At 35.9% G+C, this 72,089-nt stretch overlaps 1 long non-coding RNA gene and 1 pseudogene across 1 annotated transcript; one reads left to right on the forward strand and one right to left on the reverse strand.

The window, feature by feature from the left end:
• The first annotated feature begins 1,116 nt into the window (after positions 1 to 1,116).
• On the forward strand, positions 1,117 to 1,564 carry LOC141516204 (AP-1 complex subunit sigma-1A pseudogene; annotated as a pseudogene).
• Positions 1,565 to 22,627: 21,063 nt separating this feature from the next.
• Positions 22,628 to 51,472, reverse strand: LOC141516205 (uncharacterized). Its single transcript, XR_012476628.1, has 3 exons — positions 51,305 to 51,472; positions 26,779 to 26,914; positions 22,628 to 22,702 (listed from the first exon to the last, which is right to left on the reverse strand). It is a non-coding gene; the product is annotated as an uncharacterized LOC141516205 (long non-coding RNA).
• Between the last annotated feature and the right edge of the window lie 20,617 nt (positions 51,473 to 72,089).

A 72,089-nucleotide genomic window follows, 5' to 3' on the forward strand; every position in this document is an offset into this window, starting at 1 on the left:
TTCTTGCTTGTATCAGCAATGCACAGTACTCTGGGGATTATAGGACCTTGATCAGTCTTTTGTAGGTGATTGTGAGTCGTTTCTCATTTTCTTTTACAAGTTTTGTTAATGTTCTGTTTTCAATGTTTCTAACTTTTCCAGATTACCTTTACTCCATGAAAATTCATTCAATTTTAATTAAACAAAGCAATTAAGTAAAATTAGTAATATGAAGATCTCATATGAAAATGCACAAAACATTAAATAATGTGTAGTACTTCCTTCACTACCCTTTCTATTTTTTAATGAAAAGAAATCTATTTTCTCCCCATTCTACCCCTCATCCCATTTTTAAGAAAAGAGAAAATTTGGGGGCAGCTAGGTGGCATAGTGGATAAAGCACCGGCCTTGGAGTCAGGAGTACCTGGTTTCAAATCTGGTCTCAGATACTTAATAATTACCTAGCTGCGTGGCCTTGGGCAAGCCACTTAACCACGTTTGCCTTGCAAAAACCTAAAAAAAAAAGAAAAGAAAAGAGAAAATGTATTATAACAAATATACTTCAACAAGCAAAACAAATTCTCTCATTGGCTGCACTGAGTCACTTCATGACCCCTTTTGGGGATTTTCTTAGCAGTGTCTGAGACTAGATTTGAGCTCATAAAGATGAGTCTTACTGATTCTAAACTATGTTCTATTCACCATACCAACTCACTGCCCAAAGTAAAATTATTTTAAAGTACTTTCATTGTTGAGTTGTTTTTAACTATTATTGATCCCATTTGGGGTTTTCTTGGCAAACTTACTGCAGTGGTTTGCCATTTCCTTCTTCAGTTCATTTTACATTTGAAGCAACTGAGACAAACAGGGTTAAGTGATTGACCCAATCACATGGCTTGTCATGTGAACTCAAGAAGATGAGTCCTCCTGCCTCCAGGTCAAGCATTTTATCCACTGCATTACTTAACTTTCCATCACTGGTTGCATGCAAAAATATAATATCGTGGGTGGGGCTGGGGTCCTGTGGCGGAGGAGTAGGGCGGGGAGGGGACGGTAGGGGGGTTAAGAAAAGGGAAAGAGAGAAAGCGGAGCCGGCCCAGTGTCCGAAGAGGGACACACCATGACAGAGGCTGCAGGATGATGCGGTTCATGCTGCTGTTCAGCCGGCAAGGGAAGCTTTGGCTACAGAAATGGTATTTGGCAAGGTCAGACAAGGAGAGGAAAAAGATGGTTCAAGAACTTATGCAGGTTGTCCTGGCCAGAAAGCTGAAGATGTGCAGCTTCCTGGAGTGGAGAGATCTCAAAGTAGTCTATAAAAGATATGCAAGTCTCTACTTCTGCTGTGCCACCCAATGAGCTTATCACACTGGAACTGATCCACCGCTATGTGGAACTCCTGGACAAATGTTTTGGCAGTGTATGTGAACTCGACAAGGCCTACTTCAGCTTGGATGAATTTCTGATGGGTGCTGATGTCCAGGATACCTCTAAGAAAAGTGTGCTAAAAGCCATAGAACAAGCAGATCTATTACAGGAGGAAGATGAGTCACCTCGAAGTGTCCTGAAGGAGATGGGTTTGGCATAGCTTCCCACCCCAATGGGAGATGCATTGCAGATTTGCCATGCCTTGGCAGGCATGGCTGGTTGCTTCAAAGTCCACACACGTTCAGATCCCTTTTCCCTGTGGAATACCCTTCCCCTGTTCTCTCACTTTTCTCTTTGACAGAACTATGGGCTGAAATCCTTCAAACATCCCTTCTTTCTCCAACTCCCATCACTTCCTAATCCTTCACTTTTTCTAGTTGATACTTGAAAAATTGGATGGGTAGAGAAAGACTATGACCAAGAAGAGAGATTTGATCATGTATGTATCTATCTCTCTCTCTGTCTCTCTGTTTCCCTCTCTTTCATCCTCCCCATCATGAGAACTGACTTCACCCAAACCTTTGTTCTCATATATACTGTAAATATATAAACATGTAAGGTTAAAGGGAAGTTGTTTTTAGCCCTCCACCTACCCAAAGAAAAAATAACATATCTCCATTTCCTCCCTTCCATTTATCTACTCCAATCAGCTGAGCCTTCATCCTTTTCTTGGGAAAAGAATATCTAGTATATTTAGGAGGACCCACTTTTTCCTTTTCTTGCTCTCTCATCCCTACCCCCCCTCCTAGATTGGGTTTGAGCTGTAGGGTAGAATGTAGATAATTTTTAAAATCTTATTACTCTGAGGAAAGGGAAATAGGAAGGCTTAGACCTGTTGGGAACTTAGTGGATCCCCAAATGCTCTTATTTAAGGGAGGGAGGGAAGAAGGGTGTTTATCTGTTTCTGTTTCCTTCTAAAATAAAAAGAATATTATTTCTGGAAAAAATATAAATATCATTCAATACCATAAATTCATCATTATTTTGTAAGAAGATAAATGGTATATTTCATCATCCATTCTCTAGAATCATTGATCATCACAGTGTTGATCATAGCTCTTAAAGTTTACAAAATTGTCAGCTTAGTGGTTATCAAATAAATAAATATTTGCATATAGTATTATAAAAATTGTTCTTCTAATCCTGCATATTGTTTCCTCATCAGTTTATAAAAGTTTTCAAAATTATGCATTTTTATCATATCAATATTTTAATTTAAATTGTTCTGGATCTGCACACCTCACTCTGCATTTCTCCACAGAAATCTTTCTATGACTTTTTGAAATCATTTATTTTTGCATTTCTTCTCATTCTCATCACATTCATATATCACAACTTATTCATATATTCTTTAATTGATGGGCACTCCTTTAGCTTCTAAAGGATTGTTTTTGAGGAGGAAGGAGAAGAGAGGAGATAATCACCAACAAAAAAATTGTTATTTTTTTATATATGGGACCTTTTCCTTTTCTGTAACTCCTTTTGGGTCCAGAGTGGTATTACTGATTCAAAGATCACATGCTATTTCTTGACTTTTGTAAATTCCAAATTGCTTTCCAGAGTAGTTGTATATATTCAGAGGTCCATCAATAATGTATTAATGAGTCTGTTTCCAACATTTATCACTTTCCTTTTTTCTCATCTTTGCTATTCTGATGGGTAGGATGCAGAATCCCAGAAGTATTTTTATTTATGCTTCTTCAATTATAAGTGATTTTGTAGCATTTTTCATATTGTTATACAGACTGGGTTTCTTCCGTTGTGAACTGCCTATTGTTTAGACCATTTATCAATTTGATTTTTCTCTACCTCCATCTCTGACTTTCCATTTATAAAACAAACAAACAAATACAACTCTCCATTTCTTCAAGACCAAATCAGAGGTCACTATTTCCAAGATGCCTTCCCTGGTCTCAGTCCTCCAGCTGGAAGAGATTTTTCTCCCCCTAAAGTTCTCCCAGCATTTCTGTGGAACCTATCTCACATTAGGCATTTTATAGTTCATTGAAAATATATCTTACCACTACTACCACTCCTATTAGAATTTAAGCTCCCTGGGAACAAGAACTGTTATTTCTCCTCTTTCTGAAATCTTATGCCTAACATTGCCTTTTCATAGTATATGTTCAATCAATGTTTGTTGACTCAAACTAAACAAATTATTCTGAAAAGCATACTCAAGATAGAATTAAACACAGTGCATTATCCTAAGTGATATGTAAGTTTGCACAAGTTTTCTCTGTGTTTTTGAAACCAATGATACTCTCTGGATAGATTAAAAACAATAATTTGCAATTATGGTGTGCTTCATCATGCAAATCCTATGAGGCAGTTAATGTAAACATTTTAACACTAAGCATCCAAAACTATAATTAGAAATTCTAGAGTCCATTAAATGGTAATAGGGGAATGAGGAAATTCTAAAGTATGTGTATTGAAGGCAGACTAGAGAAAGCCATTACAAAGTTTAGAATCTTAAGGAACTGTGGATCAAAACGGAAAATTGTCATGACATATGTAGGACTTTTGTCTTCATTTCTTTTCCTTTTTATGCATTGGAGGAAATAATCCCAAGTATTTGAAGCAGGTAAGGTTTAAAATGGAGAAGACTTGAGCCAGGTAAACTTACTGAGAAGAAAGGAAGTTCTCTGGAAATCTACAGATGAGAGCAACAAGGTTCTGGAAAGGACAGAGTGGATTTTAATCTTCCTCAGCTATCGTCTTCCCTCTGTTGTCCTCTAGTTCTCTTCCTCATTTCTATTCTCCTCACTCCAGCTTAATACTTCCCTTCTTTCCTCAGTTTCAAACTCCTCTTCTTTCCTTGGTCCTTCATTTATCTTCTTATCATCACCAACAGTGCTATACTTTGTTAAAACAGACATAGACTTATTCCCTTCCTTTCCATAACATCTTATCTTGAATGTTATCATGTGTAACCTTGAATTGTATTGGATTGTGAAGTAAGGAGAGTAAGTAACTAAGTAAGTAACTGTAGTCACATTTCTTTGAAATCTTTAAAGCTAAGAGGACATCTTTTTGAATGCAAGGTTAAAATGAGTCTAGAATTTTTCATTAAGTATTCATCTTCATCATATCCATCCTAAAACTATTTCTCATATGGTACGACCTGGAAGAGTGCATAGTATTCTAGCAAAGCCTTGGATTTCTGGCCAAGATGGTAGAGAGAAACTAGGCACTGCATTAAGGTCCCCTGGCATTTGCTCAGAACTAATATGAATAGAACCTCTTAATAGAACTCAAATCCACAAAATCCAGAAAAACCAAAGAAGAACATCTACCAACAAGGTCTGTCTCAGAGGAACAGGGGTGAGCCTGGGGCAGAGAGACAGCACAGAGGTGGCAGGGTGAGAGCTGGACCAACCCCAGAGCAGCTTCAGACGATTTGGCTTTGTGAGCAGGTGGAAGAGCAGCACAGTGGGTGGGAGAGCTCCAGCATGACAGCTAGACATCAATCTGGTCAGCTTTGTTGGCCTGGCAGACCAGGGCCACATACCCCATATATTCAGCAGAGTCCCCATATTTCCAGATGAGACCCCCCTTCCCCATGAGAGAGAGGGACTCTTTTGAGAACAAACAAACTTCCCCAGCCCCTACCCCAGATTCAGGTGTAGGCAGCAGATCTCTCTTGGAACTGAGTGAATAATATTAACTAAATAGCCGAAGAGCCCAGCTCACATTATCCAAGGAAAATTCAGAGCCTGCTGCTTCACCCAAACCCCCAGGCCTAGGGAGGTGGGCTGCAAATCAAGGTCACAGACATTCCAGATAAATCCCCTAGCACCCTCTAATGGCCATCCCAGTTGGAATTGCTAAACCCAGTGAGTAAATCTTCAAGAGTTTTCAAAACCAAGGGTCTATGAACAGCCCATCCCCAAACACAAGATGCTAGGAAAATGAAGAAAGGCCAGCAGAAACAGGGGTCCAATTGAAAGCTACCTTGAAGACAAAGACCCTAACTCAGAGAGAGCTAGAAATTCTGAGGAGAATATGAAATGGTCTCTAGCCCAGAAAGACTTCTCAGAAGAGATCAGGAAGGAGTTTAAAAATCAACTGGAAAAATTGGAAAAAGAAACTCAAAAGAAAATTAACACCTAGCAACAAGAAAAAAAATCCTTAGAAAATACATTTGGACAAATGCAAAAAGAAAATATTTCTCTCAAAACCTCAAATGGGTAAATGGAATAATCTTTCAAAAATAGAATTGACCGGGGTGGCTAGGTGGCATAGTGGATAAAGCACCAGTCTTGGAGTCAGGAGTACCTGGGTTCAAATCCAGTCTCAGACACTTAATAATTACCTAGCTGTGTGGCCTTGGGCAAGCCACTTAACCCCATTTGCCTTGCAAAAACCTAAAAAAAAAAAGCAAAAATAGAATTGACCGACTGGAAAGGAACTTGCCAAAGGTAAATAAGAAAATTCTTCTCTAAAAAAAATGGAATCTGTGGAAACTAATGACTTCCTGAGACAACAACAATCTCTTAAACAAAACCAAAAAATTGGAAAAGTAGAAGAAAATGTAAAATACCTCATCAGCAAAACCACTGACCTTGAGAATAGATCCAGAAGAGACAATTTAAGAATAATTGGGCTTCTTGAAAACATTGAAGAAAAAAAGCCTGGACTCAATATTACAGGATTTAGTGATGGAAAATTGCCCTGATATCATGGAACCAGAGGGAAAAATAGTTATTGAAAGACTGCATCGATCCCCTCCTGAGAGGGATCCCAAAATGAAAACATCAAGGAATATTGTGACAAAATTCCAGAGCTATAAGATTAAAGAGAAAATCCTATAAGCAATTTAGATACCAGGGAGCCACAGTAAAGATTACACAGGCCCTGGATGCATCAACATGAAGGGATCAAAGGGCCTGGAATGTGATAATCTGAAGAACAAGAGATCTTGGAATGCAGCCAAGAATTCACTATCCAGCAAAACTGAGCCTTCTCTTCCAGAGGAAAAGATGGACATTTAACAAAATAGGGACTTCCAACTTTTCCTGATGAAAAGACCATAGCTAAATAGAAAATTTGGACTTCAAACAGGAGACTCGAGAGGCATATGAAAAGGGAAAAAAGGAAAAAGACAAAAAAAACTACTATCCAATAAGATGAAAGTGACTATATCAACATCTGGGAGAAAGATTCTCATACCTCTTGAGAATTGTAACACTATTAGAGAGAAGATACTTAGCCAGAAGTCATGGACACTTGTGACTTATTTGTGACTCTGACAGAATGATTTAAAAACAATATCTCCTTAAAAGGAGGGGCAGTAAAGAGACAGGAGGATGGAGGTGATTGAATAGGCTAAATCCTGTTACATAAAGAGGTACAAAGGACCTATTGCAATAGAGGGGAAGAAGGGAGGAGGTCATAACTACCTAAATTTCATGCTCATCAGATTTGGCTTAAAGTTAACATACACATACTCAGTTAAGAAACTTATCTTACCTTCCAAGTATTAAAAGGTGGAAATGGGGGGGGAGGAAAAGAGGAAATAACAGAAGGAAGGGAAAGAAGAGGAGTAAAGGGAAAGGGGAAAGAAAGGGTAGGGGTTGGATATAAGGGGCAAATACACTGAAGGTGGTGGTATTCAAAAACAAAATACAGGGGAATATAGGTAAAGTGAAAAAGGGGAAAACATAAATAGAGGGAAGATAGCATGGAGAGCAATAAAGAGTTAATAATTACAACTTTGAATGTGAATGGGAAGAACTCTCCCTTAAAACATAAGCAAATAGCAGACTGGATTAAAAACCAGAATCCTACAATATGCTGCTTACAAGAAACTCATTTGAAGCACAGAGATTCATCCAGAGTAAAGGTAAAAGATTGGAGCAAAATATATTTTGCTTCAGCTGAAATTAAACAATCAAGGGTAGCAATCCTTATATCAGAAAAAGCAGCTGCAAAAATTGATCTCATTAAAAGAGATAAGGAGGAAACTATATCCTCCTAAAAGGTACCATAGACAATGAAGCAATTTCAATATTAAACATGTATGCACCAAGTGGTATAGCATCTAAATTCTTAGAAGAGAAGTTGAATGAGTTACATTAAGACATAGATAGTAAAAATCTAATGGTGGGAGACCTCAACCTCCCACCCTCATATTAGATAAATCTAACCATAAAACAAACAAGAAGGAAATTAAGGAGGTAAATAGAATGTTAGAAAACCTAGACATGTTAGACCTTTGGAGGATATTGAATGGGAATAAAAAGGCATATTCTTTTTTCTGCAGAGCATGTCACTTATATAAAAATTGGCCAAGTACTAGGGGCATAAAAACTTTATAACCAAATGCAGAAAGGCAGAAGTAATGAATACATCCTTCTTAGATCATAATGTAATAAAAATCACATGCAATAATGGGCCATGGAGAGAAAGACCTAAAACTAATTGGAAACTAAAAACCTCATTTTAAAGAATGAGTGGATCAAACAACAAATTATAGAAAGAATTAATTATTTCATTCTAGAGAAGGACAATAATGAAACAACATACCAAAACTTATGGGATACAGCCAAGGCAGTTGTCAGGGAATATATTAAAACTTTAAATGTTTACATGGATAAATTAGAGAAAGAGGAAATCAATGAACTAAGCATTCAAATAAAAATTACAGAAAGAACAAATTAAAAACCCCCAATTAAGTACCAAATTAGAAATTCTAATAATCAAAGGAGAAATTAATAAAAATCAAAAGTAAGAAAACCATTGAACTAATAAATTAAACCAAGAGTTGGTTAAAATTGATAAACCTCTGGTTAATTTGATTTTTAAAAAAAGAAAGAAGAAAACCAAATTGCTAGTATCATAAATGAAAAAGGTGAGCTCACCAGCAATGAGGAGGAAATTAAAGTAATAATTTGGAATTATTTTGCCCAACTCTATGCCAATAAATTTGATAATCTAAGTAAAATGGATGAATATCTACAAAAATATAAATTTACCAGGTTAAATGAAAAGGAAATTAAATACCTAAATAATCCTATCTCAGAAAAAGAAAGTCAACAAGCCATTATTGAACTCCCTAAGGAAAAAATCTCCAGGGCCTGATGAGTTCACAAGTGAATTTTATAAAACATTTAAGGAACAATTGGTTCAAATTCTATATAAACTCTTTGGAAAAATAGGTGAAGATGCAACTCTGCCTAACTCTTTCTACGACAGCAATAGGGTACAGATACCTAACCAAGGAAGAGTCAAAACAGAGAACGAAAATTATAGACCTATCTCCCTAATGTAGATGCAAAAAACTTAGATAAAATCTTAGCAAAGCGATTACAGCAAGTTATCACTAGGATAATACACCATGACCAAGCAGGATTAATCCCAGGGATACAGGAATGGTTCAATATTAGGAAAACTATTAGTATAATTAACTATATCAATAATAAACCTATCAGAAATCATATGATTATATCAACAGATGCTGAAAAAAAAGTCTTTGATAAAATACAGTGCCCATTCCTACTAAAAAAAAAAACTAGTGAAAGTAGGAATAAATGAATTGTTCCTTAGAATTATTAGCAGTATCTATCTGAAATCATCAACAAGCATTGTATGCAATGAGGATAAGCTAGAGGCATTCTCAAGAAAATTGGGGTGAAACAAGGATGACCTTTATCACCACCACTATTCAATATTGTATTTAAAATATTAGCTTCAGCAATAAGAGAGGAAAATTAAATTCAAGGAATTAGATATGGAAAGGAAGTAACAAAACCCTTAAGAAATCAAATCAGCATAATAATAATAATAAGATATCAGAATAGCACTTTACTATAGAGCTCTGTGATTTATTATATATTTGTTGTCCAGAACCAGGAAATTTTGAAGAGATTCATCATGCAAGGGGAACTGTCAAAGAAGCTATCAAAGATCATCTTATAAGTCATGGGATTATGGTTTTCTAACTGGAAAAGACCGTAGAGGTCAATGATGAAACCAAAACTCCTCTTTATTACATATGAGGAAAATAAAGTTCAGAAATATTGTAACTTGCCCAAGGTCACATGCATAGAAAGAGTCAGGCTTTTCACTCAGTTGGTGTTTGAGATGGAGCTCAAACCTGGATCTTCCTGATCCCAAGACCACAACTCTATTTACCACAATACACTGCTTCTGAAAGTTACTAGAGAGGGTTAAATTTCACAGATGAAATCACAAATTCTTAAAATAATGAATAAATCTTCTAAATAAAACTATAATAATTCCTTTTATTTATTTGCATAGACGTAATTTCCTGTTCCCATGTCTCAATGCCTTAGTGATGAACACAATATTAAGCACATTGAAATAACAACAAAAAAGGAGACAGATCAAAAGAGTTCTGATCAGACCTAAAACTAAAATGGAAAGCGTCTCCCTTTTTTAATGAATGCTTTCTAATGATTTGAATAAGAAGTGCAGTCAAGAGTCACCAGCTTCATTCTGTATCCTATCACAATTAGCTCATCATTTCTCTGTCAACTTTAGTTTTTTTCTAGTAAAGTAGGAGGAGAGCCTCATCATTCATTCATTTTTATTCATCAAACAAATATTTATTGAGCATTTACTATATTTGAGGCTATATTCCCTCCCAATCTGTGGGAGAAATATCATATATCCAAGGAAATAAAGGTCATGGAATCTTATGATAGGGACCTCACATTGTGAGTATTAAGAGGCATATCAGACAGCCTTCAATATCCTAACTAGCTCTGTTATATCTTAAGTCAAATGGCCATCCTTGGCCTCAGTTTGCTTATCTCTTCAAATAGATAGGTTGGACTAGAAGACCATTGAGCTTCACCTATAAACTACAGGAACATTTATGGTGACTTATGAAACTGAGTAAGTCTCCAAGTAGATGAAGAATGCCTACCGCCTGGACTATAATTTTGTTTATTCATTCAAGTCTCAATTCCCTACTTTGTGTCAGGCTATACAGGAAACTAAGGATACAGAGACAAAAACAAATAGTTATTTCCCTCAAGGAGCTTACACCCTAATTGAGGAAAACAATATGAATACAAGTAAATACAAATGTAATTAATTACTAAGTGACATGCTAGCAACTAAGGGGGCGGGGTTGGGGGAATCAACAGGCGCTAGTAGAAGTTGAGACTTGAAATGAGCCTTGATAGAAGAATTTTTAGAAGCAAAAGTGAGAAAAGAAGTAACTCACAGGGTGGGGGGGAGGAAGAACTGGTCAAATACTTGGAGGAAGGAAATACTGTTTAGTATGGGAATACTAAGAAGGCTAGTGGGGATGGAATGTGAAGGAGAGACTTGTAGTATAAACTTGACATGGCTGAAAAAGTTGTGGTATATGCTTGCGATGGAATACTAGTGTTTTCTAAGAAATGAAGAGCTCAACAATCTTAGGAAAAACATGTTTAGACATGCTGAAAATAATAAAGAGTGAAACGAGAAGAACCAAGGGAACATTGTATATAGTAAAAGCATTATTGTTTTAAGGACAACTTTGAGTGATTAAGTCATTTTGATTATTATGAAAACCCAAAGGACATATGAAGGAAGATACTATATGAATCCAGAGAAAAAAACTGATAAATAGAAGTACGTATAGGATGACTTTATGTGTCTGTGTGTGTGCGTGTGTGTGTGTGTGTGTGTGTGTGTGTGTGTGTGTACTCACATGGACAAACAAATTTATATCTAATGGTACTCATATCTGGGACAGGGGGAATAAGAAAGTTAAAGGAATAGCAAGTTGTTCATAATAGATTTGCAGTTTCATTTACAATCATCCTTTTTCCTTTTCTACTATGACAAAAATGCTTGTTTTATTTCTTAAGTTCAAAATAAATTTTTTTAAAAACTAAAGATGGGGCGACTAGGTGGTGCAGTGGATAAAGCACCAGCCCTGTGTGGCCTTGGGCAAGCCACTTAACCTCATTTGCCTTGCAAAATCCTAAAAACAAAAATTAAAGATAGGCTGGAGAAAGACTACACAGAGATTTAAAGGCTGAACAAAGGTATTTGCATTTTATTCAAGTCAATAGGGAGCCAATCTGGCTCCTTTGGCAGGGAAGCAACAGCAACTATACTTTAACAATATTACACTGTATAGAATCAAGAAGACCTGAGTTCAAATTCTGCCTCAGATACTTACTAGCTGTGTGACCCTTGGCAAATCAATTTTTGCCCATTTACCTCATTTTCCTCTTCTGGAAAATGATCTGGAGAAGAAAATGGCAAAACACTCCTGTATCTTTGACAAGAAAATTCCAAATGGGGTCATGAGGAGGAGAATGATTGAAACATCTAAACATCACTTTGACAACTGTGTGCAAGATGCATCGGAGAAGGGAGAGGATGGAAGCAAGAATAGGAATTTGGAAATAATAACACAGGTGAGAGGTTATAAACATCTCAGTGAATGGTCAAGGTAGCATTAAAGAAGGGGAAAATGAGGTGGCTTGTCTTTAGAAACTGAAAAGTTTTTTTAATTAATTTTTATTAAAGATATTATTTGAGTTTTACAATTCCCCCCCATCTTGCTTCCCTCCCCCCACCCCACCCCCATGGAAAGCACTCTGTCAGTCTTTACTTTGTTTCTATGTTGTACCTTGATCCAAATTGGGTGTGAAGAGAGAGAAATCATATCCTTAAAGAAGAGAAGTCTAAGAGGTAACAAGATGAGACAATAAGATATCTGGTTTTTTTTCTAAATTAAAGGGAATAGTCCTTGAACTTTGTTCAAACTCCACAGCTCCTTATCTGGATACAGATGGCACTCTCCTTTGCAGACAGCCCAAAAGTGTTCCTGATTGTTGCACTGATGGAATGAGTGAGTCCTTCAAGGTTGAACATCACTCCCATGTTGCTATTAGGGTGTACTGTGTTTTTCTGGTTCTTCTCATCTCACTCAGCATCAGTTCATGCAAATCCCTCCAGGCTACCCTGAAATCCCATCCCTCCTGGTTTCTAATAGAACAATAGTGTTCCATGACATACATATACCACAGTTTGCTAAGCCATTCCCCAATTGAAGGACATTTATTTGATTTCCAATTCTTTGCCAACACAAACAGGGCTGCTATAAATATTTTTGTACAAGTAATGTTTTTACCCTTTTTCATCATCTCTTCAGGGTATTTTTGTTGCCCTTTGAGCATAGTTCCAAATAGCTCTCCAGAAAGGTTGGATGAGTTCACAGCTCTACCAACAGTGCAATAGTGTCCCAGATTTCCCACAACCCTTCCAACAATTATCATCATCCTTCCTGGTCATGTTGGCCAATCTGAGAGGTGTCAGATGGTACCTCAGAGAAGCTTTAATTTGCATTTCTCTAATAATTAATGATTTAGAGCGTTTTTTCATATGGCTATGGATTGCTTTGATCTCCTCATCTGTAAATTGCCTTTGCATATCCTTTGACCATTTGTCAATTGGGGAATGGCTTTTTGTTTTAAAAATATGACTCAGTTCTCTGTATATTTTAGAAATTAGTGCTTTGTCAGAATCATTAGTTGTAAAGATTGTTTCCCAATTTACTACGTTTCTTTTGATCTTGGTTACATTGGTTTTTATCTGTGCAAAAGCTTTTTAATTTAATGTAATTGAAATCATCTAATTGGTTTTTGGTGATGTTCTCCAACTCTTCCTTAGTCATAAACTGCTCCCCTTTCTATAGATCTGACAGGTAAACTAGTCCTCGATCTTCTAATTTGCTTATAGTATTGTTTTTTATGTCTAAGTCCTGTAACCATTTGGACCTTATCTTGGTAAAGGGTGTGAGGTGTTGGTCTAATCTAAGTTTCTTCTATACTAACTTCCAATTTTCCCAGCAATTTTTATCAAAGAGGGAGTTTTTATCCCAATGGCCAGACTCTTTGGGTTTATCAAATAGCAGATTACTATAATCATCTCCTGCTTTTACACCTAGTCTATTCCACTGGTCCACCACTCTATTTCTTAGCCAATACCAAACAGTTTTGATGACTGATGCTTTATAATATGATTTTAGATCAGTTAGGGCTAAGCCACCTTGTACTTTTTTTCATTAAGCTCCTGGCAATTCTTGACTTTTTATTTCTCCATATGAATTTACTTGCAAGTTTTTCTAACTCATTAAAGTAATTTTTTGGAATTTTGATTGGTAGGGCACTAAATAGATAGTTTAGTTTTGGTAGAATTGTCATTTTTATTATATTAGCTCTACCTATCCATTAGCAGTTGATATTTGCCCAGTTATTTAAATTTGATTTAATTTGTGTGAGAAGTGTTTTATAATTGTTTTCAAAAAGATTCTGAGTCTGTCTTGGCAAATAGTATTTTATATTCTCTGAGGTTACTTTGAATGGGATTTCTCTTTCTACCTCTTCCTGCTGTATCTTGCTAGACATATATAGAAAAGTTGAGGATTTATGAGGATTTATTTTATAACCTGCAACTTTGCTAAAATTGCTAATTGTTTCCAGTGGTTTTTTGGATGATTTCTTGGGATTCTCTAGGTAGACCATTATGTCATCTGCAAAGAGTGAGAGTTTTGTCTCTTCCTTCCCAATTCTAATTCCTTCAATTTCTTTTTCTTCTCTAATTGCTGATGCTAACATCTCTAATACAATATTGAATAGTAGTGAAGATAATGGGCACCCTTGTTTCACCCCTGATCTTATTGGGAATGCCTCTAGCCTCTCCCCATTGAATATAATGCTTGTTGATCATTTCAGATAGATACTGCTAATTATTTTAAGGAACAGTCCATTTATTCCTACACTCTCTAGTGTTTTTAATAGGAATGGATGCTGTATTTTGTCAAAAGCTTTTTCAGCATCTATTGATATGATCATATGATTTCTGATAGGTTTGTTGTTGATATAATTGAGTATACTAACAATTTTCCTAATATTGAACCAACCCTGCATTCCTGGAATAAATCCTACTTGATCATAATGTATTATCCTAGTGATAACTTGTTGTAATAGTTTTGCTAAGATTTTATTTAGGATTTTTGCATCTATATTCATCAGGGAAATAGGTCTATAATTTTCTTTCTCTCTTTTAACTCTTCCTGGTTTAGGTAACAGCACCATATTGCTTTCATACAAAGAGTTAGGCAGAGTTCCATCTTTCCCTATTTTTCAAAAGAGTTTATATAGAATTGGAACCAATTGTTCCTTAAATGTTTGGTAGAATTTACTTGTGAATCCATCAAGCCCTGGAGATTTTTTTTAGGGAGTTCTATAATGGCTTGTTGAATTTCTTTTTCTGAGATAGGGTTGTTTATAGGTATTTAATCTCTTCTTCATTTAACCGAGGCAACTTAGATTTTGGTAAATATTCATCCATTTCACTTAGATTATCAAATTTATTGGCATCGAGTTGGGCAAAATAATTTCGAATTTTTACTTTAATTTTCTCCTCATTGGTGGTGAGTTCACATATTTTCATTTATGATACTAGCAATTTTGTTTTCTTCTTTTTTTAATCAAATTGACCAGAGGTTTATCAACTTCATTGGTTTTTTCATAATACCAACTTTTGGTTTTATTTATTTAATTCAATAGATTTTTTTTGCTTTCGATTATATTAATTTCTCCTTTAATTTTTAGAATTTCTAATTTGTATTTAATTGGGGATTTTTGATTTGTTCTTTCTCTAATTTTTTAGTTGCATGTTTAGTTCATTGATTTCTTCTTTCTCCAATTTATTCATGTAAGCATTTAGAGCTATAATATATCCCCTGAGAGTCACTTTGGATGAATCCCATAGGTTTGAGTACGTTGTTTCATTATCATTATCTAGGATAAAATGGTTAATTCTTTCTATAATTTGTTTTTTGGTACACTCATTTTTTAAAATGAGGTTATTCAGTTTTCAATTGGTTCTGGGTCTATATCTCCTTGGCCCAGTATTGCATATGACTTTTATTGCATTGTGAGCTGAGAAAGATGTATTCACTATTTCTGCCTTTCTGCAGTTGATCATTAAGTTTTTATGTCCTAGTACATGGTCAATTTTTGTATAAGTTCCATGTACTGCAGAGAAAAATGTATATTCCTTTCTATCCCCATTCAATTTCCTCCATAAGTCTAGCATATCTAATTTTTCTAACAATCTATTTACCTCCTTAACCTATTTCTTGTTTATTTTATGATTCGATTTATCTAGATCTGATAGCGGGAGGTTGAGGTCTCCCACTAGTAGAGTTTTGCTATGTCTTCCTGTAGTTCTTTCAGCTTCTCCTCTAAGAATTTGGGTGCTGTTCCACTGGGTGCATATATATTCAGTATTGAAATGTCTTTACTATCTATGGTACCTTTTAGGAGGATAAGGTTTCCTTCCTTATCTCTTTTAACACTATCTATTTTTGCTGCTGCTTTGTCTGAGATAAACATTGCTAACCCTGCTTTTTTTTACTTCAGCTGAAGCAAAATATATTTTGCTCCAACCTTTTACCTTTACTCTATATGTATCTCTCTGCTTCAGATGAGTTTCTTATAAGCAGCATATTGTAGGATTTTGGTTTTTAATCCACTCTGCTATTTGCTTATGTTTTAAGGGAGAGTTCATCCCATTCACATTCAAGGTTATGATTACTAATTCTTTATTGCCCTCCATGCTATCTTTCCTCCATTTGTATTTTTCCCCTTTTCTCCCCCCTTATCCATATTCCCCAGTATTTTGTTTTTGAATACCACCCCCTTCAGTGTGTTTGCCTTCCTATATCACACCCTCCCCTTTCTTTCCCCTTTCCCTTTTTCCCTTTTCCCTTCCCTTCCTTTTGTTATTTCCCCTTTTTTCCCCCACTCCCCTTCCCTTTCTCCATTCCTCCCCTCTCCTTTTCCCCTTTTAATACTTGAAAGGTTAGATGTTTTATAAGTTAACTGAGTATGTGTAGGTTGACTTTAAGCCAAGTCTGATGAGAAGGAGATTCAAGTGTTTCTCATCTGCTCCTTTCTTCCCCTATATTACCATAGGTTTTTTTGTAGCTCTTAGTGTAATGAGATTTACCCCATTCAGTCCCCTCCCTGATCCAGTCTCTTTCCTGTCCCCCTTTTTAAGGAGGTAGTGCTTTTTAGATCATTCTATCTAAGTCATAGAAAATTCTGAGTGTCTGTCCCTTCTAGTTCAGTATATTCTATTGAATAGAGTCAAAATTCCTGAGAGTTATTAGAGTCTTTCTCCCAAGTGGGGTTAAAGCCAGTTACATCTCTTTAGATAGCAGTCTCATAGATAGGTCATGAATGTCCATCATTTCTGGCTAGGTATATTCTCTCTGTTAGAGTTACAATTCTCAAGATTTATGAGAATCTTTTTCCCCCCATGCTGGGATATAGCCAGTTTTAACTTACTGGATTGCATTTTTTTTCCTTTTACCACCACCCCCTTTTTTTTATTCATGTGTCTCTTGAACATCCTGTTTGATGTCCAAATTTTCTGTTTAGCTCTGGTCTTTTCATAAGAAATTTTTGGAATTCTTCCATTTCTTTTAAATGTCCATCTTTTCCCTGGAAGAGAAGGCTCAGCTTTGCGGGAAAGTAGATTCTTGGCTGCATTCCAAGCTCCCTTGCTCTTCAAAATGTCTCATTCCAGGCCCTTCTATCCCTTAATGTTGATGCAGCCAGGTCCTGCATGATCCTTACTGTGGCTCCTTGATATTTAAATTGTTTCTTTCTGGCTGCTTGCAGGATTTTCTCCTTTATCTGATAGTTCTGGAGTTTGGCCACAACTTGGTGTTTTCATTTTAGGATCTTTTTCTGGTGGGGATCAATGTATTCTTTCAATAACTACTTTGCCCTCCGATTCCATGATATCAGGGCAGTTTTCCATCACTAGATACTGTAATATTAAGTCCAGGCTTTTTTTCTCTTCAATGTTTTCAGGAAGTCCTATAATTTTCAGGTTGCCCCTCCTCAATCTATTCTTGAGGTCAGTGGTTTTGTTGATGAGGTATTTTACATTTGCTTCTATTTTTTCTATTTTTTGATTTTGTTTAACTGACTCTTGCTGTCTCGTGGAGTCATTAGTTTCTGTAGACTCCATTCTTCTTTGGGGGGAGGAGTTTTCTTCATTAAGCTTTTGCAGCTCCTTTTCCAATTGGTCAATTCTACTTTTGAAAGAGCTTTCCATTTGACCCATTGAGGTTTTGAGAGAATTAATTTATTTTTTGCATTTGCCCATTTGAAGATCTGAGAGAATTATTCTAATTTTGTATTTGTCCAATTGTACTTTCTAAGATTTTGTTTTCTTGTTGCAAGGTATTAATTGTCTCTCCCAGATTTTTAAGCTCCTTCCTTATTTCTTCAAGGAAGTCTTTCTGTGCTGAAGACCAGATTGTTTTCTCCTCAGAGGTTCCAGGTCTCTCTGAGTTAGGGTCTTTCCCTTCCAAGAATTTTTTCTATGGATCCACCTTTCCACTGGCCCTTCTTCATTTTGCTAAGACCTGAGTTGGGGATGGGCTGGTTCACAGGGTCTTGGGATTGCTAAAGGCTTTACTCACTGAGTGCCATTTCTCTGGCTGGCCAGTAGGAGGTGTTGGTTGCTTTCTCTGGAGTGTCTGTGACCTTGCTTGAGGCCTTCTCCCTTTGCTTGAAGAGAGGAGGTGGAGCTATTGAATTCTTTTACCTGCAATCAATGGTGGGCTTTACCCTGGCCTGAGGTTATTCCTCAGATGGGCTGGTTCTTCTGCTCATACACCTGGGCCTGAGGCAGAAGTAGTTTGCATTTGTTTGCTAAGGAAGAAGTCTGAGTTGTAATGGGGCCAGAGGAGCCCAGGATGGTGTCCAAAGCCTTCCTGCTCCAGAACTCTCCCCCCAGCCCCTTCTGCAATCTCCCAGGGGATAGCACCAAAACCAGCACCTCTGCTCCCCAGCCAACTCAAGCCCCTGCTGTATAGCCCCACCACCGATCCACCAGGCCAGGCTCTTGGGCCCTCAGACTTCCTGGCTCCAATTCAGCTGTTAATCTGGTTGATCAGGGGCTGATCCTCCCTCTGAGCCCAGACTCACCTGCCCGAATTCCACCAAAGCTGCTGCCAGAGACAGATCCTGAGGTAGATGTTCTTTCTCCTGGCTTTTCTTCCTGGGTTTTGTGGGTTGGATTTCTTTTAAGAGGTTTGTTTCATGTGATAGATGGGGAAGAGATCAGGAGACTTTAGAACTGTGCCTGTCTTCTCTACGCCATCTTGGCCGGAAGTCTGGACAAATTTATTCTGAAAAGTTCTTTTAATGGTCCAAAAATTACCCTAGAAAACAAAGGTGCATCTTTTTATTATGACTATTCTGCTGGTGTTGTAGTGTGGCTCAAAGTCAGGGAACATTGATTTCAAAAGATTGAAGCAGGATGTTACCAAAATGTGGATGGTTGGAATAAGCAGTCTGAGACATCCAACAAATAAGAGATTTAAACCCAACTCTTAGAGGACTCCAAGTTCAGAGCTGTTTTCACACAATAGAGTGCCACACAGCACATGGAGGCTGTGAGGTCATTTACCCACATGACAAATTTCACTGGATTTTTTTGTACAAGGACAACATTGCACTTGGACTGATATATTTGAAATTAGTCTTTTGACTGCTACTTTGTTTTAAAAGCCCTAGGAAAATGGGATCTGTGTGCCCTTTTAAGATTGCTGGAGACTTTCTAGACATAAACAGGCTTTCATTATTCTTCAGTTTCTCAACCAAAACTCTGATGACACTGGAGGTAGACATGGGAAGGAATGATTTGAGTAAGTCATGTGACTTCAGTAAGGGCTAGAAGATTGGGGGACTGGGTGTAAGCCTTAGAATGCATTGAGCATCATTAAGAAGTCACTGAAAAAATGTGGTTCTCCAAATAAGAAAACTTAGGAAAGGAATGGTAAAACCATAGACCCAAAAATGTGTGCCAAGACTATCATATGCTAGTAGAATATCTAGGGACAAATCCTAGAATCATTTCTTCATCTTCGCTATGCAGTAACTAGCAAAATCTCTTTCAGTACAAGAACCTGGCAAAATCCAAGCTACTCTGATTTAGGAGAGGGAAAAGAGTTTAAGAAAGTTCATCAGTTTATCTTCTGTTGGAAAATATTTGCCCAAAGCACCAGGCACTCCTCAACATGAAAATCAAGAATACTTTTGAGTTTGAAAAGCTATGCTACTTTGAAAGCCTCAAGTAGCTTAAGCAAAGGGGTCAAACAGGTTGCCATAGATACTGCCAAGGTATGTAATAAAGTCTCCTTTTTAAGATTCAGAAAATGATAGCTCAATGCACACTTCCTGGTATTGGAGATAACATAAGATCACAGATTTAGAACTGAGGCCATGTAGTTCAACCTTCTTATTTGTCTGTTGAGGAAACTGAGGTTGAAAAAGCTTAAGTGACTTCTTAAAGGTCATATAGTAGCAGAATTGGGATCATAATTTACCTTTCTTGACTCCAGATACACCATTCATTTGACTGACCATTCCACAAGGGAAAGTCTTCACATACTTGGAGTAGACATTTCTAATGCACTGACTGGATTGAGGCCTGACAGTTAACCTCAACCTTGTTTAGCTCATCTGCTGAGATGGTTTCACTTGGATAGTGCATACTGCACATGCTATAGATTCTTAGAGCCACAGGTGAGAGATAGGTGAAGGTAGACACCAAAGATCAGCCCTGAAAAAGGCTGGCAAACCTTCACACCAAAGTTGCTAGTTCTCCAGAGAGAACTTGGGGAAACTGGGCCACTAAGGCACTGTTGGTGGAGTTGTGAGCTGATCCAAACACTGTGTAGAGTAATTTGGAACTAAGTTCAAAGGCAATAAAATTGTGCATACCCTTTGATATAGCAATACCACTATTATGACCCAAAGAGATCATTACAAAGGGGAAAAGACCCACATATATAATAATATTTATAGCAGTTCTTTTTATAGTGGTAAAAAGTGGAAATGGAGGGGTTTACCATCAATTGGGGAATGGTTGAATGAGTTATAGCATATGAATGTTATATTAGAAAAATTTGGAAAGACTTGCATGGACTGATGCTGAGTGAAGTGAGCAAAACAAAGAGAACATTGTACACATTAACAGCAACATTGTGAGATGATCAACTATGATAGACATAGCTCTTTTCAGCAGTTCAATGACCAAGGACAATTCTGTTATGGAAAATGCCATTCATATACAGAGGAAAAAACTAAGGAGTTTGAATACAGAACAAAGCATACTATCATCACTTTTTAAAACATCTTTATATTTTTTCTTTTTTATTCATGGTATTTTTTCTCTTAGCTCTAATCCTTCTTTTTGTAATATGACTAGTATGGAAATTAAATACAATTGTATGTGTACAACCTCTTTCTGATTGTTCACTGCCATGGGGAGAGGGGAGGGAAGAGACACTGGTAGAAAAATGTGAAACTCAAAAGCTTGCAAAAGAATGAATGTTGAAAACTACCTTCACTTGTAACTGGAAAATAAATATAATAAAATAAATTGAAAACAAATTCTTCACAATGGGTACCAAATATGAGTTTAGTTTACAAAATCCAAGTTGGACACATTAACCCCATCAATAGTTCTCACTCTTTTTCTAAAGCTTTCATGGTTTCTTTGCTGACTTTCTATCCTTCATTCTCACTCAATTTTTACCTAAGCTTTTATTCATCCCAAGCCTTTCCCTTCTGCTTTAAAACCACTGTCACACACACACACACACACACACACACACACACACACACACACACACACATACACACATACTCTCAGAGAAATGAAGACAAGGAATGACTCAAACCCATCCTTGTCTTACCTATTTTCAGGTCAGTTAAATGAGGAGTCTGCTTCTATGACAAAAGCAAGAATTAACCAAGCTAGAAGGACCTCTAGTCCAAAAAATTAGGGGTCAGTACAATGTCAGTTGTGTTTTGCCAATAGAAACATTAGACAATATGAATTTCATTTGGACCTTTCTTCATATCTCAGGTTCTTTGAAGCCCTAGCTTCCTTTAACGTTCAACTCAAATAGCCAAATAATCTATTGCAAAAGTATACAAAATTCATGCAGACTTTTAATCATGACTAACCTGAATTTTTGAGATCCAAAAACCAGTTGTCTAATTGTCATATTAAAAGGACTGTTAAATTATAAAGTAAAATGGGGAAACATGTGTGATTATTCAATTATATTGTCTAAAAATTCATAAAGTTTCTACCTACTCTCACAGAAATTTCTTCACTCAGAGTTCCCAACACCTTTTGTACTTTGGCCAAAACCAATTAAACTCATGTCACACCAGGCTGTACAGGTGGGAAATATTAGGCTGTCAGTTGCCCAAGGGAAAGGACACCATGACCCTCTTCTTTTCCTCTTCATTGATATTCCAACTCTTCAAAGTGAAGGATTTACAGCATCTGTGAGATTAAGCACAACAATCATTAAGTTTTGCCAAATCTCTGAAAGCAACCCTGGCTGGGCAACTGAGAATTATTTTCAGCAGCAGCTGCCTTGTACTCAAAAAAGCAGCTCTTGACAATAGCAATTGCAGAAAACAAAACCAAGGAACAAAAAAACAGGAAAAAAATACCTTAGACTAAGTAATCTATAAGCATAACACACAAATCATGGTTAGAACAATGAAAATTAACTCCACCAGATGGCTGCCAGCATGAAGGAATTGACTTAAATTGGTTCTAAACACAAATCAGACCTACATATAATTTGTTTTCTTGAGATAAAATCCCTTATCCCATTCTGGGACTTGACCCCACAAAAGGAGAGACACACTGATAACAAAAAATGTATTTCTGCATTCCACAAACTCCTTCCCTCTCATGGCAGGTAAGTCTGAGACAGGGTGAGAAGGGAGAAATTGGGAGAAGTCCATGTCTTTGTGTGGACTGTCCCTGCTCACAAATAGCACAAGTTCCCCCATTTAACAATGGGGGAGGTAGAGTGAAGAAAATCCCATTTGAATATTCAGTATATTACAAGCATTAATTATTTATTATGTATCCCAGGTCCTATGCTAGGTAAGTGCTGGGGGATACAAAGAAATAAACTGGAGTCACAGTCCAATGTAAGAGGCATCATGCAAGATATAGAAAATATAAATGGGGAGGCAACCTCAAAGGGCAGGCACTGACCTCACACTCTTCTTTCACTTTGTGATCCAGCCAAACTAGCTTCTCTTTTGTTCACATGCAACAATCCACCTTCTGTCCCTAAGTCTTTGGCTTGTCATTCTTTCGTAGAATGCACTCCGTCCTCAACTTTCCAGTTCAGTGGGACTATCACCAGTCTTCTTGACTTTTGTCTTGCCATTGGACTTCAATGACTCTGGAAGAGTGAATGAGGTTGATGATTTTGAACAACTCTGCCTTACTTAAATCCAAGTCACTCAAAAGTCAAGACATCACCCTTGTGTTGTCATTGGTTCCCTTTGAGAAGGAAGGACAAACATCAACAACAAAAACAACTATCCAGTAAAACAGGCACTGTACTAACAGCTGAGGGTACAATTAATAAAAAAGACATACCCCACCACCACCACCACCACCCCCCGTGAGCTTACAATCTAAAGAAGGAAACCACACACAAAGTCAGGTATGGTGGGAAGGTTGTAGGAGTCATGGTTGGTGGGGCACCAGGGGGTAAACTGTGAGGAGGATTCTTGTTCTGTGGAACTTAAAGCAGGAATGGCAGTAGATGCAAAGTGGACCCTCCCTTTCTTCAAGACACAGTCTAATCACCATCTTCTGTATGAAGCCTTTCCTGATGCCCTATACTCTTGGTGCCCTCCTTCCAAGCTATTGTGTACTTTATCACTTTGTATTTATTCTTATACTGTATATACACTCTTCTTGTTTCCTGATTAGAATGCAAATTCCTGAGAGCAAAGATTGTTTCATTATCTGTATACCAGTGTCTGGTATGGTGGTGTCTGTCACATAGTAGGTTTAATAAATGCATGGTGATTCATTATTATCATCATTACTCATATTTTATAGTGTTTTAAGATTTACAAGACCTTGTTCTTACAATAAAAAGGAAAGGTGAGTAATGCAAATATTACTAACCCCCCCTTTTTACAATTAAAGAATTAAACTGTAGTTAATAAATGCTGTTGGAAATAAATCTAAGGAGATATGAAAATGAGCAGGAGGAATTGATTAGTAAACTATATAAACATGAGTGCAGCATATATATATGTATATACACATAGATATATGTCTATGTATATATATACACATATGTATGTATGTATGTATATAATATATAAAATTAAATTAATACAGACAGTAATTTTTTCAAATAACCTGAATGGGCTAATAGAGTCAAATAGATAGATGAAATGAAATTGATGCTAACTACAAACTTTCTGTAATTATTTTCTTAATTCTAGAGTCAATAAACATTCATCAAATGTTCACTTAATGGTGATGACTGCACTGACCATTCTATGAAATCTTTCCATGAAACACAGTATTCTTCCTCCTTTTTCCACATAAAATAATGTGATCATAACAGAATAAAATGAGGAGCTTAACTGGTCACAGTTCGAAAAGAGTTACAGAAAACATCTCCCCACAAAAAAAATAAAAATAAATAAATAAAATCACTTCTCATCTTTTCAAAAGGTTTACTGGTCCTAGATATGAACATGTCTCTGAAAATTGTACCCTCTACATCATCAGGCTCCCCTTTTATCTCAGGAATAGGAAAAGTTCTGGTCATGAAATAGAGAAGAAAGGGAAAACACTCTTAAAAGAACAAGAAGATGACACATATCTTAATAATGAGTATGCAAAGGGATGTGTGCATCTTCAAATATGACTTGGGTGTGAAATTCTTCTAGTTCTATAGTATGGGTTATAGATAATGCACACCAGTAGTTCTTTCTGTTGAGAAGTTGAATTTGAAGGATGTGTTTGAAAATACTACTTTTGAAATGCTTTATTTTGTATATTTCCACTGTTTAAAATTTATTTCCATATAAATGGAAGCATCAGCAGGATGCTCTTTCCTTCTTTTGTTTCCATGGAAATAAGTGTTAATTAGGGAGGAAAGGAGCTAAGGTCAAAGATTAAGAGCAAGCCCTGTGTAAATAGAGGTATCTTTTAAACCACCCATCTATTTTTATCCTAAATCCAAACTTACCATGCTATAAAACTATTCAAAGTTACTATATGTCAAAAATATACATATCCTTCTTGGTCCTTGACATCACAAGTTTTCTTGACTTGGAAGTCTCATAAGCTCACAAGATAGGAAAGCATTTTTAGAATCTCTTAGATCAGGGGTGGCTAGGTGGTGCAGTGGATAAAGCACCGGAGTCAGGAGTACCTGGGTTCAAATCCGTTCTCAGACACTTAATAATTACCTAGCTGTGTGGCCTTGGGCAGGCCACTTAACCCCATTCACCTTGTAAAAACCTAAAAAAAAAGGATCTCTTAGATCATTCATGTTATTTTACAGATGAAGGAACTAAGGACGAGAGACATTAAGTGACTTGCCCAAAATCACACAGATAGTAAAGAAAGGAAATTTTCTTCATTTTTACTGGGGGAAGAAGGATGAAAGGGGAAAGAGAACCTAAATTTATAGTTACTCCACTCTGATTGCCTCATCGACCATAGTCTTAAAAATTTTTTCTCTTATATATTCCTTTTACAGTAATATATCCCCTTCTTGAGGCGTATTTTTCAATCACTTCAAACATCTAAAGAAAACTTGGCAGCATTTATTGGGAATTCAATATAAATAGAAATGTAAACAGGAGAAACAATGAACCTAAAAATGACCAAATTCTGTTTTATAACTCTCAAGATTATGTACATAACACAGTTTTGAAATAATGGGTCCTCAGATTAATATGGCACTTTTTCATTTTCATGTGTGTCACTTATTACTAAAAATTTCTAAAAAACACCAGGGATATCAGTCAAAAACTGATTCCCTATGCTCTTGACTTTGCCAAGGCTAGGACTACTGCCATCAATGTTCATGTATTTTGCCTCATAATAGGAGTTCTCATGCAAATTAGAGTACTGTTATTTGCTTGTTACCTTTTCAATCCTGGTAAAAAGCTCCCAGTTTCTATTGACAAAGTCAATCTAGGAAAAAAAATCATAGCTCCTCTTGATGCTCAAGCATTTATATAAAGTAATGAATGAAAATTAAGTCATAAATACTGCATCAAATATGTGAGCAGCAGTGTTTATTGTTGTTAGACACAGAAAAATAATTTTTCCCATTGACTTTTCTTTAAAGATAAATTGATTTTTCCCCTAGATGAAAAAATTAAAGGGAAAGAGAATTGGATATAGAGTCCAGTTCTATCATTTACAAGTTGTATGACTTTCTTTAGATCATTCTCCCCTCTGGATCTCCACTGTAAAATGGTGGAAAGGCAAAAGACTGGTCTCTAAGTACTCTTCTAACTTGTATGAACTGAAGCAGAGGAAAGTAAGCAGAGCTAGGAGAACAATGTACAAGAGAACAACCACATGAATGAAAAGAACACTAAAAGAAATCCAAATTCCAAGTAGTTGTATGACCAACTATGGTCCCAGGAACATAAAATAAAATATACCTCCTTCCTCTTGGCAGGGTATGAAGGAATATAAAAACAGTGTTGCATGTAATACTAGACTTGGTGGTCTAGATGGTCCCTTTTTGTCAACCATAGATGGCAAAGTGGATAGACCACTAGTACTGGAATCAGAAATTCAAATCCAGTCTTATTTATTAGCTGTGTGATCCTGGATGCATCAGTTAACCCTGTTTGTCTTAATTTCCTCATCTGCAGAATGAGCTGGAAAAGGAAATGGTAAGACACTCTGCTATGAAAACCCCAAATGGGGTCATAAAAAGTTGGACACAAACAAGAAAAAAACCAACATTTTTCTTTATTACAATGGAAGTTTTAATGTTGGATATTTAATAATATTAATAATAAATATTTCATTATTTCTGGAAATGGTTAATGATGTTAAAAATAAAAAGGCATAAATAAAACTTATAAAATACTTCCTTTCCATCTCTAAACTATGATCTTCCATTTGATAACATTTAACATTTTATGGTTCACTTCAAGTATGAACTTGGATCTTTCTAATTGCAGGTGTTTCCTGCAATCAGTCTGAATCAGTTCTTGAGTCTATGATTAAACTTCCAATGTGAGCATTACACCTCAGAAATTTTGTAAATACTAAAAAAAGGCTTGATTTATACTTTTTGTTCATTGTCTAGCCTTAAGCAAATATTAATAATTCAGATTAAACTTAAAAAGTTATATATTTTAGTTGAGAGACATCCATTAAACATTTACTAGAACACACCTTGAGTTTCCCAAATCCAACCATCCTGGAATAAATCAATAATAAAGCAATTGCTAAGGCATCAAGCCATACCTTCTCCATATCATCTTTTCAAAGGTAGCAAAATATGGGTGTTGGACACCGAACATGATGTCAGACTTTGAACTGTTTATTGGGTTTTTGTCTTTTCTCGGCTTCTTTTAAATTCTTTGTTAGATGAGTTGGAATTCTGGGAAGATAGAAGGGAAGGATATATTGAGAAATGTAGATGATATAAAAAGATAACAATAAATTTTTATTTTAAAAATATTGTATGCATGCCTGGAAAGAAAAAGTATTTCAAGGTTAGTGAATTATATTAGCAAAACTAATTAGTCAATAATATAAGGCACTTGGTTTGGAGTTTTGTGTGTGTGTGTGTGTGTGTGTGTGTGTGTGTTAAGCCTTTTTATAATGTAATAGAAATATATGGCAGGAAAGGTCAGAAAAGAAGAGAAAGGAAAGAAATAACAATAAAACAATTCACAAACCTCCATTAGGTCAAAAATGAAAAACTGACCTTCTACATAAGGGCTAGAAGATACATGATATATAAAGAGAGAAAATGGGAAGAGAGTGAGAGACAAAGCTTTGTTCTCATTCATTGGTTCTCCAACAAGAACTGGTTATATATTGCTTCTACTTAGAAACAAGGCTAATAAAGGAAGGAAATACATACCAAATTAAGCTCTTCTTTGGGGATTAATCATATAAAAAGTAATTGTCATGAAATGACATGAAAAGTAAGCATGAGCTCATGAGGATGATGATTTTCTGCCACAAAAAAAGCATCAGCACATCCAATGTTATGATCTTTGGGGAATTTCAGCTCCAATAAAAATATTAAAAAATTCATTTTTATGGTCAGTCAATAATGGTCATTATATACTATGCTAAAAGATCTAGATGCCAGTATTTACTTTGGAGAATATTTCTAAAGTTCATAATATACATCATCATAAAACACATCAAATATCACATTTAATATTGGAAAATACTTCACCCATATCTCATTTGATCCTCACATCAATTCTGTGAGAGAGTTGCTATTAATATTCACATTTTATAGCAAAGGAAACTGAGGCCCAGAGAGGTCAAGTAATTAGCTCATTATCACAAAACTAGTATTAGAGGATAGATTCAAACCCAACATTACTGTGAACCAGAACTATCTGATATACAATGCTACTTCTCATTTTGTTCCTTCTTGCCTTACAAAGAGACACCATCACTTAAGTTTTATTATTCTCCTACTTCAAGTTCTCCATTGGAAAACCACTTACTTAGTACCTTAAACTGCTAGCAGGATTTGCTTTGTTAATAAGTGATAGATCACCAAAGGAAGTCCCCAACATTTAAGATCAATACAGAAAGGTAAGGAGAATAAATATTTATCTGCCTGGAGAAAAGTTAGATGACATCACCTTCTCAAAGTAGGACTCCCAATTTTTTTTGCCCCCACTGAAGGAATAGTGATATCCTCTTTTGTTGCATTTATATAATCTTTTTCATTCCTTCCCCAAGTCACACTGACTCTTCAACTCCTCATGTGAACACAGATTTAATGGTCAAACAGACTTTAGAAACCATTGACTTTCTTGCTGAAAATGAAATATTCCCAATTTGAAATAATTTAGAAATATTTTAAGTGGTCCAACAGAGAGAAGCATCAAAATAAGTGACTTGCTCACCAATCCAGAATCTCTAAAATTTATAAAATATATAATGTTCAAACAAGGGAACAAAGAAATGGCTAATAGGTTAATACATAAAAAGTTTTCAAAATAAGACACACAGAGCAATTAAAGCTCACAGAGATTAAAATGTTTTCTCAGAAAACTAGAAATTTACTAGCACTTCCAAACTTCCAAAACTTATCCTGAAGTTTTCTGGGAATAATATGACCCAGGGACCTAAGATAAGCATTGAACTAGTCTGGTATCTAAGCAACACATGTCTATTTTCTAGCCATGTGAGTCTAGATTCAAACAATGAAATAATATTTTCTATAATTCAATGCTTAATCATTTTACCTAAAAATTAGTAATTTATAATCTTACCTATAAGATCCAAAAATCATCATTTTATGGATGATGAAACTGAAGCTAAGAGAGAAGAAGCATCTCAGAAAGTAAATTTCTATGGCAGATTTTGAACCTGGTCTTTCTAACTTGAAATTCAGTATCTTTAGTTTTCATTTCCTAATAAATCTTCTCTGACTCTGATGAGTTGGAAACATAAAGGCAAATTGATCAGAGGCACTCTTCATTGACTAGATGAGCTTATTGAATCAACCTGATATAATTACAGGGAAAAGAAGCCAGCATGGGCAGTGGCACCTTGCTGAAAGAAAACAGGAAAATCCTGTTGATTGACTAAGATTCTGAAAGACTATTATCAAACATCCCCTCCTTAGATTATAAAAATGAGCTAACAAGAATTCATGTTTGTGCTCTCATTATTAGACTTTGGGAAACCAGGCTAATGGAATTATGGGGAATTCTATGGGAAAATAAAGGATTCACTAAAATATCCAAAGTTTGATCTTATGCCTAAATTAAAATCCCTTCCCTGGGAAGTTAATGACTTGTTGTGTAATTTTAGATGTTTCCATCTGTTTATTGGGCCCTTTTATAACTTATGCATTTTGCATGAGATTATAAAGTTTGAACATGCCCAATGTACACACACACACACAAATATATATATTTGATCTTTAAATTTTATATAGGATCTGGGGTCCCTTTTACCCTCAACTAGGGGTTATTTAGATGTGAGTTTTACCCTGAGTGCATTAGGTTTTCCCAGAACTACTCAAGGTGAGTCAAAATAAATTTACATTCAGGGTCTAAGACTGAACCCAATCTATTTGAGCTCAGAGTCTTAGAGAGGACCTTGACCACAGATAACATAAAGATGTCCCTTGAGTGTTAGAGCTGGTTTCTTCAATCACCTTGCTAGTTTCTGACTAGGAAGATAGGCAGTAGCTCTGTGCGTATGCTTGTTATGTGTGTGTATGTGTGTGTATGTATGTATGTATGTATGTGTGTACTTTCATACATTATTGACTGTGTATGAGCTGACTGGACAGATGACAAGGTAAAAGAAATAGAGCAGGAATGTCCCCTTAAGTTCACCTCTGTGTCATAGCCTGGAAAGCACTGCCTTTGGCTATTGTGAGTTGATAATTTAAAGGACTCCAGATCCCATCACACTGAGGTGGTATGGAGCCTGAGACACCAAAAGGAAATTAGAAGCAGACTCCAACAGAAAAGAGTTGGCCCTAATTAAGTAGCATTTTGAAAGTGGAAAAAAGGAAGGAGGCAGGAAGGGATTAAAGATAACATAAGAAAAAAAATGTGGTAATAGTTACTTTTGTGAAGAAGAGGTGTTAAAAGGATGTCTGCAGTTCAGATGATTAAATTTAATGAAATCATTATTGAAAAGTGAGGTCTGATGTCTTTCATTATTCATATCAAGCTAATTATTTGGGGGAACCTCTTTTACACTAAGTACTAAAATGTAGTGTTCAGTATGAACTGGAATCACACTAGCAAATGAGAGAGGGAAGGGTCTGGAACATTAAGGGAACACAGAAAAGGTGATTTTTTTTTAATTTAGCAAAGCTTTGAACTCTAAGTAAGAGATGAGAAACTGTCTAGACTGCATTACTTACTAATGAGTAGGGGCACAACCTGAATGCAGCAAGGCTTTGAACCCACTTCTAATAATCAACAACAAGAAGGAATATTGAAGACAGAATAAGAAAACTTGCTCCAGGAATTGTTATTAATGCCCAGTCTAACAGCAATTACCCAGGTATTTGAAAGACTAGAAAAGTAGGAGTGTCTTTAATTCTAAGAAAATGCACTGTAATGAATTTTAGCCCAGTAGAAATGATAAACTGATGCACGAACACAATAGTATCTTTTGCCTTGAACTTAAGGATCCAAAGGTGTGCAGCTACCAGTCTTGGAGCTTTGATTAAAGGTACCAGTGTCAAAATTCCTAAGACTGACAATGGCTCAGCACCAAGGTGTCCTGGTGATATGGAAAGGACCCACATCTAAGGGGCCAAGATCTCCCACTGCATCCAGGCCAATGCCAGTCATCCTGTTCCTCCCATATTAGGCCACTGAGTTCAGATAGTTCCAGAAGAGATAGTGAGAATGGAATGGTGTCTTTGCAAAATGCCCTCTCCCTTTAATCCAAATTATGTGCATGTCATGAATGACATCATTTACTTGATGTCGTAGCCTTCTTTAAGAATGAAGGACAGCAACAACAAAGAAATTGCTAGAATACAGGATGATATACTGTTAAATTCAGTTTTGCAGGAAAAAGAAGTAAACATCAGAAAGGATAACCAGATAGGAGGAGAAGAATACAGTTTGAAACCAGTCCTTATGATTCATAACTAGGGAGGCAGGATGACTAGTAATGGTAAAAAAAAGTCCTGAATTATTGGGAAGAAAATGAGTTGAAACTATAGCTTCCAAACCAAAGCATTATTATACTGCAGTGCACAGCATGTTGTAGGGATGGATTTCATCTTAACCAACAAAAATCTTTAATTTTACATTATCCTATCTTGGTTTTGTACAACACATAATGAACCACTGGCCCCCAATCTCAGCAAAGTGGAAGAATACCTCTATGATCAGGCAAGGTCCTGTATAGTGGGCCATAGTCATTTTGTCTGGTCAATTTTGCTAAACCATTTCTACAAGAGTAGGACTGTAATGAGTCTTCAGCACAACTTGGAACTATTTTTTTGTTCAATTAAATTGTATCTCAAAGAATTTTACAATGTTTAAAAGCTTCTTGAAATTTGGAACAAATTATAAACAATGGCTACAACAAAGCAAATGGAAATAACCTCCAAAAATGAAAATGTTGCAAAATTACAAGAACAAATTACAAGTTCCAAAAAAGATACATGATAAGATACCTTCCTTTATACTCCTTTTCAGAGGTGAATGTGTGAAGGTTTGGGGAATGAAGAGATTTTAAATATAATGTCAGAGTTTTAAAATACATTGAGTAACTTAGCTGAATTTTTTTCTCTTCCCTTCTTTAAAAAAATTGCTCTAGGGGCAGCTAGGTGGCATAGTGGATAAAGCGCCGGCCTTGAAGTCAGGAGTACCTAGGTTCAAATCCAGTCTCAGATACTTAATAATTACCTAGCTGTGTGGCCTTGGGCAAACCACTTAACCCTATTTGCCTTGCAAAAACCTAAAAAAAAATAGCTCTAAGTGATGTCTGGAAGGGATAAGAGGAGAGAGAACAACTCAGGGAAAATATAAATTATGTAAAAAAATGAAAAACTCTATTTAAAAAAAGAATGGAATTCCCCGAAAATGGAAGCTGTTACAATTTTATCTGTTTCTCCCCAGGGCCAAGAAGTGTGTCTGGTACTTAGTAGGATTTTTATAAATGATTGTTGATTTATTTTTTTCATTGTTCATTTTTGATGGGGTACATCTCAGGAAATGCTCATGATATAAAAACCAAATGACTTCAATAAAAAAGGTTTTTAAAAGATAGAATAAAAATAGTGTTTATCCTCACCCTTAATCATTACTTTCATATTTGTTGTCAAACCTCCAAGAAATTATGAGCATTCTCTATTTGTAAACTTTTTCATGACTTTGATTCAGAAAAATTTTAATTCAAGGATGGGAAGATGTCCAGGGAGTTCAGCCTACTTACTATGAACCACAGTACTTCAACCTTCATTCTCAAAGAGGACCTATGACATCAAGATGATGGTGTCTTGACTTTTACAAGTGAATTAATTTTATGTAAGGTAGAATCATCAGCCTCATTCTCTCCTCCAGAGTCACTGGCAAGACACAGGTCAAGACAACTGTCAGTGACCTTGGATGCAGGATAGATTTTTAAGCTAAAGTCTAAGCCTTCTTAAGTTAATATTTTTCCAGGTCTTAGTTTCCAGGTCTTAGGTCTCTGAAGCAACACTCATTCAATGATTAGAAGCTATGTAAGAATTCATCAACCACACTAGTAATAGAATGTTTTGGTTAGAAAGAGAATCTGTAGCTCATACCAAACATAAGGAAGGGTGATTTTAGCTATTGCTGGGGTAAAGGGCAGTTTCTGAAGTTAAGTCCCTTTTATTAGCTCAAAAAATCCACACTCCTCAGTGTTCCTTCATTTTTTCAAATGCTAAACATTACAATAGAAAAATTGCTACAAAAATTCTCCACCCAACCAAATTTTACCCATCCTTCATGTCTTATCTTAATTCACTTCTTTAAAGCCATATGAAAAGAAATATAATAAACAGAATGAAAAAAGTGGTCATCCCACTGTGTTCTGTCCTGATTAGACCATAACAGATATAAAATGTGCTGAATTTTGGATGTTGTACTTAAAAAGGACTTTAACAGTCTGGAGTTCATCCAAAGTATGACAGTGAAGATAGTGAGGGAACTCTTAATCATGTCATTGAGGATTGATTGAAGAAATTCAAAATGATTAGCCTGGAGAAGGAAAGATTTGGGGAGGAGGAAGGGATTAGACAGCAGTTTTCAAATATGTGAAAGAAAGATTTAACATAGTCTGCTTGACCTCAGAGGGCAAAACTAACATGAACAGTTGGAAATTATAGGAAAGGCATACTCAGCTTTGCTTAAGGAAATTTCCCTGAACAATTAAACTGATCTGGGAATGGAATGGGCTTTTGAGCCATGGAGAGAGGATGCAGGATATGAGTAAAGTGTTCCTTTAACTATAACTCTTTAGCAGAAACTTGATGAATGTTTTGGAGAGGATATTTTAAATAGGATTCATAATTTGATTTGGATAAGATTAGGGGAAAGGGGAAAGATTAGGGGGAGGAAAGGCAATAAGCATGTGTCTTCTTTCTCCCATGATAGGCACTATAAAAATGTTGTCTCATTTAGTCTTCACAACAACTTGAAGAGTAAAGCTAGCACTAACTTTCTGAGACCTTTTATCCAATTTCCTCAAATCTAAAATGGGGACAATAATAGTCCCTATCTGTCAGGGTCCTTGTGAGGGTTTTTAATAAGGTCTAGGGGAAGTTAGCAAGAACCAGAAGCAGGATTTGAACCCATTTCTATAGTCTCTAGAACTAAAGACATTTCTACTCCATCACAAAGACAGTATAACTAACTGATCTACCCTATGTCATGGAACTATTCCATTGTTCCCACAAATAACATTTACAAAAAGCATTTCCCACAGTGCCTGCTATGTATATAAATGCTTATTTTCTTCCCTTTCCTTCTCTATTCAATTCTAAGATTTTATGGATTTCCTGGATTCCCCAGAGCCAACCTTGTTCTTTCTTTTCTCTGACTTCCAACAAAATTTCTTATCTAAATTTCCCTTTTACAGTTGATCATGTTCTTTTTTGTATTGTTCTCTAATTGTTCCAATAGATTGAAATTTTTCTCCAAAGAAACCCCAAGTGTCTTAAGAACCTGCTTTTTAAAAAATATAGTTTTTAAATTTTATTTTATTTTTCAAGTTCCATGCAAAGCTAGTTTTCAACATTGATCCATTTGCAAGTTTATGAACAACTTGCTTTTCTCGTGTCTCCCAGAGTACTTGTCACACTTGTATTGCAAACAGTAAATGTTACACACAATATTTGTTGAAATGAATTAACTTCACATAAATCCTCTAGAGATTCAGTAATAATACCCCAGAGTTAGAATGCTTTCCTTCCAAGAAACAAAGGCACTTTGCCAATGCCATCTCTTTTACAGTCATAAGACATCTATTCTGGCACTGTCATCTCCATTTTACATTTATAGAAACTGGGTCAGAAGAAGATGAACTGTCTTGGTCATGTTTCCATTTTCTATAATTTGCTAGAATTTTAAGAGTTGTCAAGTGTTATAAATGGCTCAAGAATACTTAGTCCAGAGTGATTAAAATGGTTTTGATTAAGATATCTTAACAAAATGGCGCACCTCTCTCATGTTGGGAGAGAGGGGTGGGGAAATCCCAGCATACACTTTTTATGCACTTTGAAAGACTTTGTTCCTGCCCTTTCATTCTAGCCATATGCTTGGGTCACAAATCTAATTAATACATTGGTTCCTATACATTCCCTCCCCTGCTCATCATACTAATGAGCAAGAACAGAAAGATCTCCTTGAGCATATGCAAAGGAGAAGGGTAAGACTCCCGGTTACTCTTGACCAGTTAAGGACTAATTTCTTCTAATCTTGGGCTTGTCATTTTTGGAATGGGATTAGAACTCTCCCAGTTTAGAATGGGCTGGGGCCATTACCCCTTTGTAATGGATTTCAAAGGGGCCCCCCTACATCACATCAAGTAGCAATAGTCAAAGAATAATAGAATAGTTCCAAGACATAAGGTATACCAGTTAGCTTTACTCTCATTGTGGTTTAATGGAAACATCAAGGACTCTAAAATCCATAGAATTGAGTTCAAATCCTACCTCACTAACCCCCTATCCCCCTGGGACTTCTTTTTATCATCCATAAAATGAAAATTTTTACCTGAAGGCACTGAGGTTCCTTCCAACTCTAGATAGATGAGCTGGATCTATTCTTCTTTACTTAGATTGAATTTTAAGTAGTTTAAAACAAAACTTAAAATACATGCACACAATCACACAAAACAGTTTAAAACAAAGAATATGCAAACAATCACACTTAACTCAATGTGATCTCATTGATTTCCATTCCCTCCAATGACACACATCAAAATTCTCCCATTATTCCCATCCTGTGTGACTCTAGTTTGTGTTTTCCAAAAAATTTGCCACAAGTGACCCACCCCAACATGGTGGAGCTCTTCCTTACTTTCTCTCAGCCTCAGGAGAATCCCACCAATACACAATAACCGTCTACCTGCTTATCTTCCTTCTCATGAAATGACCAATTCATCTTCTCTTCAGAGCATACAGTTCCTTAATGACATCTTTCATTCCTGTTCTTTAAAGTTCCTCATTGGTTATGTGTAATAACCTGCTCAGACCCACCATGTGTTTGTCTGTCTACTATTATGTGGCTTTTAGTCTTTCTTAGTCCTTGTCATATTGTCATATAGCAATATCAGTAAAATGCAGTATCAACACCAAATCATAACATTTTATGAATACATCATTTGTACACCTGACAACAAAAGGAAACTGTTATCACTCCAGGTTCTGGCACTATAGGGCCCTTGTCTGGAAGCCCTTTAAGAAGAATATGGCACAATGGGGGCCAGAGTTCTCCTATACCTCATAATTCTACTTTTTCTATCAATCAATCCATGTCTCCACTTCCTACCTTCTCAATGAAATTTTTCAGATAGTTATATAAGGCTTATTTTGGTTTTTTTTCCTATGTCTTTTTAAACTCAGTTCTACTGGAAAGAGAAGACATTAGACATTTTCTTCAATCTCATGTCAATTATTTCCCCAATTCAGAGTGGTCAATCACTGGCCCCATGTCAATTTCTGCCTGGGAATGGATCCTAGAAATTCTATTATGATAATGACAATAACAAAAAATGTCAATTTTAACTCTTGTGTCCTAATAATCAGAGTCATTTCATCACAAGAATAAGCAAAAATAATAACTAACATTTATATAAGACTTTAGGGTTTGCAAAACATGCAAACATTCTTATTTGATTTGTATCACAACCCAGTGAGGGAGGGGCTATTATTACTTTCATTTTACAGAGAAATAAACTAACTCCTTCTCAGTCAAACATCACATGTATATGCAAGACAGGATTAAAATACAAACCCTCCTGAATCCAAGGCCAGTACAAAAATTTTCCATTATGATGGAATAGAAATTACAAAGAGACAAAGCAAGGTTGACTATAAGGAAAAATGTCCCAATAATTAGAGCAATGCCAAAATAGATTGGACTTCTGCAAGTCATAATGAATTTTACTTTAATGGAGGTTTTCAAACAAAGGTTCAATGACCTCTTTTAAGATAATGAAGTTGGGTTTCTTTTTTTTTAGTTATGGATTAAACTAGATGGTCCTCTTATTCTATAATATGTCTGGTGATTTCCTTAAAATCTTCAGCTTAATTAGACTTAATTTTTGAGAATCTTTGAAGGAGAGAGTGTCAAGATATTGAAAATTTTCCAATTCAAGGACTGAGAAAATTCAGCATAGAAAAAAAACTAAAATTATGAAATAAACAATTTCATGAGACAACCTGGGGGTAGAGAATACATCTTGAGAGTAAGAAAGATTTGGTTTCACAACTCACCTTGAGCACTTTCTATCTGGCTAACATTGAGCAAATAACTGAAGATCTTTGGGCTATCTTTTCTACATTTTTAAATGAGATAATACCCTACTTCAAGAGAACCTAGGTAAGGATCTAGCTGAGATAATGTATATAAACATTTTACAAATATTACTTTATAAATATCAGCTAGCATTAGTTGCTTCCCTATGGTACTTCTTGTTACAGAGTCATTCTCTGTAAGTTTTTGCTAAAAACCTTGGTGAAGGAACTGTAAGTCATTGAACAGAGAAACTTTAATTAATTGAAAAACTCTATGGTATTTTGTTAAAGAGAATTAGCACCACTGAAACTCCACCCAGTCAAATTCTTCGAAGATCAAATGAAATAACAGATGTAAAGTACTTTACAAACCCTTAAGTGGGGTATTAACATTCAGTCATGACCTACTCTTTGTGACCCCATTTGGGGTTTCCTTGGCAAAGACACTAGAATGGTTCCTTTAGTTCTTTCTTTCTGTAGTTCTTTATACAGATGAAGAAATTACAGCAGAGTTAAGTGACTTACCCAGAGTCATACAACAATAAGAGTCTGAGACCAGTATCAGTGAAAAGAATCTTCCTTACAATCCTGTGCTTTATCCATGGTGCCACCCAAAAATAATAGTGTCATTGGTTGTTGTTTGGACCTCATTCTTGGATGAATGTTGAAAAACTTTAATAACATGTAATTAGAAAAATAAAATAAAATATCAATAAAAAGATTCTGATGATGCCATGACAGCACATGAATTAGATTTGGGTGAGGGGCAGGCTGTGCTGAGTCACCAGCCTCACTTTCTCCTCCACAGCCATCTGGGTGTGGTGGCTAAATAAGAATCATTACCATCTGGATGCAAGGCAGTGAGGGTTAAGTGACTTGCCCAAAGTCACACAGTTAGTGAGAGTCAAGTGTTTGAGACCAGATTTGAACTCAGGACCTTCCGACTCCTCTGACTTCATCATTCCACCCAGCTGTCCCAATTAAAGCTCTAATAGATGAAACAGTATGTTCCAGAAATTCAAATCACCACTACCATCTTTTCTGCTATCTCCCCTCTGATGGAGACAATTAAAGAACATTCAAGCTCAGTGTTCACAGCCATTCTCTGGAAAGGAGTGCCTGTGGATATTCAATCTGTCCATTGCTCTTACAGGTGCCTCAGCCACAGACTCCCAATGCCCAGAAAGGAAAACTCTGGCTACTGAAGTCCTTGATGCTGTCAAATATTTCAACATTAGAAGTTGCCATGATATTATCAGTAGAAATGACCATTAAAGAGGAGGCATTAATATCTAATTTACTGCCTCTCTTTTAGGATGATGAGACTTTTCAGACTTGTAGCTAAAATCTTCTATGAGTTCTCTCATGTAGAGAATGTGAGCTAGTAGAATGTGAGCTCCTTGGAAGCAGAGACTGTTCTACATCTAGTTTTATCCTTAATGTTTAGCACAGAGTTTGCTTAAAACCTTCACAAAGACTTGAGATTCCTTTGTCTTAATGCTAACTGTTGATATTATTGTTGTCATTGCTTTAATTCTTGTTATTCTAAATCCATAATGGTCACCTCTTCGGGGAAGACTTTTTGAGATGTGAATCAGATACCCTGGTTTATATTCCTAACTCTGCTATTCATTTATCAAGTCATGTCCCTTGCTGCTTCATCTGTACAATAAAAGGTTTCAGCCTGGATGAATTCTATGAATTCTATTCAATATTCTGTCTTCACTATGGAAGGAAATAAGGTAGACTACTGTCTTGTTAGAGCATTAGCACATGTCAAAAGATGCAGGCAGACAATTTGTTCTGTGGGTCACTAGCAAATGTATTGCAATGTGTGCTCCTGAAGAAATTAGTCACCTGGTGTGAAGGGTCTGGGAGTCTGTTCAGTTCAGTTCAGCAAACATTCGTCAGAAGTCTCCAATGCCAATAGATAATTACTCAACTTAGTAGAGTCTCCTAAGGAGAGTGATTTTCCAGAGCACATAGACATAATTCTTGCTGGCATTGCCCCAGGAGATAACTCTAATGTCATCTTACTTTGCTTGATCATTTCAGTGTGCCTCTGTCCATCTATCTCTGTAGGACTGCAGGAAAGGTCAAATATTTCTCCTTTTGCTTTTCTTTAATATTTTTTTCCTTCTAGAAATAAATGGCATTCCAATGTCCTACTCCAGATCTGTTTGCCCCTTCCACTGTGCCCTCTAGAACTTGCTTTCCTCATACACTCTTTTTGCATTTCTTTCCTCTCTAAGTACTCTGGGTCCAAATGACCCCACTTCACTTACAATCTCTTCCAGTACTGGTTACAATTTCATTTCTAGCCCTATACATTTGTTGTAGTAAAGGAGTCAGAATTCTATTTCTCCTCTATTGCCACTTTCTGATTCCCCTTTTCCACATTTACTCAGAAATTTCTATTCATTTGAAGTTTATTCAATTCAAATTAATCACCAGTTCAAATTTTGGTAGCAGTTATCTATCAGCCCTAAGGGCATTTTCCCTTCTTTCCCAGTGAGTTTAAAGCTTAGCTCACTTTCCTCTCTACCATAACATCTTCCCCCAATCTGGGGGCTTCAATACATATATATATATATTGCCTCAAACACCCCAAATTCCCAGTTCTTCAATATAGTTAAATCCATTTACTTCTCCTCTTTCATTATCCCAGTCTATATTCAGGAATACATGGATACCCTTAATCTTGTCATCACCCACAAATTTTGTGCCTCCACATCTACTGTATTTCCCCATGTACAAAACTCACCTGAATTTTAGGATCCAAAATTTGAAAAAAACTGTATTACATAAAATTTTTGAATTCAAGCTTTATTCATCATCAAATTCATACAACTCCTCATCACTGTCAAAACTCCTATCCATTAGCTAATTCTCATCTGTGTTGGATGATGTATCTCTGTCTTAGGAGAGACTCTGCCTGCTCTCCTGTCTGTGCTCTGGTCTGTGGTTGACCATAAGCACTCCCTAGGCAAGTCTGGTGTGTGAATGCATGTTTAGTACATTCCATTTCATGACCCTGAAGCACCCATTTTGTCCTCCTTTTTCATCATTAATTCTTCTTGCCTCCTGTTGACCCATCTTTGTGGACACAGGAATTCCACTTGCCCTTTGCTCTTCCATGCTGATGTTCAGCAGCACGATTCTCATTCATTTTGCAAACTGGATCACTTTGAATATAAATTTATCACTGTACAAAAACCTTTTCCGAGCCATTTCTAGGCAGAATGTGGCAAAATATAACCTAATATACCAATAACAAATGTGAAACAGTAAGTGCAAAGACAACAAACATGAAAAAGTGGGAAATGCAAGTAAAAAAAAAATCTACAACCACTGTATAAGATGCTCCCAGTTTTTAGACCTCAGATTTTTCAAAAAATGGCACATCTTATACATGGGGGAATATGGTAACTTTTCTTTATCTGATAATAAATTTTTGTCCTTTATCTCCCTAAGCTCACTCTGCTTAAACCTTCCTTGCCATGACCCCCAATTCCTCTACCATTAGTAATATAATAGATCCTCTAGAAATACTCTCCCTTCCTGTCATTCTTAATACTGTGATGAACTACTTCACATTGGTATTTTGCTTTACTCTTAAATCCTTCCTCCCTTGTCTTATCAAAAATTACATTTTGCTAAGCCTAAATCCACCAATTGTATATTTTGTTCCTACTCACATGCAGCTGAATATAACTGAAACATGAAGTCATGCTATGTCAAATTTATGCTAGCTAATCTCAAAGAAATCCTCATTGATTTTCTCTCACATTCACCATAAAAGCTGTTCCAAGCATTTCCTTCTCTCTTCTAGTTTCCCATGCCACTCTCTTATCTCACTCTCTTTACTGAGGACTTGGACTCATATTTTATAAATATATATATACATTCTTTGTAAATATAACATATACATATATACTTTGTAAATATATATATACACATTCACACATATACTTTAGAAATACAGATTTACAAATACATTTATAAATATATAAATAATATAAGCTTATAATAAATATATATTTACAAAGTATGAATATGTGTAAACATTAACATATTTATGAAAATATATATGCGATTTATGTATATTATTTGTGTGTATGTACATATATACTATATATTTCATTATGTATATGGTATATGTAAATATTTTTACAAAGTATGAGAATGTGCATATATATTATATATGTTACATATTTATATACAAATAATATGATTCTATTATATTTGATATATAGTGTTCATAGAGACCTTCTTCTCTTTTTCTCATTTCTCATCCTCTGACTTCACCCTCCACCTTCACCTTTATGACAGCTAGTTGTTTTCAGTGTGGACAGTGATATGCCAATGATCTTATCCCCCCTAACTTTTCCAGAAGACGTACCTTTTGACACCGCATAATATGGCTAATTTTGAACATCTCCCTATCTACTTCCTTCCTTGGATATCCACAAACATCCCCAAGGGTCTCTCTCCCCTCCATAAAAAAACCCTAACTTTAAACTATCATGTCTTCTAACTATATTTCTCCTCCCATTCTCAGCTGAGGGATTGAGAAATAATTATTGAGAAAACTGTCTACTCTAGGTACCTCCACTTTCTCTTCTCTCACTCATTCTAAAATCCTCTTGAATCTTTGTCATCCAACTGAAACTGTTTTGCCCAAAGTTACCAATGATGTAATTGTAAGATTTTAATTGTCCCTTCTCAACACTTATCCTTCTTGACATATTTGAAACTAGTGATAACCTACTCTAGAATTTCTCTCCTTTCTAAGTTTTCATGAGATTCCTCTCTTGGCTCTTCTCCTACCTATCTAACCATGCTTTTTTAACCTCTCTTGGTAGATATTATCCATGTCATGCTCACTAAATTTGAGGATCCCCCATGTCTCTGTCCTAGGCTCTCTTCTTTTTTTCTTTCTATATTCTAATCACCAGCTTCTATGGATTCAATGAATGCCTCTTTGGAAATGATTTTCTAATCTAGGTATCCAGCCCTAGTCTCTCTTCTGAGCAATTACCCTATGGTTACCATTGACTATCTGGTTGTCCCTTAAGGCATTTCAAATTCAATAGATCCTCAACTGAATTCATTATCTTTTCCTCAAACCCTCTTCTCTTCTGGAATTCTCTTAGTTAAAGGCACCATCACCCTTCACCTCCCAGATTCAGAATGTAAAAGTCATCCCTGATTCCTTTCTCTAATTTATCCCCAAAATAAACAAATCAACAACTCTTATCATTCTTTTCTCTGCAACATCTCTTATACATGTCTTCTCTCCACTCACAAAGCCACAACATGAGTCTTTGAATGACTCAAGGAATGAAATGACCTTTATTAAGGGTTTGCTATCTGTTAAGCACAGAGGATGCCGATATGGGAGGCCACTTATATAAAAGGTGTTGGCTGCAAGTAAGATGGAAAGGTCCATGGTCCTTAGGGTACAGAGTGTTAATACTTCCTCCCTAATGTCATATCCATTCATAAAATCACAACAGTTTCTGATACTGAATAATTTGACAATATCTAAGAACTTCGATGACAATAATTTTCCTTTCTAGGTCATTGGTAGCTGAGGCTTTAGTACCTGCAGGGATAATTGGTAGGCTATATTTACATCATCCCAGGATGGTAACTGTGGGCACTAAGCTGGAAACATTGTTATCCCCAGAGCTCTTGCGTTCAGGTCTTGATCTGCCTCCATCAAAATCTAGTGGTCAAGGCAGAGTGGATGATTGACTTGACTAACCCCCTGCTATTTCATGAATACCCCGAGGGTGCCCTACTGATTCCATTGGTGTGGTTCCTTTGCCCCATGAGTGGCAGTGAGTTGTCACTTGGTGGAAATGATGCCCCTTCTCCATAGGAACTCTAGATGATGGATGGAAGGATTGGGTTGGAAGGACCAGGTAAATGGGAAGAGCTGCCATTCCCAGGACTGTTTTACTTAATTGTCCATTGATTGTAACTAATTGATAAGGTACTAGTAATGAAGGTGGATCCTTCTTTACAATTATTTCTTTAATTAATGGTGGCTGCATAGGTTGGACTGGAAGTAGGTTTGGTGGTTTAGGTAGGGGACACTGTTATTCCCAAGACTCTTGGGTCCTAAGCTATCTCCATCAGGATCTGAGGAGAGATGCCTGGCACATACTGCCTCTGTCTCTTTCCTAGGATAACATCTTGCTTCAGACAGGCTGACTTGCTAGACCTATGGTTAATAATTAGTGAGGATGGTGACATGACAAGAACCTTCTAATTGGTCATCATGCCTCTAGTTTCTTCCCATTCCAAATCATCCTTCTACTTAGCTGTCAAAATGATTTTCCTAAAATAGATATCTAACCTTATCACCCCATTTCTCAGTCAACTCTAATGGCTCACTTTTATCTCCAGAATCAAATATAAAATCTTGTGTTTAGCTTTTAAAGTTCTTCACAACTTTTCCTACCTTTCCAGTCTTCTGATATTGAACTCTAGACTCTATGAAGTCTACAATCCAGATACACTAATTATCTCTTCCTTAAACTTTGGGCAAAACAGTTTCAGTTGCATGACAAAGATTCAAAGAGGGTTTTAGAAAGAGTGAGAGAAGAGGCAGTGGAGATACCTAGAGTAGACAGTTTTCTCAATAATCATTTCTCAATCCCTTAGAAAAGAATGGGAGAAGAAATATAGTTAGAAGACATGGTAGTTTCTAGTTAGAGTTTTTTTAATGGAGGGGAGGCAGACCCTTGGGGGTGTTTGTTGGTAGACAAGTAAGGAGGCAGTTCCTTAAACTTCCTTAAACAATGTTTCCAGCTTAGTGCCCACAGTTACCATCCCAGGATGATGTAAATATAGCCTGCCAATTATTCCTGCAGGAGCTAAAGCCTCAGCTACCAAAGACCTAGAAAGGAAAATTATTGTCATCGAAGTCCTTGGATATTGTCAAATTATTCAGTATCAGAAACTGTTATGATTTTATGAATGGATATGACATTAGGGAGGAAGTATTAACACTCATTTTGTCACTGTACCCTAAGGACCATTGACCTTTCCATCTTTCTTGCAGTCAACACCTGTTATATAAGCAGTCTCCCATATCGGTATCCTCTGTGTTTAACAGATAGCAAGCCCTTAATAAAGGTCATTTCATCCCTTGAGTCATTCAAAGACTCATGTTGTAGCTTTGTGAATGGAGAGAAAATATTGACCTTGCAGTCAATATTACCTAACTCTAGAACAGTTTTACCAATTCTTAATGACTTTCTTTAAGATTTAGATTATGAATTCAAAGGATCTTTGCTTCTTCCTTCCAAGTCACTAGAGTCATCTACTCTAAGATAATTTCCTATACAGCATATATATATATATATATGTATATCCCATGTATTCTGATTTATACATGTTGCCTCCCTAACTAAAATATAAGCTCCCTAAAGGCAAGATTGTTTATCTTTTAACCCTGAGAGTTTCACAGGATCTGGCAAACAAGCTAGTATTTTTTGCTTATAATTTGCCTTAGAATAAAACCATTATGAATATTAAGTATTATCCAAAAAATAGATAGATCAATGAATGGATTCCACATCTCTTAGTAGCTATAATAATCAAACATAAATCTAAAAGTCATAAAAGAAAAGAGGTTTGATATATGCTCAAATAATCATGTATTCCCAGTGCCTATAGAATTGTTGTTCGCTCCAAGGCCATTTCATAGACAGCAAACACACACACACACACACACACACACACACACACACACACACACACACAGAGGAAGTTTTTGGAGAATGACAATGAGACAGCAGAATTCTTTGAAAAGAGAGGAGAGGAGAGGAGAGGAGAGGAGAGGAGAGGAGAGGAGAGGAGAGGAGAGGAGAGGAGAGGAGAGGAGAGGAGAGGAGAGGAGAATCAGGAGAATGATTGGGGGAAGAAGGGGAATAAAATACTAAATAAATAAATTTTTTAAAAAGTTTCAGAGGTGTGATTATATGAAAAAATTCTCTAAATCATTTCTAATTAGAGAAACACGAAACAACTATGAGGTATTACCTCACTCATATCAGATTGGCTAAGATGACAAAATGGGGAAACAATCAATGTTGGAGGGGTTGTGGGAGGATTGAGACATTAATGCATTGTTAGTAGAGTTATGACTGATACAACCATTCTGGAGAACAGTATGGAATTATGCCCAAAGTGCAATAATCATACTCTATGATCCAGTAATTCCAATTCTAGGCCTATATCCAGAAGAAACCATAAAAAATGAGAAAAGTCCCTCATGTTCCAAAATATACCTAGCAGCTCTTTTTGTAGTGGCAAAGAATTGAAAATGGAGGGGATGCCCATCAATAGGGGAAAGGCTAAACAAGTTATGGTACATGAAAACTATGGAATATTATTGTTCTATAAGATATCATAAATGGTCAGTCTCTAGAGAAGCTTGGAATGACTTATGGGATCTGATGCTGAGTGAAGGGAGTAGAACCAAGAGAACAATGTAAACATCATCAACAATATTGTGAGATGAACAACCTTGAAGGAAGCAGCTCCTCTCAGCAGTCCAGAGAGCTAGGAAAACTGTATTAGACTGGCTATGGACAATGCTATCCCCATCAAGAGGAAGAACAACAAAACAAAACAAAATAAAAAATACCCTTCAGAATCTGAATGAACACTGCATTCACTTTTTAAAAATTTCTCTTATGTATTTCTTTTCTATCTCATGGTTTGCTTTCTTTTCCCTTAATCCTAATTTCTCATGCCAAAAATGACTAATCTGTAAAATGTTTAACACAAATGTATATGTACAATATTCACATGACTTTTCACTGTTGAGGGTAGGGGGATAGGAAGAAAGGATGGAAGGAAATTAGGTAACTTAAAAATATGCATATGTATGTGGGTGAATGTTGAAAAACTTTCATAATAGGTAAATGGAAAAACAAAATGAAATATCAATTGAAACCTCCTCCAAAAAAAATCCCAGAGATCTGTTTCTGGCACCAGAGAGATAGATTTGGATATATTGTCTGTCACCAATTTGCTCCAAGGAAATCATATACTCCACCATTGCTGGAGTATAGAAGTGCCTTGCTGATGGGAGAGGAAACCAAAGGCCAAGAAAATCCTGCAGCATCAGACATCACCAGAAGTTCTGTTTTCTAACAATCAGACCAAGAGGTGAAAGTGTTCTGGAGAAGGCAAGTGGAAAGGATATCTTTGCACAACACTCCTTTCATTATAATAATCATAATTTTACAAGTCATGTCAAAATGTATATGATGACATGGTCCATTTCAATTATGAAGAACTGACATAATCAAGGAATAATGGAGAGAGTTGGGTTGGAAATTAGAAGACTTTACTAAGTATGAATCCTCACTGTGTAATCTTAGGCAAGTATTTTTACCCTTTGGCTTTCAGTTTCCCTATGTTTAAAAGGAGGGGTTTGTCCTACATGATGGTTAACACAATTTTGACACAATTTTATTTGTCTCTATTAAATGAGCAGCTCCAAACCCTTGGTTAATTTGCACTAGCAAATTCTAAATTAAGCTTACAAAATTTCCACAATTTAGATCTTTCTTCCTTTCATGTAGCACAAATAATTGAGCTGTATCAGAACCACTGATAAACTTTTGAAGATCTAAATTGAAAGCAATAAGGCAAGAATAAGCAAATTTGTACAAATTTTCATTAGTTGCTAGAAAAGGGATAAAAGGCTTTCTCTAAGAGGTGAGAGAGATTACCAGCTCCCAGAACCATAGATCCTCCTGGGGAGAACAGAGAAAGATGCCATTTACCCAAATGAATGTCTGTGTCATTGCTTCAGGGAGTTACAGATCCCTAGGTCTGATTTTCTTGCTGAAGCTACATCATAGGATTAGTCCATTCTCCCCCATCTGTGATCTGGACACCTCTCCCTGCTCCTGGTCATGGCTGTGCTTCACATTGGCCCGAGCATCTGGCATCTCCTCATGACATCTTTCACCAGCTGCTACTGCTGATATGTCTGAGACAACTCTCAGCTTGTAAAACATCCTGCTTCTTGCACCCACCATCACTTCTCCTAAGTCAGAAGCAAGACTTTTGACAATCAGCTTAGTCAGGTCAGAAGAGTAGGCACCTGAGCTCCAAGTCTTTCCAATTCATTCCCCTATGGACTAGAGTACAAATAAACAATTAAATGTATCCATATCTGGTTGAATGGCTAGACGCAAAAAAAGCCCTATTTAAAATTTCAATATCAACAGAAAAGAAGTCAAAAGAAGAGAGACTTAAAAAACTATCCATAGCCCTGTGGAACTCACATTTTTTAAGGATAGTTAGTGGCACAGTAGATAATAAGCTAGACTGGACCTAGAATCAGAAAGATTCATCTTTCTGAGTTCAAATCCGGCCTCAGACTTTAGCTGTATGACCCTGAGCAATCACTTGACCCTGTTTCCCTCAATTTGTTCATCTATAAAATAAGCTAGAGGAGGAAATAGCAAACCACTCCAATATCTTTGCCAAGAAAACCCCAAATGGGATCAGGAAGACATTACTGAACAGTAGCAACAAACAAAATGAACATTTCTATTCTATTTTCAGGCCAATTCAATTGACCTCTACCAGAATTGTATCTCTACCACATCTCTGATATGTATTCTTTTAGCCTTTGCTTAATGACTTCATTTGAAAGGAGATTAATTAGTATTCCTTCTCTCTCTCTCTCTCTCTCTCTCTCTCTCTCTCTCTCTCTCTCTCTCTCTCTCTCTTTCTCTCTCCCCCTCTCTTTCTTCCTCCCACTATCTCTTCCCCCTCCCTCTCTCTTTCTCTCTTACATTGGTTATATATCCAAAAGTACATGCCTCATTCTGATTTATCAGTCCATTAGTTCTCACAGGAAATGGGAGCCTTACTGTGAACTTGTGACTATTGACTAAATTGATCAATATTTCTAAAGTCTTTCAAAGCTGTTTTATATTGCAATATTGTCATTTAATTAAATTGACCTTTTAGTTCTACTCATCTCACTCAATATAGGATCATGGAATTCTTCCTAGTTTTCTCTGAAACTGTCCATTTTGGCATTTCTCATGGCACAGTAATAACCATTGTAGCCATATAACACTTGTTTAATTATTCCCCAATGGATGGGTGTCCTCTTAGTTTTCTGGTTGGGACTATTATATCAAAAACTATTGTAAATATTTTTCTATCTATTGAAGAGATCCCTCCCCCTTAAGGTAGCCCATTGCACTCTGGGATAACTCTTAGACTTAGCATATTTTTTTTTCTCTAAGCTGAAGTTTGCTTTTCTACAACTAGTTACTACTAGTTTTGCCTTCTGGATCCAAGCAAAAAATCCCCCTTTCATGTAACTTTCAAATGCTAGAAGACCCTATCTTATCCACACAAAGTCTTCTCTTCTTCAGACTAACCATCTCCAGGTCCTTCAACTTATCCATATATGAAATTATCTTGCTATTTATTAATCAGCCTTATTGGTACCCTCTGGAAGCTTGGTAACTTTTCAATACTATTCTGAAATTGTGGAATTCTTAAATGAACATAGTTTTAGATGTGATCTGATCAGGACAGAGAAGAGCAGGACTATTACCTATCTATTTTGAGTCCAGATCATTATACTTCTCTTAATGGAACCAAGGTTGCATTTGATTTTTGGTTACTATATCAAATGATTGACTGACAGTTTAAAGTGCAATATAATTCCAAGATAACATGCAGATTTACTTCTATTTAGTTACAACTCCTTCATCTTGTACTTGTCGATTATACTTGTGATTTTTTTGAATTCAGGGACAAGACTTCACATTTATTCCTATTTATTTTAACCTTTTTAAATAGAGTACAATAATCTAAGTTGTTAAGATCTTTTTAGATGCCAACTATCTTCCAATATATATCTTAGCCATCTTTATGCTTTAGGTAATGAAAAAATATGATAAACTTGGTAATGAATGTATGATGAGCAAAATTTGAATGGATGGAAGTGTATGGAGAGAGAAAGACAGAAAAAGAGAAAAAGAAACAGAGAGAGAGATGGAGAGAGAGAAAGGGAGAGAGAAAGAGAGAGCAAAAACAGAGAGAGGAGAGAAAAGGAGAGAGAGAGAGAGACAGAGAGACAGAGAGACAGAGAGACAGAGAGACAGAGAGAGAGACAGAGAGATGAGGAAGAGAGCAAAAAAGAGAGGGAGAAAGGGGGGAGAGAGAGATAGCTTTTCCCTCTAGATAGCCTAAGATGTCCCTTCTAAATCTATTATTCTGTAATTGTGTCAGATATTATATAAAATTATATAGAATTTATAGAAATTATATAGAATATATAGAAAGAGACTTTGGGGGTTAATTAGTTTTAGTTCTTCATTTTATCAATTAGGAAATTGAAGTCCAGTTTAAGTGACTTGCCAGAGGTCACATAGAAATTGAAGGTGAAATGCTGATTCATGTCCTCCAAATCTAGTCAATGCACTTTCAATGATATTGCTGTATATATATATATATATATATATATATATATATATATATATATATATATATATATATGTATGTATGTTTCTATACATATATATATATATTTATGGTGCTTCTGATTCTTATGATGACAGGGGTACTATAAATATAGGCACTGTAAATATTTAAGAATAAAGCATCAATCTTCCTCTCTCCACACCTTTTCCTCCCTTTTCTCTATCCTCTACATTTTTAACAGGAATGTTAAAAATTTTAAGCATAATCAAGGGGCAAATCAATTAGAAGTGAACTATGACTGCACTCCCTATTTCATGAAAGCTCAGTGAATGATGCGCCCCAAACCACCATTCTCCCTGCTTCTGTGTATCTATCTTTCAAATCTCATCAGTCATCATTATGGCAGCACATTTCCTGGCCCAGCTTTGCCTACATCTGTTCCACCCTGTAGAGAAGGACCATCTCCTCCCATGAGTTCATCGATCCGTAGCCTTCATTATGGTGTTCCAGTTATTTGTGGCAAAGCATGCTTAAAATTTCAATTTGACTCTCAGAATGTGCTTACAATGTAATATTTTATAGCTCATAATTTTGCAGCACAAAATTGTGAGGATTCAAGGCATAAATGACTTTAAGACAAAAGGAATATAAGGCTCTTAAAGTTCAAATTTTGCTTGAGTGACAGTTTTCCCTCCTAAGGTTGGTTGAGATTTAAGAAGATAAGATTCAGTTGGTAACCATGACTCTTGGGTATATATTCTGGACTCCTCCAGCAAATAATTTAAAAATACCTTGCTTTTATATAGTTTCCAGTTTTCAAAGCACTTTGCCAGAGATTATCTCATTTGATCTTAACAACCCTATGGGGAAGACAAAACCAATACTATTATTCCAATTTCACAGATAAGGAAACACCTATCCCATCTCCTCTCTTTGGCATGGTTACCTTATGGCATAAAGGCACACCATCAACTATCCCAGGAACCAACATATCTATCCAAGAGACAAAGATAAGAATCCAAACTTAATTCTGTGCCTTCCTTAGTTATTTGATTGATGCAATCTGGTAGGATTGGGTCCCTTCCCCCAAAGAGAAAAGGATACATTCAGTAGAGAGTCCCCAAATGTCAATGTCATTCTATCAACTCCTAACTTTATCCTTTTCTGACCTTTAGAAAATTGGCTATTAGAAGGTGGCTGGGGTCTGTTTTCCTTTGATTGATGTAGCTATAAAAAGATCCAGATCCCCTTGGTTTAACCCTATATAAAAACCTTACAGATTCAGAACTCCTGGGCTACAAAGAATTTGCCAATAAAGTCTGGGTAGGGCTAGTTGCTTCCAACTCTCTCATATCCTCTTTGATCTCTTAGAACCAGAACCAGTATTGAGGTCCAAGATAGCAGCAAGGTGACTAGACAAACTATCCTCAAGGATTAAACTGATTACTACACTGTGAAATTCTCTGCCATTAGATCAATTGAGTGTGAGGTTTTATTCTGTATCTTGAAACCTGATCCTCATCTGACCCATAAAAGGAACTTAATAAATGCTAGTTAAATAACAAGTAGGTCATTTCACCTCTCTTCATCTGTAATGGGGAGTGGAGAGGGAAAGGATAATTGTTGTGAGGACCAAATAAGATTACATATGTTAAGCATTTCACAGACATTAAAATACTAGACAGTCAACATTTCTATAACATTAATTACTTAGCCAGGCACTGTGCTAAATACTATACAATTATTAACTCATTTGATCTTTACAGACTCTGAGATGGTCCTTTTACAGATGAGGAAAATGAGGCAAATAGAGGCTAAGTGACTTACCCAGGGTCACAGAGCTAGTATGTATCTGAGACTGGATTTGAAATTAAATCTTCCCGATTTCTGATCTGGTGCTCTATTCACCTAGATCTCTATCCATGTAGATCACCACATACTCTCCCTTCAACGGTCGCTTAGGACACTGTGGTGTTAGCTAACCTGCCCAGGAGTCCTGAGTCTGTCTCCTGGGTCATTCGTCTCCGCTTTCTGTCGGTTACTATTATTTTTCTTATCCTCATACAAGCTGAACTAGACTGACACTAGACAGTCTGAGTTCCCTCCCAAAGTCTAAGATTCCATGAAATAACTTCTCCAAAATTCAGTTTCCTCATCTCAAAAACAAGGAGAGAATATTTGGACTCTTCATCTGGCAAAGTTGTCACAATATGCAATAAAACAGAAGTAATTCATTGTTCTCGTTATCCTTTGTTGCTGCGTAACTAGGAACCCATATGGGAACACATTCTCAAAATGCTTTGCAATTGGGTTTGATGTTTCAAAGGCGCCCCCTTATTCCATTTTCATGTGTCATGCCCAGGAACACTCTGTGATCATAATTTAGAAAGCAATGTTTTGGTAGATCTTTGGAGAGAGTTTGAATAATAAAGTCATTTATTCATATACATGCCAAACATTCAATAGCTATCATTGCACATCAGACTGCATAAACCTCCTATCTACTAAACTCTTTGGAAAATATCTCTTTAAGCACATCTGGAAATTTTTACTCTGTGTAGTAAAGCCCAAAAGACCTATGAAGGAACATGTACAGCATATTATAGACATCATTTTAATAACTAAATTGTGACACATTTAATAGAAATCTCATTAAACTTTGTACCTTCTGAAATGACTGGGAAATTTGAATTTTGATTTCTTCCTGTTACTGGAATTTAGTAAGAAGATGATTCACTAAGTAGCAACTTATGCCTTTCAAATATTTCTTATGAGTCAACAATGCATAGCCAAATAAAATTAAACTCAGAACCTTTATTGGGGGAAGCTAGGTGGTGCAGTGGCTAGAGCACCAGGTCTAGAGGCTTCAGACACTTATTACCTGGGGACCTTAGACAAGTCACTTAACCCTCTTTTGCTTCAGTTTCCTCATCCAGGAAATAAACTGGAGAAGGAAATGGCAAACCCCACCCCAGTATTTCTGTCCCAAAAAACCCATGAAGTTCCAAAATGAAGTCCCAAAGAGTTGGACACAATTGAATGATAATAATAACAAACCTTTACATCTCCCATGATCTCCATGAAGTCTACACTCCCCTATAGATTATTATAATATAAGATCTAAAACTGGGTCCTTTCTAATCTAGGTATCCTTCCAATTTATCCTGTTGATAATCCCTCACATTTGGTAATTGCCAGTTTCTGGGGGGTCATTGGCATCTATTTTCCTGTGATATCATATGTGGAAACCAGTCAAATGGGTGTCTCCCAAACCCCTGGTCTTTTGACACATTATAGAACAAATGAGTCCTTATGTAAAAGGAAAGAAATGAAAGCATTTATCTAGGAAACACCATAAGTTTTTTTTGCAAGTATTATCTCAGTCTGGGGCGGCTAGGTGGCATAGTGGATAAAACACCGGCCTTGGAGTCAGGAGTACCTGGGTTCAAATCCGGTCTCAGACACTTAATAATTACCTAGCTGTGTGGCCTTGGACAAGCCACTTAACCCCATTTGCCTTGCAAAAACCTAAGAACATAAATATATATATTATTTCAGTTGATCCTCAAAACAACCCCATGAGGTAGGTGTTGTTCTTATCTTCATTTTTCAGTCAAGGATACTGAGGTAAACAGAAGTTAAATTGACTTGTCATACATCTTAGGACAAATTTGAACTCAGAACTTTTTGATTCTAGACTCAGCACTTTATCCACTGAGCTACTTAGTTGCATCTATTGTGTGGGACAACTCAAAGGTACCTTCCCTGAACTGGAAGGAGAGGTAAGAAAATGAATCACCTATATACAGAGCACAGAGGATCTCTCACTGATCATTAATCCCTTTCCTCCTCTTATCACAGCCTCAAGACCCTCTCACCCAAGGTCTGCTGCATATTTCTCCTAAAGGTTTGTCTCCTAGATGAGTGTCATCCTGATTTTCCCAAGCCCCTCCTTCTTCTTCTCATCTACCCTCTATTGAGGGCCTCTAAGTCAAATGACTTCCCTTGTAGGAAGTAAAATGCTCCTGTAATTAGCATCCTTGGCCTAGCTTGACCTGATCGTTTTACAGAAATTTCTAAGTCTCTCCCCCAAAACAGTGGCAACAGACAAAATATCAACCTATGCTAGCTTATTTTTTTAAATGGCATTGCTACTAAAATTATACTTATCAGCCAAATCTTCCAACTCTGAATTCTGTCTTAATATCAGTCCAAGAAAGAATAACAAAAAAAACGAACATCTACCTACAATTTCTTTGTAGAGGCAGAGGACTCTGGTGTAAAGCTGTTGACCTGTTATTTTTAATCTTTTTTAAAACATTCTTTGACATAAGAGAATGCTCTCTGGAAAAGGGAGGAGAGGAGGATAAATTGAAAAATGTAGGTGACTTGAAAACAAGATGTTTTCTTTAAAAAGCATATAGTATGGAAGAGATTCATAAAAATACATACCTTCATAGGAGTGTAAACTGGCATTTGGGGGATGATGGGGGCAAGACCAGAGCCCTTGGAAGGGAGCAAGCTGCACTCTCTTTGGGAAATTGTAAAGTTTTCTAATGACCTATTTTTAATGACCTACCTTTGTTTCTTGGGGAAAACAAAGGTCTATCATATTAATCCCAACTTTAAAAGAAAAGCTTTTACAAAGGGATATTTACTTCACAGATATGGTAAGAACAGAAGTAGCAGCATTTCCCTCCAATATCTGGGGGGAAAGACATTTTACCTAAATGTCTCTCTGGATCAGGGTCAGGAAGATATTAATTCAAAATCTGACTCAGATCCTACTAGCTGTGTGAATCTAGGAAAGTTACTAAACCACTTGATGCCTCAGTTGATTTATCTTAAAAAATTATCTAAAAATGAGGGTAAGAATCTCCCAGGATTGTGGTGAGGTTAAAATAAGATATTTGTAAAGTTTTTTGCAAAGCTTAAAGCTCTATGAAAATGTTATAATATGTTAAAAGTTCTATATAAATATCAGTAAAATGGGGATAATGATATCACCTCTCTCCTAGGGTGAAGTTAAAAATGAAATCATATTTATGAAGGTCTTTGAAAACTTTAAAGGACAGCCAGGTGGTGCAATGAATAGAGCACTGGGCCAGAGTCAGGAAAACTCATCTTCCTGAACACAGCATAGCCTCAGACACTTCCTAGCTGTGTCAAGTCACTTAACCCTGTTTGCTTCAGTTTCCTCATCTGTAAAATGAGTTAGAGTAGGAAATGGCCAAACCACACTAGTATTTTTCCTAAGAAAACCCCAAATGGAGTCGTGAAGAGTCAATCATGCCTGAAATGGTCAAATGTAAGTGAAAAATGTCTCAGGTACTGTGCTGCTATGTACCCAAGAGACAAAAGAGTTCCTGTTCTCAAGAAACACAAAATCTAATGTCACAAAATAATTCCATCCCCACTACAAAATTCCTTATTTCCCCTGAGGGAGGAATAGGAGGATACCTCAAGATGTGTTGGCAATCTCATCACACCCTCAACAGCATCCCTGTGATTAAAATTATTTATAAACTTGTCATTTCCCATTCCTAATAAACTATAAGCTATGTGGTCTAGCCTTCTTCAAGTCTCAACTAAAATCCTACTTTCTACAGGAAGTCTTTCCATGCCCCTTAATGCTAGTGCCTTCCCTCAGTTGATTATTTTTAATTTATCTTGTATATATTGATACCTCTTCCATTAAGCTATGAAATCTTTGAGATTAGAGTCTGATTTTTGTTTTTGTTTTTGGTGGTGGTTTGGTTTTCAAGAACCAACCTGCCAAGTGAAGCCTAGGGTACCCTTCTCAGAATAATAGAATATCACTATATTGCCCCAGATCAGTTGTATTAAGAAAACTTAATGGTTGATTATTTTATACTGAATCAACTCCACATTAAGGAAATTTTCATTTGAGACAACCTTCAGGGTAAACTGTTCTTATAGTCAACAGTCAAAGAACTGGCATTGAAAGAACGCTTAATCCTGTCTCAGAAAAAGAAATTCAACAAGTTACCCCTGAACTCCCTAAGAAAAGATCTCCAGGGCCAGATGGATTCACAAGTGAATTCTACCAAACATTTAAGGAACAATTGGTTCCAATTCTATTTACACACTTTATAAAAATAGGTGAAGATGGAACTCTGCCTAACTCTTTCTATGACACCAATATGATGCTTATATCTACACCAGGAAGAGTCAAAATAGAGAAAGAAAATGATAGACCTATCTCCCTAATGAATATAGATGCAAAAATCTTAAATAAAATCTTAGCAAAACAATTATAGCAAGTTATCACTAGGATAATACACTATGACCAAGCAGGATTGTCCCAGGAATTCAGGATTGGTTCAATATTAGGAAAACTGTTAGTTTAATTAACTATATCAATAACAAACGATCAGAAATCATATGAATGTATCGCTGGATGCTGGAAAAGCCTTTAACAAAATATAGCACCATTCCTACTAAAAACACTAGAGAGCATAGGAATAAATGGATTGTTCCTCAGAATGATAAGCAGTATCTATTTGAAACCATCAACAAGCATTATATGCAATGGAGATAAGCAAGAGGCATTCCCCAATAAGATCAGGGTAAACCCATTATCACCACTATGATTCAATATTGTATCAGAAATGTTAGCTTCAGCAATAAGAGAAGAAAAAGTAATTGAAGGAATTAGAATTGGGAAGGAAGAAACAAAACTCTCACTCTTTGCAGATGACATGAATGTATAACTAGAGAATCCTAAAAAAATCATCTAAAAAGCTACTAGAACCAATTAGCAACTTTAGCAAAGTCACAGGATATAAAATAAACCCTCATAAATCCTCAGCATTTATATATATATTACTAGCAAGATACAGTAGCAAGAGCTAGGAGAAATCGCATTCAAAGTAACTTCAGACAATATAAAATACCTGGGAGTCTGCCTGCCAAAGCAGACTCAGAAACTCTATAAAAACAAATACAAAACCCTTCTCACATAAATAAAATCAGATTTAAATAACTGGCAAATATCAACTGCTCATGGATAGGCCAAGCTAATATAATAAAAATGACAATTCTACCTAAATTAAACTGCTTATTTAGTGCCCTACTAATCAAAATTCCAAAAAAATCACCTTAATGAGTTAGAAAAAACTGTAATAAATTCATATGGAGAAATAAAAAATCAAGAATTTTAAGGGATTTAATGAAAAAAGTGCAAAAGAAGGTGGCTTAGCCCTACTAGATCTAAAATTATATTATAAAGCATCAGTCATCAAAACTGTCTGGTATTGGCTAAAAAATAGAATGGTAGATCAGTGGAATAGACTAGGTGCAAAAGACATAGCAGGAAATGATTGTAGTAAAAGAGTCCAGCTTCTAGGATAAAAATTCTCCATTTGATAAAAACTGTTGGAAAAATTGGAAGTTAGTATGCAGAAATTTGGATTAGAACAACATCTCACACCCTATACCAAGATAAGATCAAAATGGATACAGGATTTAGACATAAAAGACAATATTATAAGAAAACTAGGAGATTAAGGAATAGTTTACCTGTCAGATCTATGGAAAGGGAAACAGTTTATGACCAAGGAAGAGATGGAGAATATCATTAAAATCAAACTAGATCATTTTTATTGATTACAATAAATTAAAAAGCTTTTAACAAACAAAACCACTATAACCAAGATCAAAAGAAATGTAGTATATTGGGAAACAATTTTTGCAACTAGTATTTCTAATAAAGAACTCATCTCATCTCTAAAATATATAGCAAACTGAGTCAAATTTATAAAAAAAATAGCCATTCCCCAATTGACAAATGGTCAAAGGATATGCAGAGACAATTTACAGATGAGGAAATCAAAACAATCCATATTCATATGAAAAATTGCTCCAAATCATTACTGATTAGAGAAATGCAAATTAAAGCATCTCTGAGATACCACCTCATACCTCTCAGACTCACCAATATAACCAGAAAAGATAATGATCAATGTTGGAAGGGATGTGGGAAATCTGGGACACTAATGCATTGTTGGTGGAGCTGTGAACTCATCCAACCTTTCTGGAGAGCAATTTGGAATTACACCAAAGGGCAATAAAAATGTGCATACCCTTTGATCCATCAATCCACTATTGGGTCTATATTCTGAAGAGATCATGAAAAAGGGTAAAAACATCACTTGTACAAAAATATTCACAGCAGCCCTGTTTGTGGTGGCAAAGAATTGGAAACTAATTGAATTTCCATCAGTTGGGGAATAGCTGAACAAATTGTGGTATATGTATGTTATGGATCACTATTGTTCTATTAGAAACCAGGAGGAATGGAAATTCAGAGAAACCTGGAAGGATTTGCATGAACTGATGCTGAGCAGGAAGAGCAAAACCATAGTAGCAACATGGGGGTGATGATCAACATTAATGGACTTGCTCATTCCATCAGTGCAACAATAAGGGACAATTTGGGGCTGTCTGCAATGGAGAATACCATCTGTATCCAGAGAAAGAATTATGGAGTTTACAGAGAAAGAATTATGGAGTTTAAACAAAGACCAAAGACTATTACCTTTAATTTTTTAAGGGTATCTTATTATATAATTTTGCTATCTCTTATATTTTATTTTTTCCTTAAGAATATGATTTCTCTCTCAACACATTCAATTTGGATCAATGTATAGCATGGAAAGAATGTAAAGACTATTAGACTGCCTTCTGTAGGGGGTTGGGGGGAGAGAAGGGAGATTGGGATAAAAAAATTGTAAAATTTAAAAAAACAATTAAAAAAAGAAAGTATCCTTAAGCTAAGAATTATTTCCCCTGGGACAATTTTACTTGAGAGATATAGCAATTTTTTTCCTCACCCCAGCCCTGTTATAAGATGGCCACCATTAGAAACAGATATATGTGTGTATGGAGGTATGGATGTATATATACATGTATTATTGTTTTATATATACTTCTATTTACCTGTTCTTTCTCTGGATACAGTTAGTATCTTTCTTTATATACCATTTATAATTAATTTGGGAATTTATAATAGTCAAAATAAGTTATTTCCTTAAAATCATCCTTAAAATAATTTAAAAGTAATAGTAAGTTGTACAGAGTACATTTACATATTTTTATGCAATGTTGTGGAAGTATTTGTTTTATTCCACAATTTAAAAAAAAAGTTAATCCTTTAATCACATAGTATTGGATTTAAACATTTTTGAACAATATAATAAATCATTTTTCTTATTTAAAAAAAAAGAAGTCTATACTGAGTGAGTGACAGAATAGCATTTGAAAGTGACATTGGAGAGCAAGAATATGTCATTTTCTTAGGTCTATGTGTCAAAGCAAATGAGAGGAGGAACAGTTATACTTGGAGAAGGTACAGGAAGATGTGATAGTGGAAAAATAAGATTTCAAAGAACATCAGAAGAAGGAAGGCATGTAGGAGGGAATTATATAGGATGAGAGAAAGTTAATTACCAAGAAAAAATGTCCCCCTGAGCCAAGTGGAAAAGGAAGACAGAGGAGGATAGATAATGTGGTGGCCAGGGCTGAGTTTCCTATGGAGGAGTTAAAGGATGTATGTGGCTATCTTAAGCAAAGTTCTAGCTTCCTTGTACTAATTTTGTCTGTCAAGGTACTCAACCAGAGTTGTGAACTGAAAACAACTGCTCATGATGTGAAGCTGAGTATCATGCACAGAGTTATGCTTTCTTTTATAAAACACAAAAGCATAATATGTGCATCCAACTTATAAATAGGAATAACCTTTAATATCAATCTCTGTTGGCAATACAAGATTAGGCTTTATAAACTGTTCTTCTAATCTGGTTTTAGATGCCCAAGTGATGGACACATCTGCTTCCCACTGAAGATGATTCTATTATCAGTTAGTGAAAATATATTTCCTGTAAACTTTCTTAATCTCTAGTCCAAATATGATTTTTCACCCATATATGAATTTGTAGACAAGATAAATTATCATCAGAATATCTTAAAAACTTTGTATTTTATAAAATATTTTCCTCTCATCTACTCTATAGAATATCTTCAGATAATATAATAAGTATTTAATAGATTGCTTTTGATCAATTAGTTATTTATTGTGTCCACAAAAAGAAAAGGAATTGCCAATGGTCTCATGGCTTATGAGTTTCAAATATAAGATTTGGTCCTGTCTTTTAATTCTACATCTAGTCTTCCTTTCAGATCACCATGCAGTTCTTCATACTGAACATTAGATTATAAGATCATAGATTTAGAGCTGAAAGGAAACTTTGAAGTCTGTACAATCCTCTCATTTTATAGATGAGGAAATTGAGATCCAAAGAAGGGAAAAAAATTTCCCATGGGAAGCAAGGGAGGGGAAGTGGAATTTAAACTCAAAATCTATAACTTGTCATTTCTCTGATCTGTCCTTTATCAAGGATATAGTCCATCTGAGCTCTATCCCATGTGTTTACTTCTTAGCAGCTTCTGACTATCAAAAGGTCATCCTTGAGTGGTCACGTGCCTCATCACATGCCTCATCACAGATTGGCATAGTACACCCCCTCCTTTGGAGATTTCTGGGCTACAGGGGACCCAGCAGCAAGTGACTGGGAATCTTTGATTCATGAATAGAAGCATAGTCTCCAGATTGAAAGAGGTAATGGTCTCCTATTAGACTCCATTGTGTATAGGAGTCAGTGATGCATTTTACACAAAGCATATTACATATTCCAGAATGGGCTAATCAAAATTCCAAGGGGACTCAACCCTATGCTACCTTTAGTAATAGTTGATTTGGCACTTGGAGGAACCTTAGAGAACATCTCATCCAAGTCCCTCATTTTTATAAAGAAATTAACATTTATTGAGTTGAAGTAACCTGTCTAAAATCATACAGATAATATGTAGCAGAGTTTGGATTTAATTTGAAGTTTTCTAACTCCAAATGTAGCATCTTTCCCACTATAAAAAGGAATTAAGATGTTTCAACAAAGGAAAAAAAGACTTTGAGGTAACATATCTGTTTTTCAGAAGACAGATCCCTGAGTATATAACTAGAAGCAATTAGTGGAAATTACTGAAAGTCAGATTTTTGCTCTGTAAAAAGAAAAACAAAGCTATCCCCAAATGAAGGGCATAAGGGTAACTCATCACTGGATGTCTTTGAAAGAAATCTGTCAGGGATATTGTAGATAAATGTTCATTTGGATTGAAATTGATGTGGATGATCTCTGAGATTCCTCCCAACTCATCATTCTATTATGTGAAAACTTTATTACTGAGAATGTAGTTGAAGTATCACAGACCAGCCCTGGTGTCCTTTTGAACCAGCAATAAGGTTAGATCTCCTTTCCCATTCTCCCTACATGTCCCAAAGCTTGTAAGCACTCAAATTGTCTCCCATCCACTTCCCATTAGGACCTGAACAGAACTGATGAATTACCTAGAGGTTTCAGTGCAGGATGCTGCCCCCTTGAGCACCACAATTACTAGGGACATCTGCGATCTCAGAAGATCCTAATATTACTACCAAAAAAGAAATCAAAACTATATTGCTGGGGAGTCATGTCTCTCTCTATGACCCATGATGAAACCCACTACAGTAAGAGAGACAGAGACAGAGGCAGAAATAGAGATTCACAAAGACAGAGACAGAGATAGAGACAGAGACAAAGAGACAGAGAGAGACATAGAGACAAAGACAGAGGCTCACAAAGACAGAGACAGAGACAGAGATAGAGAGACAGACAAAGACAGACAGACAGAGAGACAGAGAGAAAGACAGAGGAAGAAACAGACTCACAAAGACAGAAAGACAGAGCTAGAGACAGAAACAGAGACAAAGAGCCAGAGAGAGAGACAAAGACTGAGACAGAGAGACAGAGAGAGAGACAAAGTGAGAGAAAGAGATATATGATGGACTAATTTTGCAGCAGAATGGGACACATTTTTAGGCATGGTTGATGTGAAAATTTGCTCTGCTTAGCTATGTAATATCTACTGTAAGGTTTTAATTTTCTTTCTCTCCATCTCCTCCCTGTTCAGACATTTGGGAGTGGAGGGAGAAGGAAGAGGAAAAAAGTTTGTTAATTAAAAAAAAATATATATATATACATATATATGTATATATAGATATATAGATATATATCTATATATACACCAAAGGGGACAAATACAAATTATCTTAATTAAAGAATTCCTATAAATTATAAAATTATTTAATTATGAAATAAAAATTATTTAATTACAAAATTATCCCTAAAAATATGATTATTTCTTTAAAATGGGAAAGTAGCAATGATGGTCTCCAAATTGTTGTATTTCAAGTGGCTTGACCTTTATTCTGGAGCATTAACAAGAGAACATATTCATCATATTCTCACCATTCTTGCCAACTCTAGGTTTTTTGTTTGCTGCTTTGTGCTTGAGGGAAGATAAAAAAGCTTTTCTGGAATTAATCACAAGTACTTAGCAGGTCCCCAATTCAATGAAAAATAATCCCTTACACCTGATGACTCACATACTCATAAAATTCCAATGCACATAGCAAGGTTACTGGCTTGTCTCTCTACCCACACACATGCATTTAATTCAATCAATCAAAAAGCATTTAAGAATTTAGGATCAGCAGTTCAGACTTCCTTAGGGAATCTCAATAATAATATTCATAGTAGAAAGAGCATTGAGCTTAGACTTCAGAACAAGGGATCAACCCTGGATCTACCACTCACACAGATTTTTTTTCTCCTTTCTAATTTTCCACAACTATAAAATGAGAGGATTTTATAAAATAACCTTTAAGTTCCCTTCCAGCTCCATTGTTCTACAAATTTCACCTCCTTAGTTGAACTTGGAATGAATTTTATCAAGTTTCAGTTTTTCTCTGTACCAAAAATAAAATAAAATAAAAACTTTATAGAAAAATGTAAATGAATTCCTGATTATGATTCTAACCAACCTTTACTGAACTGAAAAAAAAGACATAAAATAATGCTTTGGCTTTTAATTTCTGGCATGCTTCAATTGCTGAGTATTTTTAGGTACTATGATATGTTTCTTTATAAAATTACTGTCAATTTAGCTTTCTGACTAGGTTACATCTCAGTTTTTCCAGGGTATTCTTTACAGTTAAACTTAGAATTTGACAAATAGTTGTGCAAAAATCTAATTGACAGAAATTCATTGACTAGCATTGATTGACTCATCAAACCTACTCTCTAGGCAAGCAGTCTAGACATTTCCTGGAATCCTTTTCATCATTGGTTGGCATTTAAGTTTGCAAACTGTTTATACTTTTCATTACTTAGGATCATTCACAGGGTAGATGCTAAGATCCAATTATTCTCCATCATCTCAGGAAGATTGAAGTTGGTGACTTCATGTTTATCCTGGAGATGGGCACATCCTCATCAACCCTGAGCAGGGATGAGAGGATTTCAGAGTGGAGTTGAAGGGACCCAATCAATGTCTATTGGAAAAAAGGAGTGGGCTTGAGAGTTGGAACAGAGTAAAAGCTCTAGGTTCCCTTCTGGGAGGGACAGGCTTGGTGGAGCCAATATCTATTTGGGAGGGAAAAGAATATTTGCAAAAAGTTGTAGTTTGCAACCTCTGGTTGCTTCTTTGTACCCTCTGAGGTCCTATGGGGCCTGAATGAGAGGAGGAACTAGAAGCATCCTCAGAGTTCATTTATCCAGTCCTCTTTTTGAGAGGGGCAGTAGAAATTCAGAGCTATGATTTTTATCAATATAAAGAACTCATTGTAGAAAAATCTTTCCACTGATGCAGGTCAGCAGCCCTACTGAAACTTTCAGTCTTCAGAATTTTTTCACTAACTGAGAGAATTTCAACTGATGTAATCTTAAAGAGGAAAAGAGAGTTGCCTGGGGTCTCACAGCTATTATATGTCAAAGCAGAATTTGAACCCAGATCTTCCTGACTCTAAGGCTAGTCTTCTACTTACTGTACTATATTATCTCATATAGTCAAAAGAAGGAAACTAAGACCTAGAGAAGTGAAGGAACTTGCACAAACTATTTACAAGATAGAAAATGACAAAGAAGGGAGTTAAACAAACCTAAGTCTTCTGACTCCAAATCTAATATTCTCCACTGCATATCACAGTCTCCCCTGTACCATCAAGTTAACATATGGAGCAAGTCACTTCACTATTCCAAGTGACAATTTTTTCCTTCCTCTGTAAAATTAGTAAATTAAATTAGATATTCTCTGAGATCTATTCCAGTTCAATATTCTGGATAATTGAATGGTTCAGGCTCCATGGTTCCTGTACTGAATAAAACTCAACTGCATTAAACCTAAAGCTACCCATACAAGATCTTAAGAGTTCACTCTGCAGTTAATTTTAATCCACTAGCTAGGATACATGTAAGTAGGTTGAAGGACTGTTGACCCAAGGTGTTTGCCTCCATGTCAGTCAATTACTAAATTGATCAACCATTCCTCATGATAAATTCCATTTTTCCCATTGAACTTTATCTATGATTTCATGGACATAGGAAATTCCTGATGAAGAAAATAATTCTACCAAAGCTGATCTCCACTCCCATACTTTGTATTTTTCCTTCTCTGGTTGTATTTCTAACCTTCAAAGCCAAACTCAAATGCCATATCCATCAAGAAGTCTTTGTGGATCCTCTTCAGTTAAATGACCTTTCTAGTAAAATATCACAGACTGCTTTGTTCTATAACTGAATAAAAAAAACTTGCCATGGGTAATTGTAATATTGAAAGGTACCATAGTAGAGTAGAAAGTGTATTAGATGTGAAATGAGTATACTTGGATTTCAGTCTCAGTTCTGGTACTTACTGTGTGACTTTGGGTGAATAACCTCATTTCCCTCAGGGCATCTAGGTGGTACAGTGGATAGAATACTAGCCTTGGAGTCAAGAGGATGGGAGTTCGAATCCAGCCTCAGACACTTGCCGCTTACTAGCTGTGTGACCTTGGATAAGTCATCTAACCCTGATTGCCTTACATCCAGGGCTATCTCCATTCCTGATTCATATTTTCCCCTGGACCCAGATGGCTCTGGAGGAAAAAGTGAGGTGACCTAGCATAGCTCCATTCACTCAACTCCAATTCATGTGCTTGCCATGACATCACCTCCCTGTTATCATGGTCTTCTTCAAAAATGAAGGACAAATATTATTATCTCACATATCAGAAATTGTTTTCTTATTTGTAAATTGAGAACTATGATAGAACCAATGACTAAGATAAAAAATAGGAAAAGAATGATGAATGAGTTTTTAAAAGCATTTAAAAATTTAACAGAAAATTTAAAACAAGCCCTGTTCTTAAGAAACTCATATTCAATATGATTTCTCTCTCATCACACTCAATTCGGATCAATGTACAACATGGAAACAAAGTAAAGACTGACAGATTGCTTTCCATGGGGGGGGAGTAAGATTGGGGGTAAAAATTGTAAAACTCAAAAACTCAAATAAAATCTTTAATAAAAAAAAGAAACACATTCAGATAGAGAGAGAGTTAGATAAATAGATGGAGAGATGAATAATGGATGGATGAATGGATGGATGAATGGATAGATAAAGAATAAATGGATGCAAGATAGATATGAAATAAATATAAGATAGAATGATTGATAAATGATATAGAGACAAAAAAGACAGAGACAGAGAGTTAGAGAACATCTATTAATCACTTTAAGATGTGGCAAAAAATGGTATTAAACAATAGGGATTCAAATGCAAAGATATCCTCTATCCTCAAGGAATTACATTCTAATGGAAGAATCACATATAAATAAAGGGAATGAGGGGTACACAGAAAGGCATACTCAGGGAAGTGGAGTTTCTGAAAAGATAAGGCAAAATAGTACCCATCAGAACCCACCCCAAGAGCACAGTGCAAGGGAGCAATAAAGGCAGATAATTGATAAAGGAGGCTTTGCAAATCAAAAGGAATAGTCTTCTGGTCCTTAGGGTAAAGGGACAAAGTCCATGGTCATTTAATTTTTTTCATTTTATTTCCATTGATGAAACCACAGCCTTTGAACCAGCTGAGGTCCCAAGGATTTTGATGGTTAGAATTTTTTTCTTGTACCGTAGGAGATAGACTGCTGAGGAGGCAGAAGCTATGGTAGCTGCAGAGACAGTTGACAATTTGAATTTGCCCAATGGTTTCTTGACTGCTAGGTTTTTTTGGGGGGGGGGATTGATAACAAGTCTTTGGTTTGGGGAGTTTCTACTCTTTCTGGGGTTTGGGGTACAGCATTCCAGGCTATCTCCACTGAAGGTTGAAGGGAGATTGTCACAATGGTTTTACTCACAAGGCCCATGCCACATCTGAACTGATTGCAAGTTCACTATCAATGCCAAATTCTTTAGGATAAAAGGAACCATTGAGGACTAGGATTTTTCAGTTCTGTATAATATAGAATTCTGAGAGGAAGCATAATGTATGCTGATAGAAAGTCAAGAAGACCTGTTTTCAAATCCTGCCTCTGATGCCTACTAGTTGGGTTAGCCCAGAAAAAATCCATTAAAGTGACAATCTGGCCCTAGGTTATCTTTCATCTTTACATCTATCTCATCCAGTCAATTACTTAGATCATCTTTATGTATATATATATATATATATATATATATATATATATGTGTGTGTGTGTGTGTGTGTGTGTGTGTGTGTGTGTATGTGTATACCCTCCTATTATATATATATATATATATATATATATATATATATATATAAGGTATACTTCTATTTTTAATTTATAAAATAAAAAAGCATTACTATAAAAGTATTAATTATCAGTGGAAAGAGCACCAGCCCTGGAGTCAGGAGGACCTGAGTTCAAATCCGGCCTCAGACACTTAATAATTACCTAGCTGTGTGGCCTTGGGCAAGCCACTTAACCCCATTGCCTTGTATAAATCTAAAAAAAAAAGACAATTTAAGGATTAAAACAAGCATTTACATAGAAGCATTAAAAAAGATCATTGCATATGAAACTGCAATCTGTTATATACAACTTTCTATTCTTTTAAAATATATATTATATAAATATATAACTTAAATGTATGTATAGGTATATGTAAATACATAAAATATATCTATATGTAAATATCATTCTATCCATACTTCTATTTATCAGTTCTTTCTCTGGATACAGATAATGTCTTCCTTCAGAGGTTCTTTGTAGTTAATTTGGGTATTTTTATTACTCCAAATTACCTATTTGCTCAAAGTTGTTTTTAAAACAATAACTATTACCATATAGGTCATCTTGCTTCTAGATCCCAGGCTCCCCTGCCTCCTCTCCCCTTCTTTCTCTTAGGAATCAAATCAATAGTACTATTTCTCTTAGAAAAGCTGAGTCAATAGTCTGTGTGATACATCAAGTCACCATCTCTGAGATCCAAATTCTCTTCCCTAGTCACCATTCCCCATCTGCATTATCTTCTCTTATTAAAATGTCATTTTTAAGTATTTGTATATTCTATGCTTAAGAGCAATATCTGACATAGAATCAATATTTACGAAATGCTTATTTTATTTATCCATAAGTTGTAGAGCAGTTGCAGATCTACATTGGTTGAGGGAATTTCTTCACTCTATGCAACCATAGATATGGACCAAAATAAAAATAAAACAAAACAATTTGATTGATGAGGAAATTGAGACTCAAAGATGTTAAGCAGTGTATCCACAGTCATACAGAAAAAGGATTTGAATACAGGTCTCTCTTGTCTTCATGTCTAGCACTCTTTCTTCTCTTCCATATTATCCCTACAATGCAGGGAACACTGAGATTTACAAAGTGCTTACCTCAAACAACTCTATGAAGTAGGTGGTATAAGTATTGAAATCTTCATTTTACAAATAAGGAAACTGAGGTTCAGAGTGGTGGATTGACTTGCCCAAAGACATACTTCCAATAAGTATGGGAGCCAGGATTGTAAAATCCCAATTTTTTATATCAATACTGGAAATATAGGGCTGCTAGGTGTAGTGGATAAAGCACCGGCCTTGGAGTCAGGTGTACTTGTGTTCAAATCTGGTCTCAGACACTTAATAATTACCTAGCTGTGTGGCCTTGCGCAAGCCACTTAACCCCATTTGCTTTGTAAAAAAAAAACCCTAAAAAAAATACTGGAAATATAAAGATGGAAAATCAGCACAACTTCACTTTCAAGAATTTTACTTCCTAAAAGAGACCATGAGATATGTACACAAATAGTTAAACTTCAGTTTAGAAAAGATCAAGCATAGGCAGAGTTCATGAACATTGACTTGGGATATTCAAGGCAGGAACATGGAAAAGGTGACTCTTGTCCAGTACCTCATGTTGGGGGTGCTATGAAATGATAATATGGATTAGCAGAGTAGTATTAGGAGACTGGAATAGACCAGAGAAAAGGAGGTAAATTTGAACATGCTGAGTTAGAGGTGACATATAGGCAGAGATGTCTAGTAGATAATTTAAAAATGTGAACTAGAGATTAAACTTTTGGAATCAGTTTCAGAATAAGAACTGAATAATGGAATAATAAAATATTAGAGTTGGAAGGAACCCCAACCAGGTGACCAATGATTCCCAGAAAGATTCAGTGACTTCATTCTGGTCTTCTAAGAAATCATTGACAAAACTTGGACCAAAACTGAAGTCTTATGACTTCCAATCTAATGCTGTTTTTACCAGTGTGTTATCTGTCCTTCTTGAACAAAATCTCTAGAAAAGTTTTAATTTCTTTCGTTTGTATGTATGCACTGAGCTCGAATACTCAACTTCTTCCCTTAGTTCTCCCATTCCAGTACAGTGCTCTGATTTTCTTGGGTTCCATCTATGGAAATAACAACCCCACATTTAAATTTTTTATAAATATTTTATCATATACATCTGACTTACAAAGAATTGCTCTCATGAGTTCATAATTAATATTTATATTTTCTGAAATTGGAATACAATCTATGTTAGTTTATCACTGCTGCATTTCTTTAGAAATTCCTTTTTTTAATCACATTCTTTTTCAATGGAAAGAGCATTTTCTAATGCCCTCCTAAAACATTTAATTATACTTCTATCTAATCTCCCAATATTCAGTGAGTCACCCATTATTTCAAAATGGTAGCTATTCTCCTGATCCATTAGTTCATTAAAATTTCATGCTGCATGGTAGATGTTAAATGGATCCCTGTCAACACAGTTTCCCACACACACCAGATTCATTCCAACATTTATGTCTTTTTTTTCATGCTATTTCCCCCGCCCCCCTCTGTTGCCTTCTCACCACTAACCTCTCCAGATCCTACCCATCCTTCAGGTCCTGCCTAATCTTCAATGAATCCTTCTCCACCCACTCCAAATCACACGAATCTTCTGCAGTTATGAAGTTTATGAAAGTTACCATCTGATCCATAAACATTTTGGTACTGAATTCTATCCTGGTATTTTACTTATTTTATATGACTACACATTAATTATTTTATATGACTAAATATTTTCTCCTCACCTAAATTTTAAGTTTTAAGACAAGAATTGCTTCCAACATAAATTTTATATACTCCCACTCCCATACCCTGCATAGATCCTAACACAGTACTAGGCAATAGTAGTCACTCTAGAACTAAGTCAGTTTGAATTGAATTTATAATTGAAGTTTGAATGGTATCTCATTTCATTCAGTCACAGTAGTCAGTCCGAAGACAGATCTAGTAGTGATAGCATTTTTCCTATCTGTAACACCAGCATGGATTTGTCATAGTATCTCTAAAATGGCTCAACTATTTTTCCTATAAAGTCTGGAGCTGCAGGGAAAGCATAGGAGTGTCTGGTGGATATATTTTCCTCCAAGTAGAGAGGTATCTAGAGGTCAAGGCAACTAGAACCCACCATTTGGGTAGAGAAAGAAGCAATGAGTCCTTAGCCCCCAAGGCATGTTATCTACCAGTCTCATGCTTTGTGATACCATCCTGAGGGTCACACCAATATCCCACACCCATTTCCCCCAACATTTCCCCTCCTCCCTACTTCCTCCAAAATGTCATCAGCTATAATGCTGGTACCTGACTTTCTAGGAGACAGCTCAATCTTTCTTCTGGTATTGTTGTACCAAATGAAGCAGACTATTCTCCACATGCTTACTCCACTCAAATGGAATTGCCGTGGACACCAGAATTTCTATTTATATTTTTACCTCTGAGGATAAGTCATAAGTTCTTAGAAATTCTTCTACTCTCACTCCCTTTGAGATTTGATCTTTTTTAGGTCTCAAACACTGTACAACACCTATAAACAATTTCTAAATCTACCTCTTCAGACTTGACCTTTATCCCTCTCCTATTAGACATTTCCATTTAGATGTCCTATATGCTTGAAATTAAAGAAGTTAAAGACTGAACTCATCCCATTTCCCAACTTCTTTGTCAACATCAACACTACAATCATATTCTTCCACTCACAATCTTTAGTCATTTTCTGTCCTTTCCTCTCTACTAATAAACCATTCTAACAGTTATCAGGTCTTCTACATTTTTTTTCTATAGCATTTCATGCTTATTAGTTGTCATCTTCCTAGTTCTATGACCCTGGGCAAGTCACTTAATCTCCAAGCTTCTCATCTTTAAAATAAGAAAATTAGACAAGATAACCTCTGAACTCCTTTCCAGCTCTAAATCTATGATCCCAAGTTGATAGGTTTCTTAGAAAATGTTCTCGAGGTCTTTCATATATAGTACCATAGATAAGCAATCAATGATCAAATGAGATAATATATAAAGCACTTGATGTAGTTCTTAGTTCATAGTAGGCACTTGTCAATTCTTGTTCCCTTCCCTTCTCCCCTCCTCATATGAGAGGGAATATGGAATAGTGGAAGGTGACCAATATCTGAGTCAGGATGACATTGGGCCAAGTCTTTCCTTCCCTAATACCAGGTAGACCTTCTTTCTTTGGGGGCATATGTACAAATAATATCATAACCCCTGCCCTCATGACAATCAGACTAGTTTTTCCTTTAAAGGCATTAAAACCATCCTCAAGTCTTGATTTGCTCAGAGGACTAAAGGCTTATTTTCTTAATATTACTTTCTGTTCAGCTAAGTACAAAATAACCACAAAGTACTCCAGGAGTGCACTGATGCTTGGCTGGTAAATCAGTGGGTCTTAGGCAACTCACTAATTGTAATTTATGTAATTAAAAGGTTTTTTAAAAATATACTCAAAAGCAGGTAATGTACAGAATTCTGGGTTTCAAAGCAATAATGGCTACATCTGAATCCCTATGAGTTCTGCCACATACCTATGTTACCTTGGGCAAGTCATGGAAATTTCTTGGGACCCAGTTTTTTTACCTGAAAAAACAAAAAAATTGAACTGGATGACCTTTAAAGTGTCTTAAAACTCTTTATAATACCATAGAAAGGTTCTGAGAACATATTAGGTAAAGAAGTGATCAGCAAAAACTGGAATAGTTGAAGGAGGTGACTTTGAATCTTATATTTCAAGAATTATAAATGAAACCAACATGAGGCAAAAAGAATTAACTATCCCAATTTTTCAAGAAAAATGATAGAATATATAAGTAGGGAAGAAAAAGAAATCTAGCCTTTGAACCCCAAGATAACTCAAAGTATAAGAAATCAAAATTTATATTTCTTTGGACACAGCACCACATATAAGGAAAGGACTTTTAAAGAATTACCAGAGGGGGAGAAATCACTATCTTTTCATCAGCTACATGTTTTATCATAGAATTTTCCTTCTGAGAATTGACCCTACACAAACATGTCCTGGGGAATTAGAAACTATAATATATTTAGTTATCATCTGCTAGCATTAGCTTAACCTAGGTGAGGTTAATCATGTCGAGCTATTCAGTGGTGACTTGGCTTGGTAGCCCTAACAAGCTTATACCAAAAAAATGAAAATATTCCAACAGACAATCCCTGCTTATCTACACCCTTTTCTCTGAGAAATTAGATATATCCCCAGACTGTCAATCCTTTACTACCATTTAGGAGCTGAGAGATAAGGATTCCTCCTTTCTCAGATGAATCAAGAAAGAGCACAGCAAGATGTATTCAAGTTACTAGTGTGGTTTTGGACAGCTCAAAGGACAAAAAGCATTCATCCCCATTTCAAGCCAACCTGAAAAGTTGAAGAGAAATAGTAATTTTGGAAGAAGAAAAGAAAATGTGACATCAGAGGATGAAAAGAAAATAAGCTTTTGAACAGTTTCACAATTAAATGTTTGCTACCCGGGTATAAATGAATGTGTTTTGTATCATAGTTTCATGAAAGTGTTGGCAGTGAGTTTGGCAAGAAGTCATATTTAGCTTCACACACGAGTAACTTGGCTCTAATCCCAGCCAGAAGCTATTACTATAACAGATACAAATCAACCAAATGAGTAAAGTTTGCACATTTTAACCAAGATTAAGGAAATCTGTACTCTTAATAGAATTTTTGTTCATAGAACTATAGAATTTTGGAGTCAGAGGGATCCTCGCTGGTCAATCCAGAGCTGGAAAAAAATCCTCTCTACAATGTTAATTTGTAATCTAATAAAATTTTTTAAATGAAAAAATAAAATTTTTTAAAGGCTTACTGTATACTAAGTATACAGAATATTGTATGCAAAG

The sequence above is a fragment of the Macrotis lagotis genome, chromosome 3, assembly GCF_037893015.1.
Source record: "Macrotis lagotis isolate mMagLag1 chromosome 3, bilby.v1.9.chrom.fasta, whole genome shotgun sequence".
In the NCBI taxonomy this organism is placed as follows: domain Eukaryota; kingdom Metazoa; phylum Chordata; class Mammalia; order Peramelemorphia; family Peramelidae; genus Macrotis; species Macrotis lagotis.